The following is a 72,089-nucleotide window of genomic DNA, read 5'->3' as shown; positions in this document are numbered from 1 at the left end:
ATTACAGTGAATACTATGTGATCACGCATTACCAGCAGAAGCCCATACACAAGCCTTTGATACTAGGACTTGTTGGCAATATTACCTTCTCACGGCCTTCTGCTAAACATATGTAGGCACAAGGTAATTTATATTCATTTCCAACCTATATACCCATGGGTCTTTTATAAAGGATTTTAATACCACTTCTTTGACAGTAAATATTTACAACTATATTTCTATCTCCATAATTCACGATGATCAGAGATGCATGTTAAATCTAATGTAATTTTACAGATCATGTAAAAGTGTTGACTTGTTTTCTGAAGAGTTGCTTGATTCAGAAGAGCCAATGCTGGAAACTTTAAAGGAGTTGTCCACTTTGGAAAAGTTATCTTCAAATACCCTATTAGGTAATTTTAAAGATGAAGGTCCACTGTTTTAGATCAGTACAGAGCTCTGTAAAATCACAGTTTTCTCTGCTGCAGATCTAGCAGTTCTCTGAATGCAGAGCTCACTATAACCCTTCCTCCACCACTGATTGACCACTTTCTGTGCACTATACATTGACAGAACGCTTCCAATAAGAGCAGGAGGACAACATGCCATGAGACACCTAGTCCCGTAGTGATAATCTCCTGCTGTTAAACCACTGATTTTATTGAAACGGCAACAAGCAGCCAAGTAAAAACAAAGAAGTGATCATAAGTTGTTATACAGTTGGTATGGAAAGTATTCAGATCCCTTTAAATTTTTCACTCTTTGTTTCATTGCAGCCATTTGGTAAATTCAAAAAAGTTCATTTTTTTTCTCATTAATGTACACTCTGCACCCCATCTTGACTGAAAAAAAACCCAGAAATGTAGAAATTTTTGCACATTTATTAAAAAAGAAAAACTGAAATATCACATGGTCATAAGTACAGTTAGGTCCATATATATTTGGACAGAGACAACATTTTTCTAATTTTGGTTCTACTGTGTGCTTAGATCCAGCCAAATGCAGTCAAACTGATTGGTCGTCGTTTCATACTACAGATGGACAATGACCCAAAACATAAAGCCAAAGCAACCCAGGAGTTTATTAAACAAAGAAGTGGAATATTCTTGAATGGCCAAGTCAGTCACCTGATCTCAACCCGATTGAGCATGCATTTCACTTGTTAAAGACTAAACTTCAGACAAAAAGGCCCACAAACAAACAGCAACTGAAAACCACCGCAGTGAAGGCCTGGCAGAGCATCAAAAAGGAGGAAACACAGCGTCTGGTGATGTCCATGAGTTCAAGACTTCAGGCAGTCATTGCCAACAAAGGGTTTTCAACCAAGTACTAGAAATGAACACTTTATTTACAATTATTTAATCTGTCCAATTACTTTTGGTCCCTTTAAAAACAGGGTGGCACATGTTAAGGAGCTGAAACTCCTAAACCCTTCATCCAATTTTAATGTGGATACCCTCAAATGAAAGCTGAAAGTCTGAACTTCAACTGCATCTGAATTGTTTTGTTTAAAATTCATTGTGGTAATGTCTAGAACCAAAATTAGAAAAATGTTGTCTCTGTCCAAATATATATGGACCTAACTGTATTCAGACCCTTTGCTCAGTATTGAGTAAAAGCACGCTTTTGAGCTAGTACAGCCATGAGTCTCCTTGGGAATGATGCAACAAGTGTTTCACACCTGGACTTGGGGATCTTCTGCCATTCTTCCTTGCAGATCATCTCCAGTTCCGTCAGGTTAGATGGTGAACGTTGGTGGACAGCCATTTTCTGGACTCTCCAGAGATGCTCAATTGGGTTTAGGTCAGACTCAAGGCTATGGCTGGGTCAATCTAGAATGTATGTATGTATTCCTTTACTAATTTGTTTGGTGTATCTATAGACACTTGTACTCCCCACTTCCCTGGGTGAGGGAGGGAACAGATTAAGGGCGGATTCATGAGCTTAGCAAGTTAGGTTTTCCCCGGTGTCTTCACCATTAGAAGTACTCCAGGGAAAAGGGATACCTAGGGACAGGAAAGGAGCCGCTGGTTATCTGACAACAGAGTTGTAACACTAACACTGGCCCAGACTATTTTTGATCCATTGACCATCCTATTACTGCTGTGGCAGGACAACTGCAACAGCTCAGCCTGGAGGTGGCAGATCATCACACTGTGGTGGCACAACAACCTGACATGGCTGGTTGAGGAACTGCTACTCTCAGGCAACCCTAGGTGAAGCCCAAGATCGCTGTGTCTGACAGGTTTTCTTGGGGGCCACGACAAGTTTGTTGTTTTCAGGGAGATCTGTAAGCTATACTTTAAGTTACATCCTCACTCCTTGGAACAGATGAGCACCGAGTGGTGATCATACTTTCACTCCTACCAGCGGGCCCTCAAGCCTGGGCATTCTCTCTCCCAGCAGACTCTCAGTAGCTTTGGTTGGGTGAGGAACTATTATAGGCACTAGGTCACATATACGACAATCCGAACCGTGTCTCTCTGGCCAAGTCTATGCTATGTCAGCTTTGGCAGGGAGACCGGCAGGTGGAGGAGTATTACCCTGAGTTTTAGAGGTGGTCCACTGATACTAAGTGGAATGACCCCCTGCATTCCGTAGTCAGTTCTATCAAGGGTTATCTGTAAAGGTTAAAGGATGCTACTGCCCTGTATGAGACTCTGGTCTCATAGAATCATGGAATGAAAGAGTTGGAAAGGACCTCCAGGATCATCACGCCCAACACCTTGCTCAATGGAGTGCAGGATTCACTAAAGCATCTCAGACAGATGTCTGTCCAGTCAGCGTTTGAAGACTTCCATTGAAGGAGAACTCACCACCTCTTGTGGCAGCCTGCTCCTGTAAAAAAAAGTTTTTTCTAATATCTAACCTGCATCTTCTCCCTTTCAGTTTCATTCAATTGCTTCTCGTGTTTCCATGTGCAAAAGAGAATAAGGATGAACCCTCTACAGTACACTGTAACATCCCTTATTTGTAGACAGCTATTAAGTGTCCTTTTTACCCTTCTTATTGGCAAGCTAAACATTCCCAGATCCTTTAACTGTTCCTTGTAGGACATACTTTGCAGTCCGCTCACCATCCTAGTAGCTCTTCTCTGAACTTGCTCCAGTTTTTCAATGTCTTTTTTTTAAATTTTGGGCCCAGGACTGGACACAGTATTCCAGATGAGGTCTGACCAAGGAGGAGTAGAGGGAAATTATTACTTCACGTGATCAAGACTCTATGCTTCTTTTAACACATCCTGAATTTGTGTTTGCCTTTTTTGTTGCTGAATCACACTGTTGACCCATGTCTGTGATCTATTAGTATACCCAAGTCTTTTTCACACGTGCTGTTGCTTAGTTCTTTCTTCCCATTCTATAGATGTAATATTAGCTTTCTTGCTCAGATGTAGAATCTTGCATTTTTCATTGTTAAATAACATTCTATTAGTCGCTGCCCATTGTTCAAGCTTATCAAGATCCTTCTGAATCCCTTGGAGCAGCCATGTCTTTCGTCATCAGTGTAAACTGCCATCTTCATCAGAGACATAAGGAGATGCCTAAATTTGCGGGGGGCCTGGGGTCAAGGGAACTTGGGCCTGAGGAGCCCATGCAGTTGGGTGGGGTGACACGTTCAGTTGGTCCAATTTGGTTTAACATAAAAGAGTATTGTGTTTCTTCTGTGGTGATAAGGGTCATTTTGTTGGGTACTTGTCCTTCTTTATTACATTGTAAACAGCTGCCGGAAAACTAAGGAGCCCTGGTTGTGGGGAGGTTGGCAACTCGTATGTACTTATTTCCTTCACTTATAGGTCACACTTTTTTTTACTGGCCGAGATCCATCTTGGCAAAATTTAGGTGGTCATTTCTGCCTTTCTGGACAGTGGAATGGGGTTTAATTTGATTGACGTTAAGTTCATCCAGGCCCATAGCCTCAAGCCACATAAGTTGTTTAGACTTATACCCATAGTCACCATTGACTCTGCACCCTTAGGAAAGGGGTATTTTACTCAGGTCATTCGTATGTAGCATTTACAGGTAGGGACCATGCAATCAGAATTTCTTGACTGCTATGAGGTAGAGGGCTTGCCCTCTCCTGTGGTTCATGGACTATCTTGGCTTGAGCTGCACAATTCTGTGGTAGACTGGGAGGTGGTAAAATGGAGCGAATATTGACAAGAACACTGCAGGATCATCTATATATTCTTGAAGGCACCAATTGTAGTGCCTCATATAAATATTGTGAACAAAGTGTAATTGCGGCACTCCTACACTCAAAAAGGCTCTGCACACAGTGCAAAGCCAGGAAAAAAATTATAAGGAGAGTTGTCCATACACCCATTGAAGGTATCAAATGGAGTGTAGTTGTAGTTGTGGCACTTCTACACTCAGAAAGGCTTTGTACACTGTCCAAAGGAAAAAATAAATTATAAGGAGGGTCATCCAGTCATCCATAGAGCCTTGAAGGCAACAACTTGAGGGCCTCATGCAAATATTTTGATAGTAGTTGCTGTACTCCTACACTCATAAAGACTTTACACAAAGTGCAAAGCCAGGAAAAAATTATAAGAAGGATAATACAGTAGTCCTCCTCAGGTGTCCACTTCTCCTTCCTTGGGAGGCTGGGGGGACTGCCTCCACCTACTTCCCATAGCCTGATTACCAGGTGCTTGTCACATGCCCCGTCCTGCGTGACACGGCCAGCAGGCCGGTAACTACTACAACAGGACACGGCATGTGTAATTGACCAGTGTGATGCGGCCCGCAGGCCGGTAACTAATACAACCAGACAAAGGGGATAGGGAAACATTTACAACGGAGGGCCCTGCAATAAGGAACGGGAGATGTGGAGACCTACTGCACTCCCCTGAGTCAGTGTCCCTAACGCTCCTAACGTTCCCTATGCTGATTCCACACTGGGCGCCGCTCAGGAACCTGTAGCCCTGGCACACCCTACACCTATCTCTTGCTAGGGAGCTGGGTGGCGCAGGCACTGGCCCCACTGCTGCACTAACACCAACATGAGGAAAAGTGACAAACAGTTAAACACTTAGCTTTGCTCTGATGCACTTGCTCCTGGCAACAGAGACCAACACCTGAGTGCATCTTCCTCCACCGTGTCCAACACCTGGGTGCAGCTTTACAGCAACAGCGTCCAGCACTGAGTGCCGCCTTGGAGCAACAGAGTCCAGCACCTGAGTGCAGCTGTCCAGCAACCGAGTCCAGCAACCTGAGTGCAGCTCTCAGTAACAGAGTCCAGCAAACTGAGTGCAGCTCTACACCATAGCTGCCACTCCACCAAGCTTTGCAGGAATTCTTCACTGACACCATAGCTGCCACTCCACCATGCTTTACACGAACTCCTCGCTGACACCATAGCTGCCACTCCAGGACTCTGAATGAGCCGCCCTGGACTCTCCTCCAGCTCCCCATCCAGCTCCTTCCTTCACCCAGGCTCATTGGAAAAGCCCAACAATAATAATATCACCAACGTGAGTGAGCACTACTGACACACCTTTATAGAGCAAACACACCTGATAGTGATTCCAGTGCAATTACTCTAACCACCACCGGGGGCAAACTATCTCTAAAAACACCAGTGCAATGACCATACTGGCCACCGGGGCAAAACTATCTCTAAGCACAGGTGCAATGACCATACTGGCCACCGGGAACAAAACTAACTCTGAGTAAAACAGCTCACAGGAAAAAAAAGTTACTTGTGCATTTAATCTGTCAGATCTACCCTGGGTCATGACAGTGCTTGGGCTGTAATTGACCTGTCTTCAGGTATTGCTGGAGCCCCCGAGATGCAGAAATGGTCAACAGCCCCCTGTGTCACCTGCACCATTGCTTGCTCCCACATAGGAGGTGGTGAAGCCCAAGGACAGTACGATCTCTCAGGGGTGGTAGCCCCATTTATAGCCACCTTGAGGATCCTCTCCTAGGCCTGTTGATTTCACAAGAAGGATTCATCCTTCTCCCTTCCTTCTTGGATCATACCCACCATATACCAGCGATGTTGCCCCTCCATTTTGAGGAACATGACCCTGGTTCCATCCTTCAGCTCTTGCAGCATTCGAGGCAAGTGTTCTGTCTCTACTGCCCACTGGTTGAACAAGATGTGATGATGTGTCCCAAACTCTATGGACCCCCATCTCTGTTGCCAGTCATACTTAATGACCTCCCCCTGGGATATCAACTCCTGGTACCTTGCGGCTAGTGGGCTCACTACATGTCTCCAGCCCTGGTCCTGGCTCTCATCTTTCTCTCTTCCAATCAGCCAAGGCCCGGCAGTCCACTCACCAGTTGCTGGATCCTGGCTCTCTCGTCCGCAGTCCGCAAGAACTCCAGCAGTGAAGATTGCGGCCTGGGTTAGGGCGCTAGTGGTTCCAGGAAAGCCTAATAAGTAATAATATATATATCATATTCATTGTGAACATGGAAATTTAAAAAAGAAATAAAAATGCCAGAATTTTAGTCACTTCTCCTCACAGAGAACATGGAATAAAAAGAGATCAGAAAGACATACTGGTATGGACCCCAAAATGTACAAATGCATGCCTCAGCTTTTCCTACAAAGCAAAGGCCTCATGCATTTCTATCAGCCCAAAAACAAAGTTATGGCTTGTACAATATAACTTTTTTACTTCTTTAATTAGTAAAATATGAAAAAATATATAAATTTGGTGTCACCATAACTGTTCTGACCCATAGAATAAAGTTAACATGCCATTAAGTGAATTTCGGAAAAACAAAAGCCAAAGCTGCGCTTTATGGAAAAAGAAACAAAATAAGTTATGGCTTTTGGAAGTTGAGGAGGCAAAATCAAAGTGAAAAAACAAAAAATGGGTTGAAAAGAGGTGAAATATAAAATGACCCCTTGGTCAAAGGCAAGTGATTTATAATATACAACATGGAGAACAAAAAATACCCAACTACCCCTTGCTTTACTTGGGTCAAATTGTTGCTGCTTTGCAAATTTATGTTTGTTGTTATGTTTACTGCCCTACCCTTACATCAACTCCCTCCCCCCCATCCCCTCTACCCCCCCCCTCTATACCCTTGTTAAAAATAAAAATATTGGAAAAGAAAAAAAAAAAAAGAAAAAAAAAAATACCCAACTACAGTAGGCAGGCATGTAAGAGATATTGCTACGTGTGTGGTTGTGTGCCATGGTCCAGGGAGAACCTGGAATGGTATAACTAACCGACCACTTGGTTCTTCACTAGAGCCCCTGATGGTGTGGTTAGACTTGAACCCAGGTGGATGCCAGGTACTACTCCAGAACATACCACGGAGCCGCAACAGCTGACCCCCCAAAGGGGCATGGAAGCAGGACCTGCCAAGAACTGGTTAACTAAAGGATGTGCGGTTGGTAGACCGAACAGGAACAGATAGTATACATTCAGGAACACAGGGTAAACCTAGGAGCAAGATCACAGGTGCTGGGTCAGACTGGACAGGTGAGGGTAGCAGTACAGATACAGGCAGTATAGGTTCAGGAACACAGGATGGACACTGGTGCAGGATCACAGGTGCTTTGTCAGACTGGACAGGTGAGGGTAACAGTAATGCTGCTTTCACACATCCGTATTTTTGAATCCGGCACAATGCGGCGAAAAATGTGAAAACCGGATCTGGAATTGGATGTAATGATCGCCGCATCGTGCCGGATGGACATGCGGCGCCTCCATTTTTTGCCAGAAACGGCAAACCTGTGCCGTCCGGCATCAGCAAAAAACGGTTGCAACTTTTTTTGCAGCGCTGGACCTGCTTTTTCAACAGCGCATGCCCGGGCACTGTGAGTTTTAACCCCACAAGTGCCCGACGCAGCACAGCGCGCGCGTCTCTCCGTCTCTCTCTCTAGTCCCCGGTGCTGCTCCTTTAAATGATTAACAAGCCAGATCAGGCGCTGCATCTGCATCCGGTGTCACCGCTGCAGGCCTGATCCGGCGGTCCGGCTCTCCGCCGCATGCCGCCGGAACAAACAAAACGGATGTGTGAAAGTAGCCTTAGGATACGGACAGTATAGGTTCAGGAACACAGGGCAGACTCGGGTGCAGGACCACAGGTGCTGGATCAGACTGGACAGGTGAGGGTAGCAGTACCGATGCAGACAGGATAGGTTAATTTACACAGGGCAGACTCGGGTGCAGGATCACAGGTGCTGGGTCAGACTGGACAGGTGAGGGTAGCGGAACAGGTACAGACAGTAAAGGTTCAGGAATACAGGGTCGACTCAGATGCAGGATCACAGGTACTGGATCAGACTGGACAGGTGAGGGTAGCAGTAAGGATACGGACAGTATAGGTTCAGAAACACAGGGCAGACTCGGGTGCAGGACCACAGGTGCTGGATCAGACTGGACAGGTGAGGGTAGCAGTACAGGTGCGGACATGATAGGTTCATTTACACAGGGCAGACGGGTGCAGGATCACAGGTGCTGGGTCAGACTGGACAGGTGAGGGTAGCAGTACAGGTACAGACAGTATAGGTTCAGAAATACATGGCCGACTCAGATGCAGGATCACAGGTACTGGATCAGACCGGACAGGTGAGGGTAGCAGTACAGGTGCAGACAAGGCGGATCAGGCTTGGGACTTGGTAGAGGCAGGACATGCTTAGGAACAGGTAACAGCAGGATAGAAAGGATCAACTTCAGACAGGACAGCCAGGATCAAGTTCAGATAAGGCCTGTTTCACATTTCCGTATTTTGACGGCTGGCTAAATCCGCCACAGCCGTTAAATACGGATCCGTCTCCGTCGTGTGGCAAACGTATGTCACTGGATCCGTGTATTTGACAGATTCGCTGGAGTCGGCATGCAGGGAAAAGTTAAAGGAGCCGCCGTCTGGGTGGGGGGAAAGAGAGAGAGAGAATGAGAGAATGCTTCCGGGCATGCACACTTCAAAATAGCGGAGCCGTCAAAGAAAAAAACGTTGCAGGGTCTGTCTCATCCACCCAGGAGATGCTAAAATCTTGGCGGATCCATCCAAAAATGGGTGGGACGGACGACCGTCAGTCAAGATCCGCCACTAATGTAAGTCTATGGGGAAAAAAACGGATCCGCCCCTTTTTGGCGGATCCGTTTTTTTCAAAATTTGGTGGATTTTGACTGACATCAAAAAACGGAAGTGTGAAACAGGCCTTAGATGGACAGGATCAGATTCAGGGCGCACAAGTACAGGTGTAGGAAGATAGACCGGGGCGGTGGTACCTTTCTTGTGTCAGTTCCGGAACTATTGGGGCTGTCACCATTGTTGGGGGGAAAGGTTTCTGACCTGAACGGATCTTTGCACCCGACTGTAGGGGGCTTGACAGAGATAAAAGGGACGGTGCGTGGGAAAGCGGGGGACTTGGCGGGAAGACAGAGTGCGCAGCAGGAGAAGGTTGATTCCCTCTCCGTGGAGCTACGCGATTATCGAGGCCCACACTGCAGCTCCCCTGCCCATGCGCACACTGACTGTGAGCAACTTATACCTGTGTGACTGTGAATTTGTCCCACACCACTTCGCTGACTGCCGCGGCGGCTGCTCAGCCTAATTCTGACCTGGTGAATCATACAGAACTGGGACACTTCTCCCCGCCTCCACCACTAAGCTGAGTCATACTCCGGCGGTGCCACAGACTACCTCACAGCATGTACTTTGCTCTGGGAATGCAGGACCTCGCCTAGGAGAGCCAGGATACGCCGTTTCCGCCAGGAGACAATGCCTCAACTTTCTTCAGGATCAGACCAGATACTTCACGCGCCACTTGTGGCACCACTGTAGGATTTCAAGCTTCCCCTGCCCGGAAACCATAAGACTGATAAGTTTACCTATTTCATAAACATTCGTTCTTACCCTTATACATTGCTCAGCGTTACTCCCCTCATTACTCTTTTTCTCCCTGCTTGGAATATCCCCAGTAATAAACCCTTTAACTCTTGCTCTGCCTCCTGCTTGCAGGGTTGGCGTTAGCGGCAGACAGACCACACAGCTGCCTAGGGCCCCCGGTCCCCCATGAGCCCCCAGCTAGTGACACATCATGCAGCCGCTATGGGGCCCGTGAGGCAGGGGGACTGCCTCCCGCCAGCACCGACTCCCCCCGCCGCCACATTGAACTATACCGGTTTCAAAAATGCCAGTACAGTTCAAAGCAATGGTGGAGGAGAGAGCATCAGCTGACGCTCCCTCTCCCATCATTCCCCGCTCTGCCTCTGACACTGCGGGTGAGCGATGATGTCATTGCGCACTCACTGTGTGCCCGCAGTGCAGAGCTACTGAGACAGGAGCAGGGAGAAGCACGGGCATGAGGAGAGGTGAGGAGAGTGTTTTTTTTAATGTAACAGTGAGTACTGGACTGTGGTGCCATTCTCTGGTGGGGTGTTATATACCATGTGGTGCTGTACTATATACCATGGTGCTATGCTGTATACCATGTGGGGTTGTGCTGTATGCCATGTGGGGCTGTGCTATATACTATGGTGCTGTGCTGTATTCCATGTTGGGCTGTGCTGTATACCATATGGGGCTGTGCTGTATACCATGTGGGGCTGTGCTAAATACTATGTGGTGCTGTGCTATTTACCATGTAATGCTGTGCTATATACCGTGTGGTGCTGTGCTATATACCATGGTGCTGTGCTATATACCATGTGGGGCTCTGCTGTATATCATGGCGCTGTGCTGTATACCTTGTGGGGCTGTGCTGTATAACATTTTGGGCTGTGCTATATACCATGGTGCTGTGCTGTATGCCATGGGGCTGTGCTGTATACCATGTGGTGCTGTACTGTATACCATGTGGGGCTGTGCTATATACCATGTGGTGCTGTGCTATATACCATGGTGCTGTGCTATATACCATGTGGGGTTGTGCTATATACCATGTGGACTGTGCTATATACCATGTGGTGCAGTGTTATATACTATGTGGGCTGTGTTGTATACTATGCGGGTGTGCTATATACTATGCGGCTGTGTTATATACTTTGTGGCTGTGTATATACTATGTGGCTGTGTTATATACCATGGCAGGGTACATTATACATTATATTCTATGATGGAGGCTGTGTTATATAATATGGGGGTCTACATTATATTCTATGAGCAGGTAGACTGTATTATATTCTATTTGGGGTACATTATATTCCATTCTGTATTATATTTATTATATTCTATGGGGGGGTGATTGCATCATACTCTATGAGGAGGCTATATTATACTATGTGAGGAGGCTACATTGTATTCTATGGGGGGGCTGCATTGTATTCTATGGGGGTGTCATGATCCAGGCTGGGTCTGACAAGATAAATGGACAAAGTGAACTTTTTTTCCTTTGGCTGGGTGCCAAAGTGGTGTGATTGCCCCCGGTGGCCATTAGAATTATTACACGTGGTGTCGTTTGTTCTAAGCTGCCCCGGTGGTGGTGAGTGGTGTTACACTTTAGTTTTAATGTGCACGTATTACAAATCAGGTGTGAGGCTCTATAAAAGAGTTTCAGGTGTGTTTGATGATCGTTGGTGATATTGATAGTTTGTCATTTGGGAAGCAAGCCTGGGTGATGAAGGAGCTGAATGAAAGTCCTGGGCAGCCCAGCCAGAGGGATTGAGTCAGCTATGGAGTCTGCAAGGAGTGCTGGCATGGATTGGTGGAGTCCAACGATGTGGTCTGCAAGAAGGGCTGGCATGGCGTGGTGGAGTCGCAGTTTATGGTGTCAGCAGGAGGTACTTGCATGGCTTGGTGGAGTGGCGACTGTGGTGAGAGTTGCACTCAGCATGCTGGACTTGGTTGCTGAAAGCTGGACTCAAGCATGCTTGACTTCTTGGCAGAAAAGTTGGACTCGAGCATGCTGGACTTTTTGGCAGAAGCTGGACTCATCTTTGGGACTCTGTTTACTGGGCAGCTGCAACTGGTTGTGGACTCTGCTCCAAGGCTGCACTGGGTTGATGGATCCGGTTAGGGTGATGGATCCGGTTGGAGGAGAAGATGCACGCAGGTGGTGGGCTCTGTTGCTAGGAGAGTGCGCAACAGAGCAAAGCTAAGTGGTGTTCCCCCTGTATTGTCATTATCCCTTATGTGTGTTTTTTGCAGTGGTGGGATTAGTTTCCACACCGACCAATTCCCTAGTGAGGGTTTAGGTGCAGGGCGAGTCAGGGTTTGAGGTACGTGTGCGCCGCCCGGTGTGGAACCGTCATAGGGAACGTTAGGAGTGCAGGGACACTGGCTCAGGGGAGTACAGGAGGTCTCCACGTCCCTATTCCCTATCGCAGGGCCCACCATTGTTACTGTTACCCAGGTTTCCCCTTTATTATTTAAATTCGCCTTACTGGAGGCGGGGTTTCCAGACTACTGTATATATATCGTGTATTACCTAAATTCGCCAGTTGGAGGTGGTGTATCCAGCTGCACGTTTTATTATTTAAATTCGCCCTACTGGAGGCGGTGTATCCAGGGTCACGCGTGTCATAGGTTCGACTTGCGGTACTCGCTGCATCCAGACACACGTGACCGTGACATTATCACCAACCTCTACCTTTTTTTTTATTTTTCTGGTCAGCCTTGGCCATGTGGAGACCTGTGAGTAATTGCTGCCGGGCCTCACTGAGGTGAGTGAGGAGCGGCATGGTGTGTTAGAGCCACTGCAGCAGTAATTATCAGGGTCTAGGTCCTTCCCTTTGGCTTCACCAGAAAATTAAATGGCGGCTGTGGTCTGGCAAAAAGCCCTTAGAGTCGCTGCTGGGGAGCTGGACTTGTTCATACAGGCGGACGTAACCAGACAGGTGGGTGGAATTGGTGTCCTCATGGTGCTGTCTGGGGTTCCCCGAGGTGAAGGGGTACGTCCCTGTAGTGAGCAGACTGGTGTATAGTTCGCGGGGCTCATGCCAAATCTTCAATACCATCGAAGTAGCCGCCCCGTCCTGGTCTCGTGGAGGAAGGCGACCAGCGAGTGTATTCTCCTCCATATCCCTGCGGCGCTGGCAAAAAGCCCCCTAGAGTCGCTGCTGGGGAGTGGGACTTGTTCATACAGGCGGACGCACCCAGACAGGTGGGTGGAGTTGGTGATCCCCATGGTGCTGTCTGGGGTTCCCCGAGGTGAAGGGGTAATGTCCCTGTAGTGAGCAGACTGGTGTTATAATCCGCGGGGCTCATGCCAAATCTTCAATACCACCGAAGAAGCTGCCCCTCCTGGTCATGTGGAGGTGACCAGCGAGTGTATATTCCCTCCATATCCCGGTGCCCTTCTCCTCCAGGTGTGAGCAGCAGGTGCGCTGCGGGGGAGTGGGGGCAAATCTCAACCCTCGCCATTAGCCAACCCTGGGAGGCGCAGACCTCATGGTGAAAGGGTTGGAGGGTGGTGTCCCTTGGTGAATAGCGGGGGTGTGAGTGTGGTGACACAGGGGGACGCCTCTGTTGTCGAGTCCAGAATGAGTTCACCAAAATATGACAAACGAATGTGTGGCAATAAACGTTCAGGTCTGGACCTGTGTGTGAACGAGCATGTATGGGTGGCCACCAAAAAACATCTTGTGGAAGAGTGTTGTGGAGTCTGATCAGCTCATAGCAAACATACACATACATAAACTTGTTCCCCAGGTCGGCGCTGTGGAGATGAGTGGTGCCTCCAGAACATGTATTGCCAATACCAGCGGTGCGTTTGTCATAAACCTGAAGTTTCAGGTGGTGGTGGGGTGAACCCAGGATCTGGGCGTCCCCGCTATAGGTGTTTCCCTTATGAGGAGTGGTCTTGAGGGTGACAAGTTAAATGGACAAAGTGAACTTTCTTCCTTTGGCTGGGTGCCATAGTGGTGTGATTGCCCCAGGTGGCCATTAGAATTATTACACGTGGTGTCATTTGTTCTAAGTTGCCCCGGTGTTGGTGAGTGGTATTGCACTTTAGTTTTAATGTGCACGTATTATAAATCAGGTGTGAGGCTCTATAAAAGAGTTTCAGGTGTGTTTGATGATCGTTGGTGATATTGATAGTTCATCATTTGGGAAGCAAGCCTGAGTGATGAAGGAGCTGAATGAGAGTCCTGGGCAGCCCAGCCAGAGGGATTGAGTCAGCTATGGAGTCTGCAAGGAGTGCTGGCATGGATTGGTGGAGTCCAACGATGTGGTCTGCAAGAAGGGCTGGCATGGCGTGGTGGAGTCGCAGTTTATGGTGTCAGCAGGAGGTACTTGCATGGCTTGGTGGAGTGGCGACTGTGGTGAGAGTTGCACTCAGCATGCTGGACTTGGTTGCTGAAAGCTGGACTCAAGCATGCTTGACTTCTTGGCAGAAAAGTTGGACTCGAGCATGCTGGACTTTTTGGCAGAAGCTGGACTTATCTTTGGGACTCTGTTTACTGGGCAGCTGCAACTGGTGGTGGACTCTGCTCCAAGGCTGCACTGGGTTGATGGATCCGGTTAGGGTGATGGATCCGGTTGGAGGAGAAGATGCATGCAGGTGGTGGGCTCTGTTGTTAGGAGCATACACAACAGAGCAAAGCTAAGTGGTGTTCCCCCTGTATTGTCATTTTCCCTTATGTGTGTTTATTGCAGTGGTGGGATTAGTTTCCGCACCGACCAATTCCCTAGTGAGGGTTTAGGTGCAGGGCGAGTCAGGGTTTGAGGTACACGTGCGCCGCCCGGTGCGGAACTGGCATAGGGAACATAAGGAGTGCAGGGACACTGGCTCAGGGGAGTACAGGAGGTCTCCATGTCCCTATTCCCTATCGCAGGGCCCACCATTGTTACTGTTACCCAGGTTTCCCCTTTATTATTTAAATTCGCCTTACTGGTGGCAGGGTTTCCAGACTACTGTATATATAACGTGTATTACCTAAATTCGCCAGTTGGAGGTGGTGTATCCAGCTGCACGTGTTATTGTTTAAATTCGGCCTACTGGAGGCGGTGTATCCAGGGTCACGCGTGTCATGGGTTCGCCTTGCGGTAGTCGCTGCGCCCAGACACACGTGACCGTGACAGGGGGACTAGATTATATTGTTTGGGGGCTTCATTATACTTTATGAGGCGGCTACATTATATTCTATTGGGGCTGCATTATACTATATGAGGAGGGCTACATTGTATTCTATGGAGGGGCTACGTTATACTATATAAGGGGCTGCATTATATTCTATGGGGGCTGCATTATACTCTATGAGGGGGCTGCCAAATAGTCTATGGAGGGGCTGCATTATACTATATGAAGGGGGCTGCATTATATCCTATGAGGGGTTACATTTTATTCTGTGAGATGGCTGCATTATGCTCTATGGGGTGGCTGCATTATACTATAAGAAGGGGGCTGCATTATATTTTATAGGGGGTTACATTATATTGTATAGCGGGGCTGCATTATACTCTGGGGTGGCTGCATTATTCTCTGTGGGGTGGCTGCATTATACTATATGTGGGCTGCATTATACTGTATCGAGGACTATGGGGAATATATTATACTATATGAAGAACTATGGGGTGCATTATACTATGGGAAGTGAAATGTACTACATGGATGACTGGTGGTGTATTATACTATATGGAGCACTATGAGGAGTGTATTATACTATATGGAGGACTGAGCATTGTATTTTAATATATGGAGGACTATGAGGAGTATATTACATTATATGAAGGACTGAGTAGTGTATTATACTATATGGAGGACTGAGTGTATTTTACTCTATTGGGGGTATGAGCAGTGTATTATACTATATGGAGGACTATGAGGAGTGTATTATACTAAGTGGAGGACTATGGGGAGTGAATTATACTATATGGAGGACTGAGGAGTGTATTATACTATGTGGAGGACTATGGGGCACATTATATTACATGGAGGACTATAGGGAGTGTATTATACTATAAGGAGGACTATGGGGCACATTATATTATATGAAGGACTATGGGGTGTAAACTGTAGATGTGCTACTGATAACATGATACTGTATGGTGATCTGTTAGTGATCCATTAGTGATCGTTCTGTCACCATCATTCTTTCTCAGATGGTGGAAAGAGGCCGGGAAACAAGCATTGAACGACTTCAGTATTGTCGATCACACTCATTTAGGAGCCTGAACTCAGCGGGTGTAAATGCAATCAAAATGCTTCTGTGTGATGGGCAATATGTTAGCATTTGGGGCCCCATTTTAAACTTTGCATTGGGCCCCACTTTGCTTAAAACCAGCACTGCCTGCTTGTCACTACATCTTACGTACCTGTGATTTCTACACTTGGCGTAGTCGGCAGGATGCAGTCTAACAGCATGGAGGCAACAGAACAAGCAGTTGGGGTGAGCCCTAGGTCCAGTATCTCTCTGGGGTTGCTGCATTATGCTCTATAGGGTGACTGCATTATGCTATATGTGGGCTGCATTATACTGTATCGAGGACTATGGAGAATACATTATACTATATGAACTATGGGGTGCATTATACTATGGGAAGTGAATTGTACTACATAGTTGACTGGCGGTGTATTATACTATATGGAGCACTATGAGGAGTGTATTATACTATATGGAGGACTGAGCATTGTATTTTAATATATGGAGGACTATGAGGAGTGTATTACATTATATGGAGGACTGAGTAGTGTATTATACCATATGGAGGACTGATTGTATTTTACTATATAGGGGGTATGAGCAGTGTATTATACTATATGGAGGACTATGAGGAGTGTATTATACTATATGGAGGACTATGGGTAGTGTATTATACTATATGGAGGACTGAGGAGTGTATTATACTATATGGAGGACTATGGGGCACATTATATTATATGGAGGACTATGGGGTGTAAGCTGTAGATGTGCTGCTGATAACATGATACTGTATGGTGATCTGTTAGTGATCCATTAGTGATCGTTCTGTCGCCATCATTCTTTTTCAGATGGTGGAAAGAGGCCAGGAAACAAGCGTTGAACGACTTCAGTATTGTCGATCACACTCATTTAGCAGCCTGAACTCAGCGTGTGTAAATACAATCAATATGCTTCTGTGTGATGGGCAATATGTTAGCATTTGGGGCCCCATTTTAAACTTTGCATTGGGCCCCACTTTGCTTAAAACTAGCCCTGCCTGCTTGTCACTACATCTTGCGTACCTGTAATTTCTACACTTGGCGTAGTCGGCAGGATGCAGTCTAACAGCATGGAGGCAGCAGAACAAGAAGTTGGGGTGAGCCCTAGGTCCAGTATCTCTCTGGGGGGGGGGCAATGTTGAATAATCTCCCTAAGTTTACGGGGAATAATAGCATGTTATGGAGCTGGACCGAGCGCCTTAGGGGGTTGATGATGATGCACCCCATGACCCCTGCATTAGAAGCTGAGGTGACCATGATGGCTCTAGATGGAGAAGCCAGAGATTCAGTCATGTTACGACCCCCCAGGGAGCGAGACACCTTTAACAAGGTGCTACAGATTTTGGAGGAAACTCATGGGGACCCCACGGACGTAGGGTAGTTAAGGATGCATCTATTAAGCCGTATGCAAAGGGAGGGGGAGAAGGTGACTCAGTACATGAACGCTCTGCAAGAGATTCATACTGCTATCATTAGAAAGGACAGCATAGGCGTAGGGCCTACTGACATATTGCTGCGAGATCAATTGGTGACAAGCTTGAGGGACGCGCTGACGAAACAGGCTTTGCAGGAGTGCTTGCGGGTGAATCCTCGCATGACCTTTTCTGAGCTAGGATGCAAAGCACACACACGCGAGCAGGAGCAGGGGGTGACAGTCCCGGTAGGGAAGGTCCAGAGCGGAGAGGTATCTGTAAATATGATCACTGAACTACAATAGATGGAGGAATTGCGGAAATAGATCCAGGATATTTGAGGAGAGTTGGCTGATGTAAAGAAGAAGTCAAGAGGTACCTTGAATCCACCTGGGGCAGAGATAACCATGAATCTCGCTGTGAAACAAGGATGTTCTGTTAAGAGAGACCCCTCACCTGTTATAATTGTGGAGAAACTGGACATATGGCTCTGGAGTGCACACGACGGGGTAGGCCCCTTCATCGCCGTCCGGAGCCTGAACAGTCACGAAGGAGTAACAGTCCCACAGATCTAGTCTCTACATGCCCTCTCATCTGGGCCAACTTGGACTGGCTACTGGCTCGCAGGTGACACTTTCCTGAAGCAATGCAGCTTGAGTGAGGCCCAGTGATAAAGTTGACAGCTGCCAATTCTAGTGACCAGAAAAACCATCACTAATGTATGTTATATGTCATATGGCAAGTGTGCTCTCTATTCCTTACATGATTACATTTGTGACACCGGCTCCCCGTCTTGCCTTGGGAGGAGGTAAATTATTTAATACTATGCAACCCTCTTCTGCCTTAGTTTGCCATTGCAACTTGTTTTTCTGATTTGAAAATAAGTGGCAGTTGGAGGTTGTTTGTGGGGGACGGAATAAGTCTGGTTACGGGTGGCTTTGGTGGTGAGAGGAGGTAGAAAATTGGGGCTCCTCAACTGGGTCAAGCGGGGAGTTCAAATAGCACCCTATTCGGAGTGCACCGCGTTTACAGCAACAGAGTGCTGAGACAAGAGAAGGAACTGCAGAACTGCGCAGCAGATTTCTCGGATACTCAGATCCGATTAGGGTCGGCTGATCCTCCCCCTTCATGCAGCACAATTAGTCAAATGGAAAGTTACCGCCATCCTCCCAAAGCTGGGACCGAGAAAAGGCTTTGACCGTCACAATGTGTAAGAAAAATTTTATCTGCTACCCATGACTGTTATATTGAAAAATATAAGAATTATTACAAGTCTTCAGTAAAGTTATCTTTCAAGTTTGCATGGGACCGCCGGTGTATGCTTCTTTCCTCAAACCTTGCAGGCATCGTCATAACTCTCAGTCTCATATATCCATCATCTCCCCTTTATAATTGCCACCTAACCTAGGGATCGTTAGAGCTATCGGAGTCACCGCAACTGAACCATCCTCCGATATACTAGGCCCTGCATCTCATAAGGCGGTGCGTCAATTAAAATGGCGTCAGGAACAGGATGAACCTTCTGTGCCTGCATGTATTCTAACTGTTTACTAATACTAACAGAGCTCACTACTCTAAAAGTGAAACTCACAATGGCAGACGAAAGTGAAAATGAGCCACTTTGCAACAGTACTTCTGATAAAGCCTCCACTGCATTTATGCCTCTCACCATGCCATATTATTTGGGAGCTCCATGGATGCCACATTATAATGGGGAAACCAATACATTACGAGACATTAGAGAAAAAATGACTGCTTTGTTTCATCTGTACCCCATGACCAATGACCCAAAAGTGGAAACCCTGAGTGGCCAAATCCAAGGTGCAGCTTTGAGAGAAATCAAGTCCTGGCCCAAAGTTCAGAAAAGGACTGTTGTACAAATCCTGGAGCGGTTAGAAAGCATATTTGAGATCCGCTCCGCATCAGAATTAAAAATGTGTTTTTTCTTTAAAAAACAAGACGTTAACGAGTCACTAAGAGACTATGCTTTATCCTTGCAAGAAGCTTGGAGGGTTATAATACACATGGAACCCCAGGAGGGACTGCCACAGAAACCCTACCCAGTCAGCTAAAAATGTTAGTGCTCCAGCATGCAGATAGCTCCTTCCAGGAATTCAAAGAACTTGCTAATCGGATTTTAGGGAGAGAATTTCGCCCAGGGGCTAAAAAACTTGAACTATCTACCTTTGCTAGTGATACAGCAGTTCAATCGTTGCATAATTTTCCAAAAAGTAACATCCTGCTGTTGCATGTCACCCAAACGCAGGCTCCAAATACTAAGGCTAGGATAGAATTACAGAAACAGATGTCAGAGTTAGCTAGCAGACTAGTTGAGGTCTGCAAGAAGATAGAAAAGCTAGAGAGCCTGCTACCAGAATCTACACCCAGAACCGCACTAGCCAGGAATATCAAACCCCATCTGGGAAAAGATCCACCAACCATTTTGACAAACAGGGTAGGCCAATCATCCTGTGTCATGCATTTTGCCCAATTTCACTTCCGATTTTTTTTGTCTTGAAAAGACCCAAAGAGGTGCTGGGTAGAGTTGAGTGAAACAGGTCGGTCAATTTCAAAAATCGCCGACTTTCGCCAAAGTCGGGTTTCATGAAACGAAACCCGACTATAGCGTGAGGTCGGCCATGATGTCGGCAACCCAAGCGCCAAAGTCGCGTTTCAAATTATACTTTCTGTGCCTTTTTTCAGCCAATGATGGAGGACGCACACTGTGGGCAACGCGATGACATAGGCAGCGGCCAGCACCTTCTTAGAAAAGGGCATTGAAGTGATTGGCTGGCTTTGTGTGGCATCACAGGGGGTATTAAAGGCTATGAACGCCAACCGCCATTTTACTTCTGCTGATCTTAGAATAGGGAGAGGTGCTGCTGCTGATTCTGAACAGGGAGAGCGTTAGGCAGGGAAGAAGAAAAAAAAACCTGCTTCTGCTGATAGCGCTTTTCACTGTACAGTTAGTGTGCAGTGAAAGGGGAGGATTTTTGTTGTGTGCAGCAGTGCTGGTGGTGATTAGGCTGCCTTTTAAGGCTACGTGCTAGCTGCATTGCTGTGTGCACACTGCTGTTCAAACTGCTTTTTTCAGAGCACTCCAAATTTTATTATTTTGTCCTGGTGAGTTACTGAGCGTTCATTTTTTCACACATCGTCTAGCGGTGTACGCTCCTCACACACTACCGTGTATTCTGGCTGGTATCACGGACAAATAGAAGCTATCTGGGTGTGACTCTGGAAGAAAAAGCCGAGGAGTTTGTCTGTTTTTCCAGACCTACACCTTAGAGTTGTGTCCGTTTTTCAAACATTTTTGTATATCTGCTGTTTGATTACAGTCAAAACTACACAGACACAGCGTGTGTCAGTCCGTATACAGATACACGGAGTTTGATAATTTTCCATACAGACACCTTACAGCAGTGTACGCTCCTCACACACTACCGTGTATTCCGGCTGGTATCACGGACAAATACAAGCTATCTGTGTGTGACTCTGGAAAAAAAAAACGAGGAGTTTGTCCGTTTTTCCAGACCTACACCTTAGAGTCGTGTCCGTTTTTCAAACAGTTTCGTATATCTGCTGTTTGACTACGGTCAAAAATAGACAGAGACAGCGTGTGTCAGTCCGTATACAAATATACAGAGCTTGACAATTTTACATACACACACCATACAGCAGTGTACGCTCCTCACACACTAGCGTATAACGCCTTCTAGCACGGACAAATAGAAGCTACCTGTGTGTGACTCTGGAAAAAAAACCGAGGAGTTTGTCCGTTTTTCCACACCTACACCTTAGAGTTGTGTCCGTTTTTCAAACAGTTCCGTATATCTGCTTGTTGGATTACGGTCCAATACATACTGTGAGAGCATCTGCGACTAACATAATATATACGTTAATTTAATTTGTTTAATACACCTTACACAGCTGGACGCTCCTCATACAGTACCATCTCTCTGCTGGTATTTTGGTTACATTTTCCCAAACATGAGGAAGTATGGTGGAACAGGCCGCAGACGTGGGCAGGGGGAGCGGCTGGTACTGATGGTGGTGGTGCATCGACTGGTTCTGGCAAAAGCACAATAGCAGCTAAGGCAGGAGGTGTTGAGCCTGTGTCATCCTCTGGCCCAAGAAGGCCTGTAAGGTTCCCTTTTCTTGGAGTAGGAAAACCGCTTTTAAAGCCTGAGCATCAGGAACAGGTTTTGGCGTACATTGCCGAAACAGCCACCAGCTCTGTTGCCTCCTCTTCTGAACGGTCGAAACCTGCAAGCACGGAGTCGTCAGTGCAGGGTTCTGGTCATAATAAAAACCCTTTCCTTGTGTCCTTCACCCCCACCAAAAGTTAAGGATGCGGCAGCCCACACTGCAGATTACTCTATGGAGCTCTTTTCACATACCATGCCTGGGTTATCCAGTCAAATCCTGAATTCCCCAGTCCAAGATGAATCTTACATGGAGTGCACTGATGCACAGCCACTGCTAGATGATTCTGCTGGTACATTAACTCACTGCACTACATTGCCCTCGCAGTCTATTGAGCTAGAATCTGACCCTGATGAAACCCAGGTGCCCCTACCCGCATACCAAACCACCTTACATGATGACACAGAGGAAGGTAAAGAGGAAGGTGCAGATGACTTTGAAGAGGAGGTGATGGATGACCCATTTCTGGACCCGGATTGGCATTCATAGGGGGAGGAGAGTGGCGCTGGCAATAGTTCAGATAAGGAGAAGGATCCGCAACAGTCATTGACATCGCAGCAGCGGTTATCTAGCAGGCCAGTAGCTGTCCTAAAATGTGGAACAAAAACTAAAAGAGTTGCAGGACAGCTTGACCAGATGGTCAACTTAGCACAGCGTGCAAGGCCAGAAAATGTTTACCATAGTAGGAAGAGTGCAGTGTGGCATTTCTTTTTCCAAAATCCTACTGATGAGGCAAAGGTTACCTCTAAGAAGTGCGGAAGGACCTTTAGCCGAGGTAAACAACTCAGAAATTTGAATACCAGTTGCATGCTTAGACATTTAATCAACATGTGTGGACGCACTACAAAACCTCAGGTAGCACATATGCACCTGCTCCGACTGAAGGTAGCCAACAACGCTCCTTCGCTACCCCCACTGTAAGACCACCGCCACCATTAATCACACCTCCTCTTCCTCTTCCTCCTCTTTCTCGGACTTGCCCAATTACGCCCTTTACAGCAGCTGAATGTCCAGCCAACACATCTACATATGCCAATTTTTAAACCTCCCTTACTGGGCTGTCCACCCCTCCCCCAACGGCTTGGGTCAAGACCTGGCGCACCCCGGCAAGTGCCATTGCTCTGAACAGGTGGATGGGCCCACTGATGGCCGCCGGCAATGGCACAGGGCCCCTCATAGTACAATACAGTGTCTCAGACGGTGGGAGGGCCCACTCACCGTCAGACACACCAGCGTAATATGAGGGGCCCTGTGCCAGTACCATCGACCACGATTGTGCCCCCCCTGCTTGGCCATGGCCACAGCACTTGCAAGTTGCAATACTTACCTCTCCCTGCTCCACTGCTGTGTAGTCTGGGCAGTTAAATCCTTCACAGGGATGGCCACTCGAAATTTGGTGTATTGATCAATGATGGTTAACATGTAGCTATGGCCTGTCCTGCTGGCCTCTACCTTCAGATGATCAATGGCTACCATTTGAAATGGACGTCAACTTACAAGCGGATGCAGTGGTGGTTTATGATCATCACCTTTCACAGTTGTGATAGTCACAGACATGTGACATTCCTGCCACCATTTTTCAATGTCTCCTCTCATGGCAATCCAATAGAATCGCCTACGGCCTGTGGCTTCTGTCTTTTGCACTCCAAAATGACCAGACACATCATGATAGGCAGTGAGGACCATGGGTACACCTCTCCCTGTGATCACAATTTGATGGAGATGAGTAGCGGTGATGTGATCCACGCTACTGCGATAAAGCAATCCTTTCTTCACAAAGAACCTTATTCGCTTTCTCCACGGTCACAGTAATTGAGGGTCTGCATCGCCTCTGCAACATATAGCGGGAGGTTTCCCCGCGATGAGTAATTCCAAAATTTCTGCTAACACTCGACTTTGCGTCTATACTTGTATCCATGTAGTTTCCAGTAGCGGAGATTCTTGACTGGCTTACTGAGATTGAAATGTATACAAAGATTTAAAAGTACCACAACACTGTATACTGATGTACGCTATGAATACCTTTCCCTTTTTCTACTTTTTTAATTCTGTTGTAATACATAGTGAGCCTGTGAGTGTCTGTGTCTTACTCCGGAAGTATAGATGGAAATTTAACCCTAGACTGGACACACCTGGTATGTGCTGATACAGTACCTTGTTTCAAAAATTTGTATTAAGGTATCATCTGTAGGATAACCAACTGTGTGGGGGGACCCTCTTCTTGCCGCAGACAAACACGAGACTGAGACAGAGTTTGTATTGAACAGGTCCGTTTTTAGTGCCCATCCTTCTGTCAACAATAGCAATTCACTACAGCCATTTCACATTTCTCTGTACACAGGCCCCGGTACCTTCACTTCCTTTGTAACTATAATCGTGGTGTCCTCTGTGGCTTTTCCACTGTGGCTGGCCTAGGCCCAACCACCACAGCGCTGCACCAGTCTGAGCACACCGTCCGTATGATAGCCCCAGGCCGTCTTCGTCTGCGGCTACCGTCCTCTGGCCCACCCCCCATTACCGCCTCAACTGTCAGTCCTCTCTGAAGCCTTTCCACTGTCTCTATTTCCTCAGCAGAACTTCCTCTTTACTGTGCTCCCTTCGCTGACTGACTCTTCCAGAGCCTTTCCTCAGCCTTTTATACTTACAGTTCTGGTAACTCCGCCCACCATCACCTAACAGTTTCTCTGACCAATGGCAGTTATTCAGTCTCACTCCTACACTCTCCACTGCCCTCCAATGGGCAAGCTAAAACACTGCACCCTTTCTCTTTATCTTAGCGGTTTCACACCTACACTGCGCTACACCTCTGCTTCTCACTACAGGCTGGTTTGTCTGTCAGTCCACCTTCCCTACATCATCCATAGTAAGTGAGCATGTGTGGGTTACGCCTTCTATATATATGGTGAATCGGAGAAACAAATTTTTATACTATACTCGATACAGCTTGTATCTTGTTATACAGTACCTTTGTTCGACATTTAGCATTACGGTCCAATCCATACTGTGTAAGTGTCTGAGATTGACTATGGGACTACGGGACAATTTATACGGAGATTTTAATTGTCCCCTAAAAATATATACTTGCTATCTTGTTATCCAGGAACTTTTTTACAACATTTTTTATTATGGTCAAAACCAAACTGAGTGAGCGTCTGAGGGTGTCTATGGAAATATATACAGATATTTTCAATTTGGCCAACACTGAATATAGCAGAACGCTTCTGATACAGTAACCTTTTTAGCTATTTAGATTCTGGTGTAATCCATAATGAGCCTGTAAACGTCTGTCTGTTACTCCGGCAATATATTTGGAACTTTAAGATTACCCCAACACTGTATACAGCTGTATGCTTGTGTTACATAACCCATTTTCAGCTTTTCATATTCTTGTGTAATCCATACTGGGCCTGAGAGCGTTTTTGTCTGCCTCCTGAAATGTATACGGAGAATCAGAATGTTTACACTATACTATATATACCTTTTATCTGGTGATACTGTACCCTTTTTCAACTTGTTATTTTATTGGGTAATCCATACTGAGCCTGTGAGCGTCTGTGTATGCCTCATGAAATATATACGGAGATTTACTGTTATCCATAGACTGTATAGAGCTGTACGCTTATGATACAGTACCATATATCTGCTGGTATTTTGGGTCCATTTTCAAAAACATGAGGAAAGATGGTGGAAGAGGATGCGGATGTGGGTGTGGAGGGCCACCTGCTACTGATGGTAGTGGTGGTGCATCTGCTGTTAGTGCCAAAAACACAATAGCAGCTAAGGCAGGAGGTGTTGAGCCAGCGTCATGGTGTAGCTCTGGACCGCCTGTAAGGCTCCCTTTTCTGGGAGTAGGTAGACTGCTTTTAAAGCCAAAGTATCAGGAACTGTTTGTGGCTTACATTGCTGAAACAGCCTCCAGCTCTATCTCCTCCTATTCTGAAGTTGTAAAAAATGCAAGCACTGAGTCATAACTGCAGGCTTCTGGTCAGGAGCAACCCGTTTCCTTGTGTCCTTCACCCACACCAAAAGTGAAGGATGCGGAAGAACACACCTCAGATTACTCCATGGAGCTCTTTTCACATACCATGCCTGGGTTAATTAAAAATAGGGCCCATCGTGTACTGGAGCAATGTATATGGGGCAGTTCACACACTGGAGCAGCATCTAAGGGGCACATTATACACTGGAGCATAACAAATGTGGCCCATTATATATGGAGCATTATTAGAGCCCATAATACACTGGAGCATCATCTATGAGGCCCATCATGTACTGGAGCAATGTAAATGGGGCAGATCAGAAACTGGATCAGCATCTAAGGGGCACATTATACACTGGAGCATTACAAATGGTGCCCATTATATATGGAGCATTATTGGAGCCCATCAGACACTGGAGCATCATCCAAGAATCCATGAGGCCCATCATGTACTGGAGCAATGTAAATGGGGCAGATCAGACACTGGAGCAGCATCTAAGGGGCACATTATACACTGGAGCATTACAAATGGGGCCCATTATATATGGAGCATTATTAGAGCCCATCATACACTGGAGCATCATCTATGAGGCCCATCATGTACTGGAGCAATGTAAATGGGGCAGATCAGACACTGGAGCAGCATCTAAGGGGCACATTATACACTGGAGCATTACAAATGGGGCCCATTATATATGGAGCATTATTAGAGCCCATCATACACTGGAGCATCATCTATGAGGCCCATCATGTACTGGAGCAATGTAAATGGGGCAGATCAGACACTAGAGCAGCATCTAAGGGGCACATTATACACTGGAGCATTACAAACGGGGCCCATTATATATGGAGCATTATGAGAGCCCATGACACACTGGAGGATCATCCATGAGGCCCATGATGTACTGGAGCAATGTAAATGGGGCAGATCAGACACTGGAGCAGCATGTAAGGGGCACATTATACACTGGAGCATTACAAATGGGGCCGCCCATTATATATGGATCATTATGTGGAGCTCATGAGATACTGTATGGAACGTTATATGTGGCTAATTATTTGGTATGGAGAAATATATGGGGCTCATTATTCTGTATGGCGCACAATGTGGTGGCCATAACACTGTATGGAGTAAATTACTGTCCTGTTTTTGAGCTATTGTACAATTTAAAATAGATCAGTCATGTCATGTAAGCAGTGAAGTATGTGTCATTGTACTATACCTATATTTCTGTGGCGTATCGGAGCATCATGAGTTGTGGTATGTGTTAAAGGGGCACACTGACACTCTTTGGCCCAGGGCACAAGAAAACCTGGAGCCAGCCCAACCCCCCCACAACTTTAGCCAAATAACACCCAGTTTTCAATGCCTAACTATTATTAGGAAGTAAATTAAGGTTGACAAGCTTCAGTTATAAGAATTGATGTTTTTGGCATTGAAATGGGCACTGTAGGTGTGTTTACTGTCCTCCACTCCCTGCCAACTTTGCTTCCCCATTGACTTGCATTAGGTTTCGTGTTTCAGTCGGGCTCCGACTTTTCCCTATAGTCGGCCGATTTCGTTCGACCCGACTTTTGCGAAAGTCGAGTTTCATGAAACCCGACTTGACCCGAAAAAAGGCAAAGTCACTCATCTCTAGTGCCAGGCTAGCGCCACCGGCCATTCTAGGCAGAGCGTGAGTACATTTGTCAGGTGGCGGCCGCTAAGCAGCTTGAACCTGGGCTGTGACCTGAATGGGAGACCAGCCCACGCTCGCAGGTCCGCGGTCATGCATTTTGCCCAATTTCACTTCCGATTTTTTTTTTTTGTCTTGAAAAGACCCAAAGAGGTGCTGGGCTAGTGCCACCGGCCATTGTAGGCTGAGCGTGAGTGCATTCATCAGGTGCCGGCCGCTAAGCAGCTTGAGCCTCTGCTGGGACCCGAATGGGAGATATTGTCATCAAACTGGACATTTGGAACGTCAGTGTTGGCGTTTAAAAGAGCAACCCCCAAGGCAGAGGGCTGCCCTTCAGGAGGAGAGACGGCAGGTCCCGAAAATGTTAGGCTAGTTTCACATTAGCGTATGGCCAAGGTGCAGAAGGCTGCAGACTTCCTCTGTGAAGCTCCGCTCATGGCTGCACCGCCTCCCATCAGCTCCGCCAACCTCGGCGTGCGTACTCTATCTTTAGCATTGGGTATGCAAGCCGTGTCGATGTATGCAGATGCGTCCGCATGCGTCATTTTGACGGTGTGGTGACCGCACCAAAATGCAACACGTTGCATTTGGCACAGGTCGCCACACCATCAAATCAACGCATGCGGAGGCATCCGCATACATCAGCATGGCCTGCATACCCAGTGCTAAAGATAGGGTATGCACGCCGTATGCCGAGGTAGGCGGAGCTGACAGCAGGAGGTGCAGCCATGGGCAGAGCTTCACAGAGGAAGTCCGCAGCCCACCGAACCTCGGCCATACACTAGTGTGAAATTAGCCTTACTTGGTTCTCCAGATATGTTGAACCTCATCCGGAAGTGACCATTCGCATTAATAGAGTTTCATTTACCGCACTGTTAGACACTGGTTCCCAGGTCACCACCATAACCAAAGGCACCTTTGAAAGACATTGGGACCCTAACCTACTTATGCAACCTCCAGATCAGTGGTTAGATGTTATAGCCACTAATGGACAGTCTGTACCTATAACAGGGTATTGGGAACCCACCATTTGTGCAGGAGAAATCCAAATTCCACAACCAGGAGTTCTGGTTGTAAATGTTCCAGAAAAGCCAGACACCTGCGCAACTGTTATGGAGAAATGTTAGACGCTCTTCGCAAATCAGTACCCACTGCTTCACAAGAACAGTAAAGAGCCTTGCAGAGAACTTTCAAAGTGTTGTCAGCACAGCAGCAGTTCAGTAATCCTTGAAGCGAGATCTGTCGTGCCCGCATCTGTGATGTACATCCTGTAATTTTGCAACCCAATACTGAAACTATGCTGTAGTGTCGTGCTCGACCAGAGATCCAAGGACAAGGCTATCATGCCCTAGTAGAATCTCTACCCATGGCAGAACATCCTATGCTTATGACCGCAAGGAGTCTTGTTACAGTATCTGCAGGAAGGGTGCCAATTTGTCTGTTAAACCTAGGTGACACTGCAGTGGAACAGAGAAGGTACTATCCTGTAGCTCAATTATCCATCATTTCCTACAAGGATGTAGTGAGTCCAACTAAAAAAAAAACCCAACAGGCGACTCAAGTAGTAGAGAGGGGCAGTGTAGCTCCATAAGCCCCGTGGTGGTCTGATATACATGTAGGAGAGGTACCACCCCATCTAAACAAATTGAAGAAGTACTGAAGCTTGATCAAGACTTCCATCAAGCTTTTAGCAAACATCCTATAGATTATGGTAAAGCGCGGGAGATAAAGCATACCATCCCCACTGGTTCTCATTCTCCCATTAAAGAGTGGTGCCGACCCATTCCACTGGCCATGTATCAGCCTGTCAAAAAAATGAAGCAAGAAATGAAAAATGCTGGAGTAATTTGCGAAAGTCACAGCCCCTGGGCTGCACCTTTAGTTTTGGTGAAGAAAAAAAAGATGGCTGTATCCGATTCTGCGTGGACTACCGCAAGATAAGCAGCATTACCCATAAAGACGCATATCCATTACCGCACATTGAAGAGTCACTAACAGCTCTGGGGTCTGCTGCATATTTCTTCACCTTAGATTTAAAAAGTGGGTACTGGCAAGTGCCTATGTCGGAGGAAGATCGTGAGAAAACAGCGTTTACCTCCCCAATGTTGACCATTGGAGAAGCAGGTAATGGACATGCCGTCACCCTGGGGATGAACGTGCTGAAGGAGTTCGGGAGTCTTCTCATCAGTGAGCCCTCAGATGTGACCTTGAAGAAGTGGAGCCCGCACACTCCCCAAAGAAGAGTATTCCAACAGTTAATCTGTGTGGCTCAAGCTCAGGAGTCCTCCAGTGCCAGAGGAACATTAGGGAAAGTGATTGTCCCTGCCTCTGCTAAACTCGTTTTGCCACCAGGACAGATCATGCTTACCCTGCCTGTACGTGCTTGTACCCCCTAGAAGGAGTTGAGATCCAGATCGAACCAGCTACTATGGAACAACCACCCCCAGGGGTCCTTGTGGCGCGAACGCTAGCCATTGTACATGACGGGACGGTTCCAGTACGCTGTGTCAAATTAGGAGAAGGTAACGTCATGCTATCTCCCAGAAGTGAAGTGGCTCCAATTATGGGCATGTCGGAAGAAATGATACCACCTCAGGATGTGCAGTTGATGGTGAAGCAGGGAGACTCTTGGATCGTGGCTGTGGATACATCTCTGACATGGGAGCCCCAGCTTATCCGGGAAGGGAGTTGTATATTGGAGCAGATGCGGACTGAGCTGACAGACCTTACTCCGCTGCACGTCCAGCAGGTGGAAGCTCTACTGGGGCAGTATCAGGACGTGTTCGCACATGATGAGGATGACTTCGGCTGCACTACGGCAATTACACACGAGATACCGACTGGGAATGCCGCACCCATAAGAGAGCGGTATCAACAAATTCCGCCACAACTATATCAGGAAGTGAAAGATATGCTTACTCAAATGCTGCAGAAAGGCATCATAAGGTAGAGTCAAAGTCTGTGGGCTACCCCCATTGTGCTAGTGAGGAAGAAGTATGGCACACTGCGTTTTTGTGTAGACTATCATAAACTCAATGCCTGCACCGTGTCAGATTCCTATCCGTTACCTAGGATTGAAGAATCCTTGTCTACACTAGGAAATGCCAAATTCTTTTCATCGTTGGATCTATGGGACTGTATGAATTCAACCGGATGCCGTTCGGTTTAGCCAATGCCCCTGGTACATTTCAACGGTTGATGGAGAGGTGTTTAGGTGATTTAAACTTTGAAGCAACCCTCATCTATTTAGACGACATCATAGTTTATGCTGCTTTGTTTGAGGACCATCTGCAAAGACTGGAACAGGTGTTGAGCCGCCTTCAGAGACACGGACTAAAAGTGAAGCCTCAGAAATGTCATCTGTTTCATACTCAAATTGAGTACCTGGGTCACATCACTTCGACTGAAGGGGTGAAGCCGTCCCAGGAGAAAATTGATGCAGTGCAGGATTTGCCTACTCCGACGACGATGAAAGATGTTCGAACGTTTTTGGGCCTGACTGGGTATTACCGGCATTTTGTGAAGAATTTTACCCGCATTGTGAACCCTCTGCTAGAACTTTTAAAGGAAGTGCCCTCAGGCGCCAAAAACTGGACTATATGATGGGAAGAACGGCAGGAAAAGGCATTTCAAGAACTGAAGAAGACGTTGACGGAAGCACCTGTGTTAGTTTATGTGGACTTCTCTCAACAGTTCATTTTCCACACCTATGGAAGCTTGCATGGACTTGGGGCAGTGTTGTCGCAGACGTAGGACGGGAGAGAGAAAGTGACCGCTTATGCGAGTCGGTCCCTTCATGATTCCAAACGAAATTCCGACAATTACAGTTCCTTCAAGCTAGAGCTGCTAGCGCTGGTGTGGGCTATGACAGAGATGTTTGCGGAATACCTATCTGGGTCTGAAGTACTAGTGCATACTGATAACAACCCCTTGGCTCATTTGGAAAATGCAAAGCTGGGAGCTCTGGAGCAAGGATGGGTGGCTAGAATGGCAAAGTTTCGATATAAAATCGCCTACAAAAGAGGAGCTGAGAATACTCATGCTGACGCCTTATCCAGGGTGAAATATGGGAAACCTGAGCAGAACAGAGATGAGGAATTAGAAGATGAGGAGATCTCGAAGTTCGAAGATTCTGCCAGGACGGTGGTAGCAACGCAGGAACAGGTGCAAGTGTTGGCCCGAAAGGGTGTCTTACGCCGCTCCTCTGATGAGTGGGTTTGGTTACAGCAGGAAGATGGGGAACGTGCCCAACTAACACAGTGGGTGACGTCTAAGCAACTTCCCAGTCAATGAGAGAGAAATGTCCTGTCTCCGGAGGCTCTGTGGATTCTTCAACAATGGGAAAGACTCCACATGAGAAATGGGTTGCTGTATTGGAAGGTCCAACTACAACGGGAACTGGGTGTCACCTGACAGGTAGTGATTCTGGAGATGCTGTTAACAAAGCTGGCCACAGAGGCACGTGAAAGAGGAGCACACTTCAGCCAAGAGAAGACCTTTCAGTGGTTACAGCTAGAGTTGAGCGACTTTTGGTTTTTTAGGGTCGCGTTTCGTTTCGTGAAACCCGACTTTTCCAAAAGTCGGGTCGAGCAAGATCGTCCGATTATAGGGAAAAGTCGGGGTCGTCCTGAAACACGAAACCCAATGTAAGTCAATGGGGAATAAAAGTCGGCAGTGAGAGGAGGACAGGAAACACACCAACAGTGCCCATTTGAATGCCAAAAGCATCAATTCTTCTTACTTAAGCTTGTCAACCTTAATTAACTTCATAATATAAGTTACGCACTGAAAAATGGGTGTTATTTGGCTACAGTTGTGGGTGGGGAGGGCTGGCTGCAGGTTTTCAGGTGCCCTGGGCGAAAGAGCGCCCCTTTAACACATACCACAACTCATCATGCTCCGATACGGCAGATAAATAGCGGTATAGTACAATGAAAAATACCTCACTTTTTACATCTCATGACGAGGCCCATCTATTTCTCCATACAGAATCATTGGTCCCATATAATGTTTGAAACAGTATATGATGAGCTCCACATAATGCTACAGTATATGTTGGTCCCCATGGATGAAGCTCCACTGTCTTATGGGCCCAAATAATGCTCCAAACATAATGGGCCCCATTTCTAATGCTCTAGTGTATAATGGGCCCTGTAAATGCTGCTCCAGTGTCTGATGTCCACCTTTGGAATGTTCCAGTGTATGGTGGGCCCCATCTATCATTCTCCAGAGTATAGTGCTCCCCAAAAATTGCTGTCCCAACATTGAAAACAATCAAATAAGTCTCCTCGCTAGGGAATCCCTGTACTTGTCTGGACAGGTGCTGTAGCTTGCTTAACAGCTCGCCAGCCATTCTCACGCCCAGTATGGATTGCACGTGATTGCACAAAGGTTAGAAAGGGTACCGTATCCCTGGATAACATGTATGGATAGCGTACACATTCAAAATATATGTCTATACAGCATGAGGCAGGCTCAGACGGTGTTAGGCCCAGTATGGATTGCACGTGATTGCACAAAGGTTAGAAAGGGTACCGTATCCCCGGATAACATGTATGGATAGCGTACACATTCAAAATATATGTCTATACAGCATAAGGCAGGCTCAGACGGTGTTAGGCCCAGTATGGATTGCACATGATTGCACAAAGGTTAGAAAGGGTACCGTATCCTTGGATAACATGTATGGATAGCGTACACATTCAAAATATATGTCTATACAGCATGAGGCAGGCTCAGACGGTGTTAGGCCCAGTATGGATTGCACGTCATTGCACAAAGGTTAGAAAGGGTACCGTATCCCCGGATAACATGTATGGATAGCGTACACATTCAAAATATATGTCTATACAGCATGAGGCAGGCTCAGACGGTGTTAGGCCCAGTATGGATTGCACGTCATTGCACAAAGGTTAGAAAGGGTACCGTATCCCCGGATAACATGTATGGATAGCGTACACATTCAAAATATATGTCTATACAGCATGAGGCAGGCTCAGACGGTTTTAGGCCCAGTATGGATTGCACGTCATTGCACAAAGGTTAGAAAGGGTACCGTATCCCCGGATAACATGTATGGATAGCGTACACATTCAAAATATATGTCTATACAGCATGAGGCAGGCTCAGACGGTGTTAGGCCCAGTATGGATTGCACGTCATTGCACAAAGGTTAGAAAGGGTACCGTATCCCCGGATAACATGTATGGATAGCGTACACATTCAAAATATATGTCTATACAGCATGAGGCAGGCTCAGACGGTGTTAGGCCCAGTATGGATTGCACGTCATTGCACAAAGGTTAGAAAGGGTACCGTATCCCCGGATAACATGTATGGATAGCGTACACATTCAAAATATATGTCTATACAGCATGAGGCAGGCTCAGACGGTGTTAGGCCCAGTATGGATTGCACGTCATTGCACAAAGGTTAGAAAGGGTACCGTATCCCCGGATAACATGTATGGATAGCGTACACATTCAAAATATATGTCTATACAGCATGAGGCAGGCTCAGACGGTGTTAGGCCCAGTATGGATTGCACGTCATTGCACAAAGGTTAGAAAGGGTACCGTATCCCCGGATAACATGTATGGATAGCGTACACATTCAAAATATATGTCTATACAGCATGAGGCAGGCTCAGACGGTGTTAGGCCCAGTATGGATTGCACGTCATTGCACAAAGGTTAGAAAGGGTACCGTATCCCCAGATAACATGTGTGGATAGCGTACACATTCAAAATATATGTCTCATGAGGCAGGCTCAGACGGTGTCAGGCATAGTATGGATTTGACGGCCCAGATTATACAGCGGAGGAGCAGGGAGAGGTAAAGATTGCAAATGCTGGGGCCCTGCCCAAGCAAGGGGGGCCCACTCGTGGGCGTCGGTACTGGCACTGGGCCCCTCATAGTACAGCGGTGTGTCTGACGGCGGGTGTGCACCTCCGCCGTCAGAGACACTTGATTGCACTATGAGGGACCCTGTGCCAGTGCCCGCGCCCAAGAGTCGGCCTACCCACCTGTCCAGGGCAACGGCACTCGCACGGTGTCGTGCGGTAGGTGGTGACCCCAGCCATGGGGGGGGAGGCAGCACAGTTAGGGAGTTTTAGAAAGTGGCATATGTTGATGTTGGACATTCAGTTGATGCAAAAGGCGAAATAGGTGAAGTACCAGGAAGAGGTGGACCAAAGCAAGCCATTTTTCTGTCACCCTATGTGTCATCAGGGGAAGGTGGGACAAAATCCTTGGAAACCCATGCGTGGTTCATTTTAATGAAGGTTAGATCATCCACATTTTGGGTTGACAGACGGGTCCTTTTTTCTGTAAGGATTGATCCAGCTGCACTGAAGACTCTTTCCGATAGCACACTTGCAGCTGGGCAAGCGAGCTCCTGTAAGGCATATTGGGCCAATTCAGGCCAGGTGTCCAGTTTACCGGCCCAATAGTCAAAGGGGAATGACCTGTGTGGGAGAACATCGATATGGGAGGAAAAGTAGTTTGTAACCATAGTTGACAACTGCTGTCTCCTGTCACTTTCCATCGATGCAGTATTACCAGTTGTGTGAGCGGTATTTGAAAAATCAGTCCACAACATTGTCATGAAACCCCTGTCTCCAACGCCACTTCTGCTGTGTGCACCACGAACACCTCTGCCAAGCTGCCCCCGGCCCGTACGGCTCGTGTGAGAACCATCACCGCTGCTGTGTGCTGGGAATGCCTCAAGCAACCGATTTACCAGAGTTGCTTGTTTATTAGCCAATATTAGGTCAAGGTTCTCCTGTGGCATGATGTTTTGTAATTTGCCTTTATAGCGTGGATCCAGGATGCTGGCCAACCAGTAGTCGTCATCGTTCATCATTTTGGCAATGCGGGGGTCCCTTTTTAGGATCCGCAAGGCATAATCTGACATGTGGGCCAATGTTCCCGGTGTCAATGATGCACTGCGAGTGCTGGGTGGAGGAGCACTTTCTGGCAAATCCACATCCCTCCAGTCACGCACAAACCCTGTACCAGACCTTGCCACGCCAACATTTTCACTTGCCCCACGAGATGCATCCTCCTCCCCTAAGTAATCATCCCCATCATCCTCCTCCTCCTCCTCCTCTTCTTCCTCCACTTCGTCCAGGAGAGGTCCCTGAGCAGACAATGGCTGAATGTCATCAAGGATTCCCTCCTCCTCTTCCTCCTCATCAACATTGGCTGCAGACGCCTGCTCCTTAAGGTGCGTCAAAGTTTGCATGAGCAGACGCATAAGTGGGATGCTCATGCTTAGGATGGCGTCGTCTGCGCTTACCAGCCGTGTGCATTCCTCAAAACACTGAAGGACTTTACAAAGGTCTTTCAGCTTCGACCACTGCACGCCTGTCAACTCCATGTCTGCTCTCAAAGTGCCTGGCCGTGTATCCTCCCACAAATGCATTATGGCCTGCCTCTGCTCGCACAGCCGCTCCACCATGTGCAGGGTGGAGTTCCACCTTGTTGCAATGTCGATAATGAGGCGGTGGTTGGGAAGGTGGAGCAATCGCTGCAGCTTCTGCATACGAACGGAGTGTACAGGCGACCGGCGGATGTGCGCGCACAGTCTTCGCACCTTCTGGAGCAGGGCTGTTAACTCCGGATAATTTTTGAGGAAGCACTGCACCACCAGGTTCAATGTGTGAGCCAAGCAAGGTATGTGGCTGAGTTTTGAAAGGGCTATGGCTGCCACAAAATTACGGCCGTTATCACTAACTACCTTGCCTGCCTCAAGATGTACACTGCCCAGCCATGACTCAGTTTGTCGCTTCAAGTACTCGGCCAGCACCTCGGCGGTGTGTCTGTCGCCCAAACACATCATCTACAACACAGCCTGCTGACGCTTTCCACTAGCTGCTCGATAGGGGGACACATCGTGTGCAACAGTGGCAGCTGCAGATGGAGTGCTCGTACGACTGCGCTCTGTGGACGAGCTTTCGCTTCTGGAGGAGGAGGAGGAGGAGGAGGAGGGTCAAACGCCTACAGCCAACTGTTTCCTATACCGTGGGCTAGGCAGCACTGTCCCACCACCGCTGTCCCCTGTGGACCCTGCATCCACCACATTAACCCAGTGCGCAGTGATGGACACGTAACGGCCCTGGCCATGCCGACTGGACCATGCATCAGTTGTGAGGTGCACCTTTCCGCTCACTGACTGCTTGAGTGCATGGACAATGCGGTCTTTCACATGATGGTGGAGGGCTGGGATGGCTTTGCGAGAGAAGAAGTGGCGACTGGGTAGGTCATAGCGTGGTACTGCATAGGCCATGAGTTCGCGGAAAGCTGTGCTTTCCACCAACCGAAAGGGCATCATCTCAAACGAGATTAGTTTGGCAATGTGGGCGTTCAAACCCAGTGTACGCGGATGAGAGACTGAGTACTTTCTTGACCTACTCATAGTGTCTGGGAGGGTGAGCTGGACTTGAGAGCTGCATATGGTGGAAGTAGCGGTGGACAGGGCGGACTGAGAGAGGGTTGATGATGGTGATGGAGTTGGTGTTCTTTCTGATGGCCTAGAATCAGTCTTTCGTTGATATAACAGTGGGATTCCCTGACTGCTGTGGCCTTGCAACGACACCTCAACATTTGCTGCTGTGCTAACCGGTGGGCTTACAGTGGGGGAAACAATGTAGCGTTGCTGACTACCTTCGTTGTGATCAGTTGCACATGTGGCACTTGAGGTTTGGTGTTGTGTCCACGCTTGCAAGTGCATGCTGGTTAAATGTCTAAGCATGCAACTGGTATTCAAATTTTTCAGATTTTTCCCTCGGCTAAAGGTCTTTGCGCACTTCTTACAGATAACCTTGGCCTGATCATGAGGATTTTGTTCAAAAAAGTGCCACACTGCACTCTTCCTACTTTGGCAGACATTTTGCGGCCTAGCACGCTGTGATCTTTTGACCCTCTGGACAAGCTGTCCAGCAACTCTTTTGATGTTTGGAACCTGTCTTTGGAGTGCTCCGGGCCTGCCAGATAACAGCTGTTGCGATGTAGATGTCTGCTGTGGATGCTCCTCATCTGAGCTATTGGAAGCAGCACCCTCTTCCCCCAATGGATGCCAATCTGGGTCAACAACTGGGTCATCCATCACCTCCTCTTCTATGTCATGTGCACCTTTCTCTGTGTCACCGTGTATGGTGGTATAGTGTGCGGGAAGGGGCACCTGAGTCTCATCAGGGTCAAAATCTGGCTCTGTACACTGCGAGGACAATGTAGTGCTCTGAGTGAATGTACCAGCAGAATCATCCATCAGCGGCTGTGCATCAGTGCACTCCATGTCAGATTCATCTTGGCCTGGGTAATTCACCATTTGACTTGATAATCCAGGCATGGTATGTGAAAACAGCTCCATGGAGTAATCAGTAGTATGGCCTGCGTCATCCTTCAATCTTGGTTGGGGTGAAGGACACAAGGAAAGGTGTGGTTCATGAACATGAGCCTCCAATGACGACTCAGTGCTTTTACTTTTTACAACTGAAGAAGAGGAGGCGATAGAGCTGGAGGCTGAGTCAGCAATGTAAGACAAAACTTTTTCCTGATGCTCTGCCTTTAAAAGCGGTTTGCCAACTCCTAGAAAACTAAGCGTTCGAGGCCTTATGTAGCCAGACGATGACGCAGGGTCAGCACCTCCTGCATTCGGTCCTATTTTGCTCTTGCCACTACCATCAGATCCACCACCAACACCATCATTACCAGCTGCCAACCCCCGCCCAATTCCACGGCCTCTTCCACCAGCCTTCCTCATTTTTGGTAGAAATGTAGACAAAATCCAACAAACTATATAGTAATGTAAAACAAGGTACAAGGTGTCTATAGGACAGGGGAGATTTAGAATTTCTGCACACACTTGTGGACAGTGGACACTTTTGGATTGTGTGAGGCCCACTGATATCTGAGCGCTATGTGACACGCTCGATGGCACAGCTGCCTGTGACCAAAGTGACGAGAGGATAATGGAGATTTTGAATCTCTGCGTACACTTTTGGACACTGGACACTTGTGGATTGTGTGAGGCCCACTGATATCTGAGTGCTATGTGACACGCTCGATGGCACAGCTGCCTGTGACCAAAGTGACGAGAGGATAATGGAGATTTTGATTCTCTGTGTACACTTTTGGACACTGGACACTTGTAGATTGTGTGAGGCCCACTGATATCTGAGCGCTATGTGACACGCTCGATGGCACAGCTGCCTGTGACCAAAGTGACGAGAGGATAATGGAGATTTTGAATCTCTGCGTAAACTTTTGGACACTGGACACTTGTAGATTGTGTGAGGCCCACTGATATCTGAGGGCTATGTGACACGCTCGATGGCACAGCTGCCTGTGACCAAAGTGACGAGAGGATAATGGAGATTTTGAATCTCTGCGTACACTTTTGGACACTGGACACTTGTAGATTGTGTGAGGCCCACTGATATCTGAGCGCTATGTGACACGCTCGATGGCACAGCTGCCTGTGACCAAAGTGACGAGAGGATAATGGAGATTTTGAATCTCTGCGTACACTTTTGAACACTGGACACTTGTGGATTGTGTGAGGCCCACTGATATCTGAGCGCTTTGTGACACGCTCGATGGCACAGCTGCCTGTGACCAAAGTGACGAGAGGATAATGGAGATTTTGAATCTCTGCGTACACTTTTGGACACTGGACACTTGTGGATTGTGTGAGGCCCACTGATATCTGAGCGCTATGTGACACGCTCGATGGCACAGCTGCCTGTGACCAAAGTGACGAGAGGATAATGGAGATTTTGAATCTCTGCGTACACTTTTGAACACTGGACACTTGTGGATTGTGTGAGGCCCACTGATATCTGAGCGCTTTGTGACACGCTCGATGGCACAGCTGCCTGTGACCAAAGTGACGAGAGGATAATGGAGATTTTGAATCTCTGCGTACACTTTTGGACACTGGACACTTGTGGATTGTGTGAGGCCCACTGATATCTGAACGCTATGTGACACGCTCGATGGCACAGCTGCCTGTGACCAAAGTGACGAGAGGATAATGGAGATTTTGAATCTCTGCGTACACTTTTGGACACTGGACACTTGTGGATTGTGTGAGGCCCACTGATATCTGAGCGCTATGTGACACGCTCGATGGCACAGCTGCCTGTGACCAAAGTGACGAGAGGATAATGGAGATTTTGATTCTCTGCGTACACTTTTGGACACTGGACACTTGTAGATTGTGTGAGGCCCACTGATATCTGAGCGCTATGTGACACGCTCGATGGCAAAGCTGCCTGTGACCAAAGTGACGAGAGGATAATGGAGATTTTGAATCTCTGCGTACACTTTTGGACACTGGACACTTGTAGATTGTGTGAGGCCCACTGATATCTGAGCGCTATGTGACACGCTCGATGGCACAGCTGCCTGTGACCAAAGTGACGAGAGGATAATGGAGATTTTGAATCTCTGCGTAAACTTTTGGACACTGGACACTTGTAGATTGTGTGAGGCCCACTGATATCTGAGGGCTATGTGACACGCTCGATGGCACAGCTGCCTGTGACCAAAGTGACGAGAGGATAATGGAGATTTTGAATCTCTGCGTACACTTTTGGACATTGGACACTTGTAGATTGTGTGAGGCCCACTGATATCTGAGCGCTATGTGACACGCTCAATGGCACAGCTGCCTGTGACCAAAGTGACGAGAGGATAATGGAGATTTTGAATCTCTGCGTACACTTTTGGACACTGGACACTTGTAGATTGTGTGAGGCCCACTGATATCTGAGCGCTATGTGACACGCTCGATGGCACAGCTGCCTGTGACCAAAGTGACGAGAGGATAATGGAGATTTTGAATCTCTGCGTACACTTTTGGACACTGGACACTTGTGGATTGTGTGAGGCCCACTGATATCTGAGCGCTATGTGACACGCTCGATGGCACAGCTGCCTGTGACCAAAGTGACGAGAGGATAATGGAGATTTTGAATCTCTGCGTACACTTTTGGACACTGGACACTTGTAGATTGTGTGAGGCCCACTGATATCTGAGTGCTATGTGACACGCTCGATGGCACAGCTGTGACAAAAGTGACTAGAGGATAAGGGAGATTGGATTGCTTTTAAAAAAGCAGTTTGCGGAGCAGTGGGTAAACAGCAATGCCAGCATGTCAGGAAGCCTTAGAAGGCAGCCCAACAATCAACACCACTGATACACCACAATATAGCCTCCCCTTGCACTGCACACACAGTGACTTGTGTGTTGTGCAGGCCAAATCGCTAGCAGCAGAAGCAGTTCTTTTGTCTTCTTCCCTGCCTAACGCTCTCCCTACAGAATCAGCAGCAACCTCTCCCTATACTAAGATCGGCAGAAGATGGCGGTCGGCGTGCACGCCCTTTTATACCCCCTGTGACGCCCACCAAAGCAAGCCAATCACTTGCATGCCCTTCTGAAAGATGGTGGTGACCCGTGCCTATGTCATCACGTTGCCCACAGTGTCCGTGGATCCTGATTGGCTGAAAAAGACCGCAAAACAAAGTTTTGAAACGCGACTTTGGCGCGTAAGTCGCCGACCTCGTGGCCGACCTCATCCTAGGGTCGGGTTTCGTTTCATGAAACCCGACTTTGCCAAAAGTCGGCGACTTTTGAATTTTTTCGACCCGTTTCGCTCAACTCTAGTTACAGCAATTAGTTTATCATCCTCGATTGAAGGCAGTAGTGGAAGAGACCTGTAGGTTATGCAGGAGTTGTGAGTTGATGAAACCATCTGAGCAGAGCTCCTACACAAACCATCATGACTTCTGCCCCTCTGGAGGTGCTAATGATAGACTACCTGACTATTGGGCCGGCTCATCAAGGGTACAAGCATTGTCTGGTAATGACGGACCACTTCACGAAGTTCGCTGTCGTGACCCCAACACGTGATCAGACTGCTGAATCCACCACGCATGCCATCTGTAAGAACTTCATTCAAGTGCACGGTTGCCCAAAGTGAATTCATTCTGACCAGGGGGGTCTGTTTTCTAGGGAAAGTGATGGAAGAATTACACCGGCTGTATCATAACAAGAAGTCTCGCACAATGCCGTATCATCCTCAAGGAAATGGAGGCTGTGAACAGTTCAACCACACCCTAATTCAAATGCTGAGAACACTGGAAGAAGACCGGAAGGCCCGATGGTCCGAGTTCGTAGCTGAGTTGGTATGGGTGTACAGCAACAACACGCATTGAACCACTGTGTACCTTGCTATTTGGTCGATCAGGGAAAGAGATCACTGAGCTGGATATGGATCCAGAGGAGGACTATCCACGGACGGTGGTGTCCACCTGGGTTAAAGAACATTGTCATCATTTACAGACGTTGTATCGCCTGGTGCGGACCAGATTTCAGGAATTGTAACATGCAGAAAGAACTCCGCTGCGGGGGACAGATCTCCCAGCTGGGGACCATTATAGAGACATCCATATCGGGTAATCCGACGAATCAACACTGTAGGGCTCGTTTATGAAATTCAGCCTAAAGGAGAAGAGAACTCCACCACTCGTATAGTTCATCGGAATATGCTTCGGCCCTGTCTGTCAAAGGATCCTGATCAAGTGATGGAGGTGCAAGATGCTCCTGAAGTACCTCCACCAGTAGTAGTAGATTGTGAAGAGGAAGAAAGCCCTGAACGGACACCTAAAGATCTATGGGGGGGACAAGTATCTGAAATCCCCGAGGAGTCTGACCTCGTGGAAATGGACGCACCACCGCCCTCCCCTATGCAACCTGACTCGACCACTCAAGGCGACTCTACTACTCCTTCTGACTTACGGAGCTCCGAATGAACAACAGCAAGAATAACCCCCAATCGATACAATCAGGACCAATTTGTTTGGCAGCAAACTGTCCAGGGAAAAGAAGACTGCCAACGCGTTTTACAGGAACACTTGCCTGTGAAATGGTGAGCAAAAGGAGAAGGGGAGTGTAGGAAGATGGACCGGGCTGGTGGTACCTCTCTCGCATTGGTTCCGGAACTATTGGGGCTGTCACCTTTGTTGCCCGGGGGAAAGCTTTCTGACCTGGATGGAACTTTGCACTCGACTGTAGGGGGCGTGACAAAGATGAAAGGGATGGTGCAGGGGACTTGGTGGGAACAGAGTGCACAGCAGAAGAAGGTTGATTCCCTCCACGTGGAGCTATGCAATATTCCAGGCCCGTGTTGCAGTTCCCCAGCCCATGTGTACACTGACTGTGAGCAACTTATACCTGTGAATCCGTTCAATCCAGTGACCGTGAATTTGTACCGCACTGCTCCACTGACTGCCACGGCCGCGCAGCCTAATTCTGATCGGGTGAATCACACAGAGCCGGGATGCTTCTCCCCCGCAACTGAGCTGAGTCACACTCCGGCGGTGCCACAGACTACCTCACCTCACGTACGTCGCTCTGGTGACACAGGACCTCGCCTAGGAGAGCCAGGATATGCTGCTTCCGTCAGGAGACAGTGCCTCAGCTTTCCTCAGGATCAGGCCAGAGACTTCACACACCACTTGCGTCGCCACCGTGGGATTTCAAGCTTCCCCTGCCCGGAAACCATCATGCTGATAAGTTTACCTATTTCATAAACATTTCTTCTTACCCTTATACATTGCTTAGTCTTACTCCCCTCATTACTCTTTTTCTCCCTGCGTGGAGAATCCCCTGTAATAAAACCCTTTAACTCTTGCTCTGCCTCCTGCTCGTCACTGCATCCCACGTACCTGTGATTTCTACACAGGGACCTTACAACTAGGTAGCAGGAATACACACTGATAGCTAATGTTGCTGACACCTCCTAATAGGGGAGGTTGCCGTAACCCCTTCACGACATGAGCAGTATATGTACACAGCGTGCGGGAGCTGCGATCCCGCAAAGCGCAGTAGATATACTGTGCCGCTATTTTCGGTCACCTCGCTGAATCGTTGTAAATGAGCTAAAATGGCTGCTGTCTCTCACAGCAGGCCGCTCCTGCACATCGCCCCAGGGGGCTGTATCGTCACCCGCGTCAGTGACAGCTAACATACTTAGCAAGGCAGAAAAAAAGACATTTGTCCACTCAGTTCAGCCTATGTTCCATCAGAATAAATCCCCAGATCTATGTCCTTCTAAAGAACCTAATAACTGTAAGATACAATATTGTTACGCTCCAGGAAGACATCCAATTCTGACCAGCATTCACAGCGATATCACAATAAAGTTTAACCCCTTCCTGACATCTGACGTACTATCCCGTCCATGGGACCCGGGACCCTATGCCCATGAACGGGATAGTACGTCTACCGCGATCAGCGGCGCCCACGTGGTGAGCGCCGCTGATCGCGGCCGGGTGTCAGCTGATTATCACAGCTGACACCCGGCACAATGTGTCAGGGGCGGTCACGGACCGCCCCCGACACGTTAACCCCTTGCACACCGCGATCAAACATGATCGCGGTGTACCGAGGGTTAAAGGGAAGCATCGGCAGGGAGGGGGCTCCCTCCGTGCTTCCCTGAGCCCCCCACGGCAGCGCAATGTGCAGCGCTGCTGCGGGGGGCTCTTTTCCTGCAGGCCCCCGAATCCAAGATGGCGACGGGGGCCTGCAGGAAGCTGGCTTCCTTAGTGCCTGCAAAGCGCAGGCATGAGGAAGCCTTCTGCAATGCCTGTGACAGATCGCTGATCTGTCACAGTGATCTGTGATGTGACAGATCAGCGATCTGTCACAGGACAATGATGTCCCACCTGGGACTATTTAATAAAGTTAAAAAAAAAAAATAAAAAAAAGTGTTAAAATAATTTAAAAAAAAATCGCCAAATAAATTAGAAAAAAAAAAAATATTCCCCCAATAAATCCATTTTTTGGAAATAAAAAAAACAAAAAACAATAAAAGTACACATATTAGGTATCGTCGCGTCCGTAACGACCCGCCCTATAAAACTGTCCCATTAGTTAACCCCTTTAGTGAACCCCTTAAAAAATAAAAATAAAAAACGAAGCAAAAAATAATGATTTATTATCGTACCGCCAAACAAAAAGTGTAATAACGCGCGATCAAAAAGACGCATATAAATATCCATGGTACCACTGAAAACGTCATCTTGTCCCGCAAAAAACAAGCCACCACACAGCATCATCAGCGAAAAAATAAAAAAGTTATAGCTTGCAGAATAAAGCAACGCAAAAATAATTATTTTTTATATAAAATAGTTTTCATTGCATAAAACCGACAAAACATAAAAAAAGACCTAAGTGAGGTATCGCTGTAACCGTACTGACCCGAAGAATAAAACCGCTTTATCAATTTTACCGCACGTGGAACGGTGTAAACGCACCCCCCCAAAAGAAATTCATGAAACGCTGGTTTTTGTTCATTCTGCGTCCCAAAAATCGGAATAAAAAGCGATCAAAAAATGTCACGTGCCTGAAAATGGTACCAATAAAAACGTCAACTCGTCCCGCAAAAAATAAGACCTCACATGACTCGGTGTGTCAAAATACGGAAAAATTATAGCTCTCAATATGTGGTGATGCAAAAACTATTTTTACAATAAAAAGCGTCTTTTAGCGTGCGACAGCTGCCAAATATAAAAACTGCCATAAATAGTAAATCAAACCCGCGTTATCACCCCCTTAGTTAGGGAAAAATAATAAAATAAAAAAAATTTATTTATTTCCATTATTCCATTAGGGTTAGGGTTAGTGCTAGGGTTAGGGCTAGGGTTAGGGTTAGGGTAGGGTTAGGGCTAGGGTTAGGGTTAGGGCTAGGGCTAGGGTTAGGGCTAGGGTTAGGGCTAGGGTTAGGGTTAGGTCTGAGATTAGGGTTAGGGGTGTGTTGGGGTTCGGGTTGGAGTTAGAATTGGGGGTTTCCACTGTTTGGGCACATCAGGGGCTCTCCAAATGCCACATGGCGTCTGATCTCAATTCCAGCCAATTCTGAGTTGAAAAAGTCAAATAGTGCTCCTTCCCTTCCAAGCTCTTCCATGCGCCCAAACAGTGTTTTACCCCCACATGTAGGGTATCAGCCTACTCAGGACAAATTGCAAAACAATTTTTGGGGTCCAATTTCTCCTGTTACCTTTAGGAAAATAAAAAATTGGGGGCAAAAATATCATTTTTGTGGAAAAAAATTATTTTTTTATTTTCACGTCCGAGTGTTATAAACTTCTGTGAAGCACTTGGGGGTTCAAAGTGCTCACCACACATCTAGATAAGTTCCGTGGGGGTTCTAGTGTCAAAAATGGGATCACTTGTGGGGAGTTTCAATAGTTTAGGTACATCAGGGGCTCTCCAAACGCACATGACACCCGCAGACCATTCCATCAAAGTCTGCATTCCAAAACGTCACTGCTTCCCTTCCGAGCCCCGACGCGTGTCCATACAGTAGTTTTCTCCCACATATGGGGTGTCAGCGTACTGAGGACAAATTGGACAACAACTTTTGGGGTCCAATTTCTCCTGTTACCCTTGGAAAAATGAAAAAATTGAGGACTAATTGATCATGTTTGTGGAAAAAATACGATTTTTTTATTTTCATGCCCGGGCATTATAAACTTCTGTGAAGCCCTTGGGGGTTCAAAGTGCTCACCACACATCTAGATAAGTTCCTTAGGGGGTCTCGTTTCCAAAATGGGGTCATTTGTGGGGGTTTCCACTGTTTAGGTACATTAGGGGCTCTTCAAAGGCAACATGACACCCGCAGACCATTCCATCAAAGTCTGCATTCCAAAACGTCACTGCTTCCCTTCCGAGCCCCGACGTGAGTCCATACAGTAGTTTTCTCCCACATATGGGGTGTCAGCGTACTCAGGACAAATTGGACAACAACTTTTGGGGTCCAATTTCTCCTGTTACCCTTGGAAAAATGAAAAAATTGGGGACTAATTGATCATGTTTGTGGAAAAAATACGATTTTTTTATTTTCATGCCCGGGCATTATAAACTTCTGTGAAGCCCTTGGGGGTTCAAAGTGCTCACCACACATCTAGATAAGTTCCTTAGGGGGTCTCGTTTCCAAAATGGGGTCATTTGTGGGGGTTTCCACTGTTTAGGTACATTAGGGGCTCTTCAAAGGCAACATGACATCCGCAGACCATTCCATCAAAGTCTGCATTCCAAAACGTCACTACTTCCCTTCCGAGCCCTGACGTGTGTCCATACAGTAGTTTTATCCCACATATCGGGTGTCAGTGTACTCAGGAAAAATTGGACAACAACTTTTGGAGTTCAATTTCTCCTGTTACCCTTGGGAAAATAAAAAAATTGGGGACTAATTGATCATGTTTGTGGAAAAAATACGATTTTTTTATTTTCATGCCCTGGCATTATAAACTTCTGTGAAGCCCTTGGGGGTTCAAAGTGCTCACCTCACATCTAAATAAGTTCCTTAGGGGGTCTAGTTTTCAAAATGGGGTCATATGTGGTGGGTTTCCACTGTTTAGGTACATTAGGGGCTCTCCAAAGGCAACATGACACCCGCAGACCATTCCATCAAAGTCTGCATTCCAAAACGTCACTACTTCCCTTCCGAGCCCTGACGTGTGTCCAAACAGTAGTTTTCTCCCACATATGGGGCATCAGCATACTCAGGACAAATTGGACAACAACTTTTGGGGTCCAATTTCTCCTGGTACCCTTGGGAAAATAAAAAAATGGTGACTAAAAGATCATGTTTGTGGAAAAAATACGAATTTTTTATTTTCACGCCCGGGCGTTATAAACTTCTGTGAAGCACTGGGGGGTTCAAAGTGCTCACCACACATCTAGATAAGTTCCTTGGGGGGTCTAGTTTACAAAATATTGTCATTTGTGAGGGGTTTCCACTGTTTAGGTACATTAGGGGCTCTCCAAAGGCAACATGACACCCGCAGACCATTCCATCAAAGTCTGCATTCCAAAACGTCACTACTTCCCTTCCGAGCCCCGACGTGTGCCCATACAGTAGTTTTCTCCCACATATGGGGTATCAGCATACTCAGGATAAATTGGACAACAACTTTTGGGGTCCAATTTCTCCTGGTACCCTTGGGAAAATAAAAAAATGGTGACTAAAAGATCAAGTTTGTGGAAAAAATACGAATCTTTTATTTTCACACCCGGGCGTTATAAACTTCTGTGAAGCACTGGGGGGTTCAAAGTGCTCACCACACATCTAGATAAGTTCCTTGGGGGGTCTAGTTTACAAAATGGTGTCATTTGTGGGGGGGTTCCACTGTTTAGGTACATCAGGGGTTTTCCAATCGCGACATGGTGTCCGATCTCAATTCCAGCGAAAAACGTCAAATGGCGCTGTGTTGTGAGTTCATTTTTCCCTTCACTACTGAGGCCCGAGGAACGCCCTCTTCTGGTAAAGAAAGGTAGTGAGCCTGATTATCAAGCACCTGAGCCTAATGATGATGACTGGCTGAGTGGAGTTACTGACTGGATATAAGGCTGCCAACGCCCTTCTGCCCTGCGGGTGATTTCTCTGTGGGATCCTTGGAGACCAGTCTGAATTCCTGCTCTTCTAAAGCTAAGTTTTCTGCTCGGCTTTTTGCATTTGTGCTTTGACTTTGTTTTGCTTTGTTTTTCTGGATTTCTGCCATTCCCTGCTGGGGTGAGCTGAATTCCTTTAGCTCTGTCTTCTGAAAATACCTGAGTGCTGATTTAGTTTTTGAAGCCTAGCTGCTTCAGGGTCTTTTTCCATATCAGCTTGTTGCTTATGTCTTTGATAGGGTTTTGGCAGATTGCAGACAGCAACCTTCCTTTCCTGTTCTGTTTAGTTAGCTTGGGCCCCATCGTTTGCTCAGCCTATCTTTCTATCTGTGTGAGTGTTTTTTCATTTTGCTTCACCGTCATTATATGTTGGGGGCTGCCTTTTACTTTGGGGTCTTCTCTGGGGCAGTTTAGATTTCCTTTTCTGTCTTTAGGCTATTTAGCTCTCCGGCTGTGATCGAGGGGTCTAGGGCACCGTAGGAACCCCCCACAGCTACTGCTAGTTGTGTTGATAGGTTCAGGGGTCTGCAATCTGATAGTTGCCAACTTCTCTGGTTTTCCGAACGTAGCTTCTATTTTTGTGTCTGCCTCCTACGGTGACTCAATCATAACAGAATCACCCGCCATACCGCAGATCCTAGGGTACTCAATAGCAGGAAAGAATTGTAAAAAAAAAAAAAAAAAAGTGTGTATATTTTTTCCTCTATATCTCTGAGGCCATAGGGGGAATTTTTTTTTTTTTCTCTCAAAGGAGATAAAGCAATTGTTTGATCGTGTGGAGCAGCTCGCTGCGGAAGTGCGGGGAATTTCCTCCTACCTTGCTCATTCACATGCTGCTGAACCAAAGATTCCTACACCTGATGTATTTTTTGGGGATCGGTCTAAATTTTTGAATTTCAAAAATAATTGTAAATTATTTTTTGCCTTGAAGCCTAACTCGTCAGGGAGCTCCACGCAGCAGGTTAAAATTGTCATCTCTTTGCTGCGTGGCGATCCCCAGGATTGGGCGTTTTCTTTGAAACCAGATGATCCTATTCTGAATAATGTGAACACATTTTTTCAGGCCTTGGGGTTGTTGTATGACGAACCTAATGCCATTGATCAGGCTGAAAAGACCCTGCTGGCATTGAACCAGGGTCAAGATTCTGCAGAATTGTACTGTCAAAAATTCCGAAAGTGAGCAGTACTTACTACCTGGAATGATAATGCCTTGGCTGCTCTCTTTCGGAAGGGGTTGTCAGAAGCCGTAAAAGATACTATGGTGGGATTTCCTGTTCCCTCTGGTCTTGACGATTCTATGTCATTAGTCATTCAGGTTGATCGGCGTTTGCGCGAACGCAAAGCTGCACGAGAGGTGTTGCCACCTGTTGAACAAATGTCTGAACCTATGCAATGTGATAGAGTTTTGTCCAGAGAGCAGCGTTAGGAGTTCAGAAGGTGTAATAAGTTGTGTTTTTTCTGTGGAGATGCCTCACATATTATTTCTGTCTGTCCTAAACGAGAGAAACGCTTTGCACACACGTTTTCTGTTGGTGGTGTTCAACCTAAGTTTCTTCTGGCTATTACGCTGATCTGCTCCCTGTCCACATTTTCCGCCAAGGCTTTTGTGGATTCGGGAGCAGCCCTAAACCTAATGGACTTGGATTTTGCTAAACGTTGTGGATTTCCGATGACACCTCTGCAGACGCCTATCCCTTTGAGGGGGATTGATGCTACTCCTTTGGCTAAAAATAAACCTCAGTTTTGAACCCAGGTGGTAATGCGGGTCGCCCCAGACCATCAAGAAAATTGCAGATTTTTGGTGTTGCATAATCTGCATTATACTATTGTCCTGGGGTTTCCCTGGTTACAAATTCATAATCCAGTTTTGGATTGGAAATCTGTGTCTGTGGTGAGTTGGGGTTGTCGGTGTGCCTTTAGTGAGGCTCCGTTGTTTTCCACCTCTCCTCAGTCGCATGATGTTCCTGATTATTTGGCGGACTTTTATGATGTATTTAGTGAGAATGAGTCTGCGTCTCTGCCTCCTCATAGGAGTTATGACTGTGCAATTGAACTGAGCCCGGGGTGTACATTTCCCAAGGGTCGGCTCTTCAATTTATCTGTACCCGAGCACGAGGCTATGCGATCCTATATTAAGGAGGCGTTGGAGAAGGGTCATATTAGACCATCCTCGTCACCCTTAGGTGCCAGGTTTTTTTTGTAGCCAAAAAGGATGGATCATTAAGACCTTGTATTGATTATCGTGCCCTCAACAAAATTACTGTTAAATATCAGTATCCGTTACCCCTGATTTCTGATCTATTCTCTAGAGTTAAAGGTGCTTGCTGGTTTACCAAGCTTGACCTCAGGGGGGCGTATAATCGTATTCGCATTAAGCATGGGGATGAATGGAAGACGGCGTTTAATACTCCGGAGGGACATTTTGAGTACCTGGTGATGCCTTTTGGGCTCACTAATGCCCCTTCTGTCTTCCAGTGCTTCATGAACGATATTTTCCGAGATTTTGTCGATAAATTTTTGATTATCTATCTGGATGATATTTTAATCTTCTCCAAGGATTGGGATTCTCATGTGGAACATATTCGGACTGTATTCTGGATCTTGAGGGAGAATTCCCTGTATGTCAAAGGATCTAAATGCCTTTTTGGAGTACAGAGGATTTCTTTTTTGGGATTTATTTTGTCCCCGTCAACTATTGAAATGGACCCGGCCAAGGTACAGGCCATTTACGATTGGGTTCAGCCCACTTCTTTGAAGGCCCTCCAGAAGTTTTTGGGTTTTGCTAATTTTTATCGGAAATTTATAGCAAAATTTTCTAGTATTGCCAAGCTATTGACTGATTTGACTAAGAAGGGTGCTGATGTGTTAAATTGGTCTCCGGAGGCTGTTTCTTCCTTTCAGGAGCTGAAGCGAAGATTCACCTCCGCCCCGGTTTTGCGGCAACCTGATGTCTCACTTCCGTTCCAGGTAGAGGTGGATGCTTCTGAGATTGGTGCAGGAGCTGTTTTGTCCCAAAAGGATCCTGTAACATCTAAAATGAATCCCTGTGCTTTCTTTTCCTGAAAGTTCTCTCCATCTGAACGTAACTATGATGTGGGGAATTGGGAACTGTTGGCCATGAAATGGGCATTTGAGGAGTGGAGACATTGGTTGGAGGGAGCTAAGCATCAAGTCGTGGTCCTCACTGACCACAAGAATTTGATTTACCTAGAGTCGGCTAAGCGCTTGAACCCTAGACAGGCTAGGTGGGTCTTGTTTTTTACACGTTTTGATTTTGTGGTTTCTTTTCTCCCTGGAACTAAGAATGTCAAGGCAGACGCCCTCTCTAGGAGCTTATTTGCTGATTCTCCTGTGGTGACCAAGCCTGCTACCATCTTAGGCGAAGGGGTAGTTCTTTTTGCCATCTCGCCCGATTTGAGACGTGCTCTGGAAGAGTTCCAGGAGGACAAACCTGAGCGTTGTCCCAGTGGAAAGTTGTATGTTTCTGACCAGTGGAAGAAGAGAGTGATGTCTGAAGTTCATTGCTCTGCTTTGGCTGGTCATCCAAGTATTTTTGGTACTAGAGATCTGGTGAGTCAGTCTTTTTGGTGGCGCTCCTTGTCTTGTGATGTCAGGAATTTTGTGCAGTCCTGTGGGACGTGCTCCCGGTCTAAATCGTGTTCTCACTCTAGTGGGTTGTTGATGCCTTTGCCTGTCCCCAAGAGGCCATGGACCCATATTTCAATGGATTTCATCTCTGATATGCCTGTCTCTCAAAGGATGACTGTTATTTGGGTGATTTGTGATAGGTTCTCTAAGATGGTTCATCTTGTACCACTCCCTAAGTTGCCGTCTTCCTCTGAGTTGGTGCCCCTGTTTTTGCAACAGGTGGTTCGCTTGCACGGGATTCCTGAGATCATTGTATCTGACAGAGGAGTTCAGTTTGTGTCTAGATTTTGGAGAACTTTCTGTTCCAAGCTGGGAATTCAGTTGTCCTTCTCCTCTGCTTTTCACCCTCAGACCAATGGGCAGACAGAGAGAACAAACCAGACCTTGGAGTCGTATTTGAGATGTTTTATTTCCGCTGATCAGGATGATTGGGTTTCATTTTTGCCCTTGGCCGAATTTGCTTTAAATAATAGAGCTAGTTCTGCCACTTTGATGTCACCTTTTTTTTGTAACTTTGGGTTTCATCCTCGATTTTCTTCAGGGCAGTAGGAGCCCTCTGCCTGCCCAGGTGTTGACACTGTGGTGGAGAGAATGCACCAGATCTGGGACCAAGTGGTGGATAAGTTATCTCTCTCCCAGGAAAAGGCCCAGCGGTTTTCCAAACGACATAGGACCATTGGTCCCCAGTTTAAGGTTGGTGATATGGTGTGGTTATCATCAAAAAATATTGCTATGAAGGTGGCTTCTCCTAAGTTTAAGCCTAGATTTATTGGACCTTACAAGATTTTGGAAATTATTAATCCAGTCTCTTTTCGTTTGGCTCTTCCTGTCACATTTAAAATCCATAATGTGTTCCATAAATCTTTGTTGAAAAGATTTGTTGAACCTGTTGTTCCGGGGGTGGCACCTCCAGACCCTGTATTGGTTGAAGGTAACATGAAATATGAGGTAGAGAAAGTACTGGATTCCCGTCTGGCTAGACGGAGACTCCAGTATTTGGTTAAGTGGAAGGGTTATGGTCAGGAGGATAATTCCTGGGTCTCTGCCTCTGATATTCATGCCAAAAGATTGGTGCGTGCCTTTCATCGGGTTCACCCTGATCGCCCTGGTGGCGTGGTTGAGGGTTCGGTGACCCCTCCTCAAGGGGGAGGTACTGTTGTGAGTTCATTTTTCCCTTCACTCCTGAGGCCCGAGGAACTCCCTCTTCTGGTAAAGAAAGGTAGTGAGCCTGATTATCAAACACCTGAGCCTAATGATGTTGACTGGCTGAGTGGAGTTACTGACTGGGTATAAGGCTGCCAACGCCCTTCTGCCCTGCGGGTGATTTCTCTGTGGGATCCTTGGAGACCAGTCTGAATTCCTGCTCTTCTAAAGCTAAGTTTTCTGCTCGGCTTTTTGCATTTGTGCTTTGACTTTGTTTTGCTTTGTTTTTCTGGATTTCTGCCATTCCCTGCTGGGGTGAGCTGAATTCCTTTAGCTCTGTCTTCTGAAAATACCTGAGTGCTGATTTAGTTTTTGAAGCCTAGCTGCTTCAGGGTCTTTTTCCATATCAGCTTGTTGGCTTATGTCTTTGATAGGGTTTTGGCAGATTGCAGACAGCAACCTTCCTTTCCTGTTCTGTTTAGTTAGCTTGGGCCCCATCGTTTGCTCAGCCTATCTTTCTATCTGTGTGAGTGTTTTTTCATCTTGCTTCACAGTCATTATATGTTGGGGGCTGCCTTTTACTTTGGGGTCTGCTCTGGGGCAGTTTAGATTTCCTTTTCTGTCTTTAGGCTATTTAGCTCTCCGGCTGTGATCTAGGGGTCTAGGGCACCGTAGGAACCCCCCACGGCTACTGCTAGTTGTGTTGATAGGTTCAGGGGTCTGCAATCTGATAGTTGCCAACTTCTCTGGTTTTCTGAACGTAGCTTCTATTTTTGTGTCTGCCTCCTACGGTGACTCAATCATAATAGCGCTGCTTCCCTTCCGAGCTCTGCCATGCGCCCAAATAGTGGTTTACCCCCACATATGGGGTATCAGGGTACTCAGGACAAATTGCACAATAACTTTTATGGTCCTGTTACCCTTGGAAAAATAAGAATTGAGGGTGAAAAGATCATTTTTGTGGAAAAAATATGATTTTTTAATTGTATGGCTTTATGTTATAAACTTCTGTGAAGCCCATGGGGGCTCAAAGTTCTCACCACACATCTAGATAAGTTCCTTAGGGGTCTAGTTTCCAAAATGGTGTCATTTGTGGGGGTTTCCACTGTTTTGGTACATCAGGGGTTTTCCAATCGCGACATGGTGTCCGATCTCAATTCCAGCCAAAAACGTCAAATGGCGCTGCTTCCCTTCCGAGCTGTGCCATGCGCCCAAATAGTGGTTTACCCCACATGTGGGGTATCAGCGTACTCAGGACAAATTGCACAATAACTTTTAGGGTCCTATTACCCTTGTAAAAATAAGAATTGAGGGTGAAAAGATCATTTTTGTGGAAAAAATATGATTTTTTAATTGTATGGCTTTATGTTATAAACTTCTGTGAAGCCCATGGGGGCTCAAAGTTCTCACCACACATCTAGATAAGTTCCTTAGGGGGTCTAGTTTCCAAAATGGTGTCATTTGTGGGGGGTTTCCACTGTTTTGGTACATCAGGGCTTTTCCAATCGCGACATGATGTCCGATCTCAATTCCAGCCAAAAAGTCAAATGGCGCTGCTTCCCTTCCGAGCTCTGCCATGCGCCCAAATAGTGGTTTACCCCCACATGTGGGGTATCAGCGTACTCAGGACAAATTGCACAATAATTTTTAGGGTCCTGTTACCCTTGGGAAAATAAAAATTGGGGTGAAAAGATCATTTTTGTGGAAAAAATATGATTTTTTAATTGTACCGCTGTACGTTATAAACTTCTGTAAAGCCCTTGTGGGTTCAAAGTTCTCACCACATATCTAGATAAGTTCCTTGGGGGGTCTAGTTTCCAAAATGGGGTCACTTGTAGGGGGTTTCCACTGTTTAGGTACATCAGGGACTCTCCAAACGTGACATGGCGTCCAATCTGAATTCCAGCCAATTTTGCATTGAAAAAGTCAAACGGCGCTCCTTCCATTCTGAGCTCTGCCATGCGCCGAAACAGTTGTTCCCCCCCACATATCAGGTATCAGCGTACTCAGGACAAATTGCACAATAACATTTGCAGTCCAATTTCTCCTGTTACCCTTGGTAAAATAAAAAAAATTGAACCTGAATTATTTTTTTTATGAAAAAAAGTTAGATGTTCATTGTTTTTTAAATATTCAAAAAAATTCCTGTGATGCACCTAAAGGGTTAATAAACTTCTTGAATGTGGTTTTGAGCACCTTGAGGGGTGCAGTTTTTAGAATGGTGTCACTTTTGGGTATTTTCTATCATATAGACCCCTCAAAGTGGCTTCAAATGTGATGTGGTCCGTAAAAATAAAATGGTGTTGTAAAAATGAGAAATCGCTGGTCAACTTTTAACCCTTATAACTTCCTAACAAAAAAAAATTTTGGTTCCAAAATTGTGCTGATGTAAAGTAAACATGTGGGAAATGTTAGTTATCAAGTTTTTTGTGTGCCGTATCTCTGTGATTTAAGGGCATAAAAATTCAAAGTTGGAAAATTGCGAAATTTTCAAAATTTTCGACAAATTTCCGTTTTTCTCACAAATAAACGCAAGTTATATGAATGAAATCTTACCACTGTCATGAAGTACAATATGTCATGAGAAAACAATGTCAGAATCACCAGGATCCATGGAATCGTTCCAGAGTTATGACCTCATAAAGGTACAGTGGTCAGAATTGTAAAAATTGGCCCGGTCATGAACGTGCAAACCACCCTTGGGGGTGAAGGGGTTAAATAAAAAAAACATGTGACAGCACCAATCACATCAGTCACAATGGTTGGGGTGATAGTGACGTCACCTCTCCTAATTAATCCCTTTTGCGCTGATTGGCTGAACAATAGTTACAGACCAATCAGTGCCAAAGGGCTTAATCAAAAATGGCGATCACTGCTCTGTACACCATCTTTACCTCAGAGTTGGTGTTCAGAGTGGTTGTAGACCCCCATGTTACCTGACAGAAAAATCTTTGGTGGTCAGTACAATCCTCCTGTGCTATGTTGTGTCTCCTGCAATCTGTGCTGTGTCTCCTGCCTCCTCTGCTAGGCTGTCTCCTGCACTCTGTGCTGTCTCCTGCAATCTGTGCTGTGTCTCTCCTGCTTCCTGACTAGGCTGTGTCTCCTGCCTCCTCTGCTAGGCTGTGTCTCCTGCATTCTGTGCTGTGTCTCCTGCAATCTGTGCTGTGTCTCCTGCCTCCTCTGCTAGGCTGTGTCTCCTGCATTCTGTGCTGTGTTTCCTGCCTCCTGTGCTAGGCTGTGTCTACTCTCCCGCAATCTGTGCTGTGTCTCTCCTGCTTCCTGACTAGGCTGTGTCTCCTGCCTCCTCTGCTAGGCTGTGTCTCCTGCATTCTGTGCTGTGTCTCCTGCAATCTGTGCTGTGTCTCCTGCCTCCTCTGCTAGGCTGTGTCTCCTGCATTCTGTGCTGTGTTTCCTGCCTCCTGTGTTAGGCTGTGTCTACTCTCCTGCAATCTGTGCTGTTTCCTGCCTCCTGTGCTAGGCTGTGTCTGCAGGGGCCCGGCTTTATTTGCCGGGGCCCCCTGACTGACCAGCCCGGTTATGACGGAGCTTTTCACCCCTTTCTTCCCCGTTTTTGTCCAGGACGTGAGGAAGAGGTTAATAGTAGTGACACAGGCAGTGTCACTTCCTGGTTCAGGATTCAGGGGGTATATAAAGAATTGCCTGAGGCGTTTTCTGCCTTTTTTAACCTGGAGCAGCGTGCTGCCCACCGTCCCCCCTTAAATTTTGCTTTTTGTTTTTCTTCTGGTGTTTAATCGGTGTGTTTGGTTCATTTGCTGTTAAGGTTTATAAGTCGCAGTGGTTGGCGGAAGAGCAAGTCGGGTAACATGTGCCGGGAGTCCGGAGGCATATCCCCACAACTTCTGATGGTTAACTGAGAGAGCTGCGACCCTACCCCTCCAACAAAAGGGTTTCATATAGAAGATGAGAGTTGTTTTTACCTTGTTACTCTCCAATAAATTTATTTTAAAAATACAGGTGTGTTTCTTTTGCGTCAGGAGAAGGGGAAAGGGTTCTTTCATCTGGGCAGTCTCCTGCCTCCTGCAATATGGGCTGTGTCTCCTGCCTCCTGTGCTAGATGTGTCTCATGCCTCCTTTGCTAGGATGTGTCTCCTGCTGTCAAGATTCATTTTTGGATCTGTCAGATTCTGGATTCTCTTTTATAAACTTTCCCTTTCAGGCCATCAGGGGTTAATGTCAGTTTTTGCACCCAGTGGCCGCTGGTGTTACCACAACTGTAGTTGGTCGGCTGCTGGGTTCCCCCCCCACCCGGTGGCCACTGGTGTTACTACATGTTCAATTAGTCAGCAGGTGGTGACTACTCCCACTTCTCTTTATTAGGCCACTTGGTGCTGCAGATCACGGTTGGTAATACTGGTCATTTGCTAACCAACCTTGGTGAAGACTGGATCTACCTGGTGCAGAGGGGGTTCAGCTTATCTGGAGCAGTGGTGTTGCTGCTGGATGCTGATCAGGTGCCTTACGCTGCTGCTTGGAGCATTGGCAACAGATAAAGCTAAGTTTTGGTTTTTAGTTGCTTTAACCCTGTGGTGTCTGTTTTCTTTCCTTTCGTGTTATTCCCTGTCTCACCTCGTAGGGAGGGGGTTGGGGGTTTAGCTCAGGGCTAAACAGGAGATAGGGGCAGGTCGGGGACTTGGGCCTCACTACCATCAAGTGTGCCCCCAAGTTAAGGAAAGTCAGGGCAGTGCAGGGGCCCAGGTTCCTCATCCCCTGTTTTCCCACTACTGCCCCGTGACACCTGCCTCCTGTGTTAGGATGTGTCTCCTGCAATCTGTGCTGTGTCTCTGCCTCCTGTGCTAGGCTTTGTTTCCTGCAATCTGTGCTGTGTATTCTGCCTCCTGTGCTATGCTGTGTCTCTTGCGTTCTGCGCTGTGTCTCTTGTGCTGTCCCCTGCATCCTGTGCTATGCTGTGTCTCCTGTCTCCTGTGCTATGCTGTGTCTCCTAGATCTGTGCTTTGTCTTCTGTCTCCTGTGCTATGCTGTGTCTCCTGATTCCTGTGCTATGCTGTGTCTCTTGCAATCTGCACTGTGTTTCCTGCCTCCTGTGCTATGCTGTGTCTCCTGCAATCTGTGGTGAGTTTCCTGCCTCCTGTGCTATGCTACGTGTCCTGAAATCTGTGCTGTGTCTCCTGCAATCTGTGCTGTGTCTCCTGCGATCTGTGCTGTGTCTCCTGCTATCTGTGCTGTGCCTCCTGCGATCTGTGCTGTGTCTCCTGCTATCTGTGCTGTGCCTCCTGCGATCTGTGCTGTGTCTCCTACGATCTGTGCTGTGTCTCCTGCTATCTGTGCTGTGTCTCCTGCTATCTGTGCTGTGTCTCCTGCTATCTGTGCTGTGTCTCCTGCGATCTGTGCTGTGTCTCCTGCGATCTGTGCTGTGTCTCCTGCGATCTGTGCTGTGTCTCCTGCGATCTGTGCTGTGTCTCCTGCGATCTGTGCTGTGTCTCCTGCTATCTGTGCTGTGTCTCCTGCGATCTGTGCTGTGTCTCCTGCGATCTGTGCTGTGTCTCCTGCGATCTGTGCTGTGCCTCCTGCTATCTGTGCTGTGCCTCCTGCGATCTGTGCTGTGTCTCCTGCGATCTGTGCTGTGTCTCCTGCGATCTGTGCTGTGTCTCCTGCGATCTGTGCTGTGTCTCCTGCGATCTGTGCTGTGTCTCCTGCGATCTGTGCTGTGTCTCCTGCGATCTGTGCTGTGTCTCCTGCGATCTGTGCTGTGTCTCCTGCGATCTGTGCTATGTTGTCTCTCCTGCGATCTGTGCTGTGTCTTCTGAAAGCTGTGCTGTGTCTCCTGTCTGATGTGCTATGCTGTGTCTCCTGCAATCTATGGTGAGTTTCCTGCCTCCTACGATCTGTCTCCTATGATTCAGCGCTGTGCTGTGTCCTCTGTGATCTGTGCTGTGTCTCCTGCCTCTTGCGATCTGTCTCCTACGCTGTGCTGGCTGCTGTGTGACTGATCTGTGATCACAACAGCAGTTCCCTAACTCCGATTTCAGTAAATTTATAGCTAGTGCATTAGGTGAGCTTACGTCACAGTTTAGTGACGTCCGTTTTTATTTGGGAAACAAAAAGGATAGTTAGTGCTAAGTAATTTTATAGGGAGGGCATTAGTGTAGTAAATTGAATGTCACTATAATTTTTTTATACAAACTTTATTCTACATCTACTGATTTTTATTTTCATTTTTTTCTTTAAAGTGTTTCTTCTAATTTTTTACTTTTTTCCCTCTTCCTCTTTCTCTACTTTTATATTAAATAGCACCCTTTACACAAGCCCCACTCATTACATGTGTAAAAGCACCACTTACACAAATCCCCAGTGTTTTGAAGAATAAATTAAAAATGTCTCATTCTTCAAAAAGACGCTATTCACCAGAGGAGGCACATGCTTTCCTTGCCTCCGACACAGATCAGCCAGTGATCAAGATCCCACATTCCTCTATTCCTCTTCCTTATCTAGTAAGGAAGGACCCCCAGCAAGACTCCCAAGGATCCAGACAAGCCTTACAGCAACTGCTCCCATATGGACTCCGTCCCCTGAAAATTATCAGCCTGTTCTTCCGAATTTCATGGGAAGCTCAGGAAACCAATTTGATATGACATGCCTCACTGAAATTTACTTTTTAAAATTCTTTTTTTCAGCGAGAAAATGATAAATGCTGTGGTGGCCCAGACAATTGTGTACGCCTATGACTTTTTCCACCCAAAATCCCACATCATCATATGCCAGATGGACCTCTGTAAATGCAGCAGAAATTGACATTTTGGGCACTGTGCTGCATATGGGCATAGTAAAAAAAAGAGCTTCGGCAATACTGTTCGTACACTGGTATTCCGCATCACCATGAAGAAGACACAATTTAAAGCGCTCCAAGCATTTTTTTTGCATAAGGCTGGAGTCACACTAGCGAAAAAATTGGACGAATGCAATGCGATAAAAAATCGCATTGCATTCGTCCCAATGTTATTTCATGGTTCAGCTCCCATCATCTGATTTTTTTTTCGGAACGTTTCCTCGGACCGAGACAATCCCAGCATGCTGCGATTGTCACCGATTTTCGGATCGGACTCGCCAATGCAAGTCTATGGGTGCGATTAAAAATTGGATTACAAACAGTCCACAAGTGTGACTTGCGATAAAATCGCAAGACTTCTCCAGGTCAACAGGAAAGAGCATCAGGCATTGGCATTGGATGTCAATTGGATGCTTAGATGCGAATAAAATCGGTTCATCGCCGGAAATTCGGATGACAGACAGATCCCTGGACAAGAAATCTTTGTGCAATTTCGTACTGTAAAAATCGAACCGATTTTTTAATGGTTGTGTGTGACTCCAGCCTTATAGTGATAAAAAACATCCCTGAGATGATCCTAACTGAGATCATGTACATAAAATTCAGTCAGTAGTTGACCACTTCAGCACAAAATCTGCTGAGGCGTACAGCTTCCAAATGGACATATGTATAGATGAACCTCTGGTTAATTTCAAAGGGAGGCTAAAATTCTGAAAATACCTGCTCAGTAAGAGGTCAGGTATGGAATAAAACTATACAAACTGTACTCAAGGTACACCCACAGATTTAGGGTCTATGAAGGGAAGGATAAGCAGATTGACCCACCTGAAAGCCCACATGTCCTGGGGGCGAGAGGGAAACTATGTGGGAATTGCTGCACCCATTGGCGGATAAAGGTTATCACCTCTACATAGATAACGGTTACACCAGCATCCCGCTTTTCAAGATCCTCTTTGTCAGAGGTACAGCTGCATTCGGCACCGTGAAAAAAAAATCAGAGGTCTCTCTAAGCCGCTAATTGGGCAGCTGCTGAGAAAGGATGAAAGCAGAGCCCAATGCAGCGACAGCACGCTGGTGGTCAAGTATAAGGACAAGAGGAATGTCCTTATCTTGACCACCATATACCGTGACAATAGCTCCCTTCTCACTGCCCTAGGTACCACAACACAAGTCCCAATAATTGTATCATGGAGTATAATAATTACATGGGGGTGTAGATCTCTCAGATGAGGTCTTCAAACCATAAGAGTGCCATGCAAAAAGCTAAAATGTGGTGCAAAAAATTGGCCGTGCATATTGTACAGATTTATAGAGTGCTTGTGAGGGACGAAGTAATTGTCTCTCCACTCCTGAAATGTGCCCCCACCCTTGGCATTCATTGCCCAGGATCATTGTTTACCTTTAATTAACTCAAGCCCTTTGAAACTCTTAACACAAGTGTGTGAACTCAGTGCAGGAACAGCTAAATTGGATTCTTTGTCTGACTCAAGCACATGGAGACAGCGTGGCAATATAGGTCACAGCAAGGCTCTGAGATATTGAATCTGGAAAATGACCTATAATAACAGAATGCAAAATCTCTGACACTAGCCGAGCACATAATCAGAATCAGCATTCCTTCCCCCACACGCTCATACTATTTATCCACCTCCAGAATCCCCGTGTTATGGAGTTATAAAGCTTAGCCACCTGGAATTACATACGGTAGGCATATTTAGTCTCTATGCGCAGATCAAATCCAGCGGAATCCAGCAGCACCGCTGTGGTGCAAAGTGTCTGAACAGCCTATAAATGACGCCCATAGTATTAGCATGTGGGCTGCTCAGCACTATATACATGCAACACTCAGAAAAAACCAAGCCAACATGAAGAGGTCTAGCTGCGTCCTGCAAAAATGATAAAAAGTGCAAAAAGATAAAAAGATACGGGGTATTAGTTACTATTTTGTTGCATGTATATAGTGTGACTGATGTCCTATGCAAGCCCTATTTGTGTGAATTTTTTCCACTAGGCAGCCTGACCCTCTTGGGTTACTGGCTGTTCTCATCAGTGGATTGCACCTGTGCTGCCCCAGCCTTTATCAATGGAGGTCTGCTGCATCCTGCTAGTGCATTAGTCAGGGTTTTGGTGAGTCAACCTTCATATGTGTTTTTTTGAATTTTTGGGAATTTTTTCCTTATGTGCGCTATCTATACCCTATCCTTGTACTACACTCCTGACTGTATATCTGTACATTATTCTTGTAAATATATACCTGTATAATTCTAGTGCACCTTTTCAGTGATTAAATATAAAATTAATCTTGGGCTGCTCTTTTATCTCGATACAAGAATCCCCTCGTCTGCCCCCTCCATTGGTCAATTATACGCTACCCAGGTTGGTTTCTGACCTGATATAAGCCTGTTGTTGGATGGGGCTTATGTTGAACGAAGAACTGATGGCAAAATACTGTGTACTGTGTTAGTGAGGAACTCTGGCAGTGATGGCCAGGAGGTTTATATATACAGTATATATCCCCAGGCTGGACTGGTGATGTATATCCCCCCTCACTGGGAGTGCCTCAATAACTCGTACCTCTAAGGCAAGCCTTTCCGACATCTATTTGCCCATCGCTGCAGTTCTCTGACTGACCTGGGGAAAGTGATGGCGCCAGAGAACTGATCCCTGCTGTGTCCTTCCCTCCCCTCCCCCGAGATGAGCGAAGTCGACACCCCCTTCCCCTGTGTGATTCGTCACAGTGCTTATGTGATCATGTCTTATTATTCCATTGGTCCCTATGTTATCAATCACTTATATTTAACCATAGAGGTCTCAATTACTTTATCTTCATATAAGGAGATATTATTATGCTTACTTTGTCTTATATTTATGTACATTTTGCATTATATAATTCATTTTAAATGTACTGCGACCTTATGATAAAGACCCAGGATGGATCGAAACATCTTCTTTATTTTGTTGCTAATCAGTTTCCAAGTTTCAACGGGTCCATGTTTCTTTGAGGTGTACCAATTAATAAAAGTATCTTGAATATATTGACTTTGAGAGTGCGGTGAATATTCCTTTCTATATACCGGGACTACAACCCACTCCTACAACACCTCTATTTTATTTTGAGTGCAGACCAATTATTAACTTTGATCATATTGCACAGTTGGCACTGTCCAATGCTTTTGTGCTTTTTTGATCTGCAGGCAATAAGGGGACCTTCCTTCAGTTTCAGGAGGTAGTCATCAAGGCCATAATGTTTGGCATTCAGAAAGGTGAGGGTCCCAGTAATTCTGAAACTGATGGTGCCATTATTGTTCCAAGTCAACATTTTCCAGCAGAGGTTCCCCAAACAACGAAGAAGGGAAGAACACAAAAAAGGTGCAGAGTACACTCCAAGAGGGGAGTCCAAAAAGACACAATTTTTCATTGTAAAACCATCTGCCCTGAGAAACTTGGCCTTTGCATTATGAATTGCTTCAATGCATATCACACATCCACAAATTAATAAAGTTTGTTTTTACCCTGTTGATACAACACACTTTTATAATCTGATGTACTCCACACAACATACACATACAACCACATTATAAATTCATACACCAGCAAAACCAAAAGCATTATTATCATTACTATAACTATGCCTCTAGATAAATTCCTTGAGGGGTGTTCAAGGTGGTCACCACACAGATAAATTCCTTGGGGGGGGTCTAGTTTACAAAATAGGGTCACATGTGGGGAGTTTACACTGTTTAGGCACATCAGGAGCTCTGACATGGGGCGTGAAAACTATTCCATCAAAGTCTGCGCTCCAAACTGTCACTCCTGCCCTTTCAAGCTCTGCTGTGCACCCAAACAGTAGTTTTCCCCCACATATGGGGTATCAGCATATTCAGGGGAAAATGCACAACAATTTTTGGGTTCTTCCCCAGGCTGGTGTCCTTAGATCAGGACCTGGTCCTTGTGTCTGCCCTTATTCACACACTGAGGTCAACTTTGACACATGGTAGGTTTTAATACTAGACAGTGTAGGACCGTCTCGATCAGGCTCACCTGGCGACGGTGAGATGGCTTTCATGCTTTTTTTTTATCAATAATCGTATTTACTAAGAACCCTGTGTTATTTAAATACACTTTTGCTTTTTACTTATTTAGTTATAGCAGGGTTTTTGTTTATTTTGCTTCTTGTAGGTTTCTTCAATGTTTCATGGCCAAAGTGAACATGCATTTATATGCTGCATATATACCAACTTTAGCTAAGCTCAATTTTTGTGTTTTTTCTTTGTATTTTTGCATTCTGTGCAAGTCGGGGTGTGGCCCCATCCTCTTGAGCTGTAAATCACATTTAAAAGCTTCCCCAGGCTGGTGTCCTTAGGTCGGGACCTGGTTCTTTTGTCTGCCCTTATTCACACACTGAGGTCAACTTTGACACATGGTAAGGTTTTAATATTAGACAGTATAGGACCGTCTCGATAAGGGTCACCTTGTCGATGGTGAGATGGCTTTCATGCTTTTTTTATTCTAAAATCGTATTACTAAGAACCCTGTGTTATTTAACCCCTCCCTGCCATCCGACGTACTATCCCGTCCATGGGACCTGGGCCCCTATGCCCATGGACGGGATAGTACGTCTCAGCGATCAGCGGCGCCCACGTGGTGAGCGCCGCTGATCGCGGCCGGGTGTCAGCTGATTATCACAGCTGACACCCGGCACAATGTGTCAGGGGCAGTCACGGACCGCCCCCGACACGTTAACCCCTTGCACACCGCACTTCGGCACTGCCTGTGACAGATCGCTGATCTGTCACAGTGATCTGTGATGTGACAGATCAGCGATCTGTCACAGGACAGTGATGTCCCACCTGGGACTATGTAATAAAGTAAAAAAAAAATAAAAAAAAGTGTAAAAATAATTTTAAAAAAATCGCCAAATAAATTAGTAAAAAAAAAAAAAAATATTCCCCAATAAATTCATTTTTTGAAAAAAAAACAAAACAATAAAAGTACATATATTAGGTATCGCCGCGTCCGTAACGACCCGCCCTATAAAACCATCCCATTAGTTAACCCCTTTAGCGAACCCCTTAAAAAATAAAAATAAAAAACAAAGCAAAAAATAATGATTTATTATCATTCCGCCAAACAAAAAGTGTAATAACGAGCGATCAAAAAGACGCATATAAATATCCATGGTACCGCTGAAAACGTCATCTTGTCCCTCAAAAAACGAGCTGCCACACAGCATCATCAGCGAAAAAATAAAAAAGTTATAGCTCGCAGAATATAGCGATGCAAAAATAATTATTTTTTATATAAAATAGTTTTCATTGCATAAAACCGACAAAACATAAAAAAACGACCTAAATGAGGTATCGCTGTAACCGTACTGACCCGAAGAATAAAACCGCTTTATCAATTTTACCGCACGCGGAACGGTGTAAACGCACTCCCCCAAAAGAAATTCATGAAACGCTGGTTTTTGTTCATTCTGCGTCACAAAAATCGGAATAAAAAGCGATCAAAAAATGTCACGTGCCCGAAAATGGTACCAATAAAAACTTCAACTCGTCCCGCAAAAAATAAGACCTCACATGACTCGGTGGGTCAAAATACGGAAAAATTATAGCTCTCAATATGTGGTGATGCAAAAACTATTTTTACAATAAAAAGCGTCTTTTAGCGTGCGACAGCTGCCAAACATAAAAACCGCCATAAATAGTAAATCAAACCCCCCGTTATCACCCCCTTAGTTAGGGAAAAATAATAAAATAAAAAAAATGTATTTATTTCCATTTTTCCATTAGGGTTAGGGTTAGGGCTAGGGTTAGGGTTAGGGTTAGGGCTAGGGTTAGGTTAGGGCTAGGGTTAGGGCTTGGGTTAGGGCTAGGGTTAGGGTTAGGGCTGAGATTAGGGTTAGGGGTGTGTTGGGGTTTGAGTTGGAGTTAGAATTGGGGGTTTCCACTGTTTGGGCACATCAGGGGCTCTCCAAATGCAACATTGCGTCTGATCTCAATTCCAGCCAATTCTGAGTTGAAAAAGTCATATGGTGCTCCTTCCCTTCCAAGCTCTGCCATGCGCCCAAACAGTGTTTTACCCCCACATGTAGGGTATCAGCCTACTCAGGACAAATTGCAAAACGATTTTTGGGGTCCAATTTCTCCTGTTACCCTTAGGAAAATAAAAAATGGGGGGCAAAAATATCATTTTTGTGGAAAAAATGATTTTTTTATTTTCACGTCCGAGCGTTATAAACTTCTGTGAAGCACTTGGGGGTTCAAAGTGCTCACCACACATCTAGATAAGTTCTGTGGGGGGTCTAGTGTCCAAAATGGGGTCACTTGTGGGGAGTTTCAATAGTTTAGGTACATCAGGGGCTCTCCAAATGCACATGACACCTGCAGACCATTCCATTAAAGTCTGCATTCCAAAACGTCACTGCTTCCCTTCTGAGCCCTGACGTGTGTCCATACAGTAGTTTTCTCCCACATATGGGGTGTCAGCGTACTCATGACAAATTGGACAAAAACTTTTGGGGTCCAATTTCTCCTGTTACCCTTGGGAAAATGAAAAAATTGGGGACTAATTGATCATGTTTGTGGAAAAAATACGATTTTTTTATTTTCATGCCCGGGCATTATAAACTTCTGTGAAGCCCTTGGGGGTTCAAAGTGCTCACCACACATCTAGATAAGTTCCTTAGGGGTTCTCGTTTCCAAAATGGGGTCATTTGTGGGTGTTTCCACTGTTTAGGTACATTTGGGGCTCTCCAAAGGCAACATGACACCCGCAGACCATTCCATCAATGTCTGCATTCCAAAACGTCACTACTTCCCTTCCGAGCCCTGACGTGTGTCCATACAGTAGTTTTCTCCCACATATGGGGTGTTAGCGTACTCAGGACAAATTGGACAACAACTTTTGGGGTTCAATTTCTCCTGTTACCCTTGGGAAAATGAAAAAATTGGGGACTAATTGATCATGTTTGTGGAAAAAATACGATTTTTACGCATTATAAACTTCTGTGAAGCCCTTGGGGGTTCAAAGTGCTCACCACACATCTAGATAAGTTCCTTGGGGGGTCTAGTTTACAAAATGGTGTCATTTGTGGGGGGTTTCCACTGTTTAGGTACATCAGGGGTTTTCCAATCGCGACATGGTGTCCGATCTCAATTCCAGCCAAAAACGTCAAATGGCGCTGCTTCCCTTCCGATCTCTGCCATGCGCCCAAATAGTGGTTTACCCCCACATGTGGGGTATCAACGTACTCAGGACAAATTGCACAATAACTTTTAGGGTGCTGTTACCCTTGGAAAAATAAGAATTGAGGGTGAAAAGATCATTTTTGTGGAAAAAATGTGATTTTTTAATTGTACGGCTTTATGTTATAAACTTCTGTGAAGCCCTTGGGGGTTCAAAGTTCTCACCACACATCATGATAAGTTCCTTCGGGGGTCTAGTTTCCAAAATGGGGTCGCTTGTAGGGGGTTTGCACTGTTTAGGTACATCAGGGACTCTCCAAACGTGACATGGCGTCCGATCTGAATTCCAGCCAATTTTGCATTGAAAAAGTCAAACGGCGCTCCTTCCATTCTGAGCTCTGCCATGCGCCGAAACAGTCGTTCCCCCCCACATATCAGGTATCAGCGTACTCAGGACAAATTGCACAATAACTTTTGCAGTCCAATTTCTCCTGTTACCCTTGGTAAAATAAAAAAAATTGAACCTGAAGTATTTTTTTTGTGAAAAAAAGTTAGATGTTCATTTCTTTTTAAATATTCAAAAAAATTCCTGTGACGCACCTAATGGGTTAATAAACTTCTTGAATGTGGTTTTGAGCACCTTAAGGGGTGCAGTTTTTAGAATGGTGTCACTTTTGGGTATTTTCTATCATATAGACCCCTCAAAGTGGCTTCAAATGTGATGTGGTCCTAAAAATAAAATGGTGTTGTAAAAATGAGAAATCGCTGGTCAACTTTTAACCCTTATAACTTCCTAACAAAAAAAAATTTTGGTTCCAAAATTGTGCTGATGTAAAGTAAACATGTGGGAAATGTTAGTTATCAAGTTTTTTTTGTGCCGTATCTCTGTGATTTAAGGGCATAAAAATTCAAAATTTGCCAAATTTCCATTTTTTTCACAAATAAACGCAAGTTATTTGAATGAAATTTTACCACTAACATGAAGTACAATATGTCACGAGAAAATAATGTCAGAATCACCGGGATCCATGGAAGCGTTCCAGAGCTATGACCTCATAAAGGTACAGTGGTCAGAATTGTAAAAATTGGCCCGGTCATGAACGTGCAAACCACCCTTTGGGGTGAAGGGGTTAAACATACACTTGCTTTTTGCTTATTTAGATATAGCAGGGTTTTTGTTTATTTTGGTTCTTGTAGGATTTTTCAATTTTTGGGTTCTATTATCTCTTGTTACCGTTGTGAAAATTAAAAAAAAGTTGGGCTACAAGAAAAACTTTTTGGAAATTCCTTGAGGTACTGTATATAGTTTCCAAAATAGGACCACTTGTTGGGGTTTTCTACTGTTTAGGCACATCAAGGGCTCTCCAAACACGTGACATGTCGTCCACTCTCGATTCCAACCAATTTTTTTTTGTTCAAAAAGTCAAACGGTGCTTCTTCCCTTCCGAGCCCTTCTGTGTGCCAAGCCGTGAGTTGGAGTTGTCAAGGAGTCCAAGGTCAGATGCCAGGAGGGTACATCAGAGGGAAGAGACAAAAGCGTAGTGAGGTAACGTTCCGAGGTCAGAATACCGGGAGGTTAACGGATCAGAACTGAAGGGGTTAAACAGGCTGATGGTCAGAACGAAGTCCAAAGTCAGGCAACAGATCAAGCAAACAGAACACAAAGCACAGGAGAGCATAGAGCACAAACCTCACAAGTTGAATGTAAGTCTGACAGTGGTCTGAGAGATGATGCTCAGTTAAGTAGGCATTGCCATTACCTGGGATAGTGAACACCTGAGACAGCCGACGCCTCCCAGTCACATATTGGCTAGTTGACCTGTCAATCAACACACTGACAGTTCAGCACACCCCTGTACCAGATTGGATGGCCATGCTGTCCATCAAAGTACTGACAGCTTCAGCACGGCCCTGTACCGGATTGGATGGCCGAGCTGTCAGTAACTGCATCCCAGACACTCTGAGGGGTGGAATCGTGACAGCCCAAACAATGGTTTTCCTCCACATATTGGGTATTCCTGTTACCCTTGCGAAAATAAAAAAAAATAGTGCTAAAAGATCAGTTTTGTGGAAAAAAATGTGATTTTTTTTATTTTCACAGCTCTATGTTGTAAACTTTTGTGAAGCACTTGAGTGTTCAAGGTACTCACCACACATCTATATAAGTTTCTATAGGGGTAAATTTTTCAAAATGGGGTCACTTTTGGTGGGTGTTTCCACTCTTCACTCTTTAGGCACACTCGGGCTCTCCAAACACGACATGGTGTCCGCTCTCGATTCCAGCCAATTTTGCGTTCAAAAAGTCAAAAGGCGCTCCTTCCCTTCCGAGCCCTGCCATGCGCCCAAACATTGGTTAACCCCCACATATCAGGTATCTGTGTACTCAGGAGAAATTGTGCAACAAACTTTGATGTCCATTTTTTCCTGTTACCCTTGTAAAAAATAAAACAAATGGGTCTAAAGTAGAAGTTTTGTGATAAAAGTTAGATGTTCCTTCCAGATTGCTTCAGTTCCTGTGAATCAACTGAAGGATTAATAAACTTCTTGAATGTGGTTTTGAGCACCTTGAGGGGTGCAGTTTTTAGAATAGTGCCACCTTTAGGTATTTTCTGTCATATAGACCCCTCAAAGTCACTTCAAATGTGATGTGGTCTCTAAAAAAATTGGTTTTGTAAATTTTGTTGGAAAAATGAGAAATCGCTGGTAAAATTTTAAACCGTTTAACTTCCTAACAAAAAAATGTTATTTACTAACTATTTTATGTGACATATCTCTCTGGTTTAAAGGCATAAAAGTTTGAAAATTGCTAAATTTTCTGAATTTTCTCCAAATTTCCCATATTTTCACAAATAAATGCAAAAGGTATCAAACAAATGTTACCACTATCATGAAGTACAATCTCAGAATCCTTGAGATCTGTTGAAGCATTCCAGAGTTATTAACTCCTAAAGTGATAAAGGTCAGAATAGAAAAAATTGGCCTGGTGAGGAAGGAGAAAACAGTCTTTGAGGTTAAATATGTCAGACGTCTTCCAGCTATTGGCTGGTGTTGTTTTCAGAAGCATGTGTGCTGCTTGTCTACGAGACAGGGAGCGCACACGTCCTATGCACACTCCCAGGAGACCTGCATGCTGTGCGCACGTCGTGGGAGGAAGCGGACGCTGCAGAGACCAGAGCAGCATGGGAGGGTAAGTGAACACACCAGCGTCACTGCTGAGAGGATGAAGCGGATTCATGCGGGGGCGTCAGCGATGTTCTAACATATATATTAGGCAGTAGTGTAAGGAAGTCCTTGTTTACAGTAAATTAAAGGGATTAACACACACATTATGCAGAACTGGCAGCAATATGTCCCAGATGAGGGATTCAAATCCTTACAAATATATTATGGGAATTCTAATATTTCAATAAAGTAATTCCCTCAAAGAAAAAAGAAGAGAAGATGGCGCTTTCTGAGCGTAGTAAATTGTAAAAAAAGAGAGATTAAAATAATAAACAGGTCCTAAACTAATCGAGTGTCTTAAGTTGTTATATGATAAACCTATTGCTTATTTAAAACTCCCTGCGACGCATCCCTCTCCAATAAATATTCAAAGGTACCAGGCAAGGCTGCCCGTTATCCCCAACCCTTTTTGTGCTTGCAATGCAACCTGTTGCGGAGGCTAAGGAGAAACCGAAACATATTGGGCCCTGAAGACCTTGGAGATCAATATAAAGTTAGCGTATACGCAGATGATCTCCTTCTAGTGCTAACTAGCCCCCATACTACACTTCCCCACCTATTTCCCCTTCTACACGAATTTGAAAAAAATTTGGGTCTAAAAATAAATATCGATAAGTCCGAAGCATTATCTGTAAACTTCCCAAAAGCGGAGCAAAATAATATAGCATTCCAATTCAGGTTTATATGTAAAATGCATTTTTTAACCCACCTTGGTATTAACTTAACAGCCAACAGGACAACATTGTTTAAATGGAATTACACACCATTGATTCAGAGTTTTCAAGCAGATTTAAACAGATGGCCTTCCGCGAAGTTGTCCTGGCTTGGTAGGATACATACAATAAAAATAGTATCCCTACCTCGCTTCCTATATCTCTTTAGATCCCTTCCGATTATAATACCAACCAGAACGTTTACTTATTTACATTCCATGATGTCTAAGTTCCTATGGTTAGGGAAAAGACCTAGAATTGCGCAAAAGATCAAGATCCTCCACAGGAAAGTGGGAGGAATATCGCTGCCTAATCTTGCCCTTTACTATAAGTCAGCACAGATTGCCCAGCTAATCAATACTTGCTCATATAATAATACACCCAGATGGGTTCTTTTGGAATCCATTCTTTCTAGACCATACTCAATATCTGGCCTAATGGGGTCTATGGAGCCACTGCCACAGAATCTAATAAATATGGCCCCTTACACGGTTCATTCGTTAATATTATGGAGGAAAGTACGGTTTGACTATAAGCTGCACTCTAATCCCTCACCACAGACCAATATATTATACAGGCCTGGAACCACAACTTTTCTCATGGTGGACTTTAAAGGGGATTTATCTACTCAAACACCTCTGCTCTCCATTTAATGTTTTACTTGATAGACAAGAATTTATTAAAAAATATGCACCCCCAGTTAGAGAAATAATGCATATAAAAGAGATATTTCATTTTGCAAAGCCAATTCTCCCAGACCAGACCCCTCTCTGGATAACAAGTTTTGAAAATAAGTGTTTAAATGACCCATTGGGAAGAGGAACATTCTCATTGATTTATTCTGCCATTAGCCCGCCATACGATGATAGAAAATTAGATTATATGTTACAATGGGAGGAAGACTTAGTATTTGACATGTCGATTGATGATTGGTACCAAAGTTGTCAGACATTATCTAAAGGTAGTTACCAAACTTCACTCATGGAGACTTCTTTGAAGGTTCTATACATAACCTACTATGTACCAGAAAGAATTCATAACATGTTTCCTGACATCTCGGGTGGGTGCTTTAGGGGATGCGGGATGTCGGGCGATATGAAACACATTTGGAGAAAAGTGAAATGTCTAATAGAACAAATGTTTGGTGAACCGATTGATCTACAGCCCTCTGCTCTTCTATTGGGAACTAGGCCCCGAGGTTCTCAAAAAGCTTGGTGAATTATTTGTGTATGGCAACAAAGATTCATATTGCCACGAGATGGAAAACTCCCTTATTATCGATATCTTTAGTAAAAGAAAGAAGGTATACTATTATGTTATATGAGCGAATAGAATCAACAAGATCTGATACGTGGGACTTATTTTTCAAGGTGTGGAACCCTTGGATAGGATTGCACTCGAATGCACAACTGGACCTAGCCCTGCGGCTTTCTCCTTAACTATTCTCGATTCAGAGCTAAAGCTGAAATAGAATTCATATATGAGTTTGCGTTGGTAATTATATATTTGAGACAGATACCCTGAACCAGTTAATCATAATGCTATGGTTTATCCTTTTCACTTTCTTGTATGGCTAAATTCCTAGTGTTCTATCCTACAGCTACCCTTGTCTTGTCT

The sequence above is a fragment of the Dendrobates tinctorius genome, unplaced genomic scaffold (assembly GCF_039654945.1).
Source record: "Dendrobates tinctorius isolate UK_male_01 unplaced genomic scaffold, ASM3965494v1 ptg000120l, whole genome shotgun sequence".
Taxonomy (NCBI): domain Eukaryota; kingdom Metazoa; phylum Chordata; class Amphibia; order Anura; family Dendrobatidae; genus Dendrobates; species Dendrobates tinctorius.
Note: the sequence above shows the minus strand (reverse complement) of the source record.